General features: G+C 47.3%; 1 protein-coding gene, 1 non-coding gene and 1 pseudogene across 2 annotated transcripts; all 3 read right to left on the minus strand.

The window, feature by feature from the left end:
* Positions 1-19,157: 19,157 nt before the first annotated feature.
* LOC112887387 (O-glucosyltransferase rumi-like) lies at positions 19,158-46,015 on the minus strand. Its single transcript, XM_025953545.1, has 3 exons — positions 45,722-46,015; positions 20,063-20,937; positions 19,158-19,969 (listed from the first exon to the last, which is right to left on the minus strand). Exons 1-3 carry the CDS (start codon positions 46,013-46,015, stop codon positions 19,411-19,413), a joined length of 1,728 nt encoding a protein of 575 aa, XP_025809330.1. The 3' UTR covers positions 19,158-19,410.
* An 8,149-nt stretch (positions 46,016-54,164) lies between these two features.
* Positions 54,165-54,270, minus strand: LOC112888239. Its single transcript, XR_003227777.1, has one exon. It is a non-coding gene; the product is annotated as a small nucleolar RNA R71 (small nucleolar RNA).
* Positions 54,271-61,291: 7,021 nt separating this feature from the next.
* On the minus strand, positions 61,292-64,557 carry LOC112886507 (annotated as a pseudogene).
* Between the last annotated feature and the right edge of the window lie 7,532 nt (positions 64,558-72,089).

Below are 72,089 nucleotides of genomic sequence, written 5' to 3' on the forward strand. Positions count from 1 at the left end.
GGCTACGGTCGATGGCTCGAAGGATTTCGACTATGCAGGGCGGTAGAGGAGTGGCAGCAGTGTGAGATTTAGTTGAGGTTTTTGTTTTTTCTCTGGCGGCGGCGTGAGATCTGAAGGTACGGGAAGAACCCTAACTGACTGCGAGGTTAAATAACCAGCGGTCAGGCAGTGGTTTACTGTGCAAAAGGTGAAGCGTCGCACAAGGGGAATACTTGGAATACGAGCGGTTTTTTGGTGGATTTTTTGGGCAGTTATTTGATTAACCATTTTTTCAGGGTTAATTGTCCCGAAAAAAGAGGTTTTTTGAATTTCGAGTTCAATTTCTGCCAATTACATCATCTTGAACTATATTTTCTCAACAGGGAACATTTTTGCCATGACTTTTGGGATCCTTTTTTCCAAAATTTGAGAGATTTGGATTCAAGGCTCGAGGGTGTGAGACACGTGGCATCGACTACTTATTTTTCGAAAGTACTCGAAGGATAAGAAGAAAAGACTCAAGACTAGTTTGACCCTCAGCTTGATTCTTCGATTCAACCTAAGGCTCGGGGGCTACTCCATATGGAGTGCGATTATTCATCGCACCCCATACAAAAGAAAGAATTCGGGGCATGAGCACCTCATAGCTTCGATGCAGTCAGAAGAGTACTCGAAGAGAAATTTCAAGATGGAGCTTTGAAAGAAGTCGAGGACTGCTTCAGAAGTACTCGAAGAGCCTGCAGTACTCAGCTACGAAGAGCTCGGGGGCTTGTCAAACCCGAGGCCACGGGGCTATGTACATCAAGGAGTCCATATTGGGCTAGGGGATAGGACGTGTCCTGTACCTTATTTATGTTGTATTCTACCCGCATGCGGAGTAGAACTAGTCGATACAGAAGGAAACTACTCAAGTTGTATTTGAGTACGGTTCCTGAGCTAGTATCAGGCTAGGATTCATGTAACCCTGTCCCCCGGATATATAAGGGCGGGCAGGGACCCCCTCAAAACCAAGATCACCAGATCAACATCAAGGCAATACAAACCATCATACAGGACGTAGGGCATTACACATATTGCGGCCTGAACCTGTCTAAATCTTGTGTTGTCTGCACCTTCGAGTTCCTGATCTCGGCGCATCCCAACCCAAAACCTACCACCTTGGGTATACCCCTCGGTGGTCAGCTGGATAAAACCCGACATAAATTACTATTAATTCATGGTAAATGCTCTAAAATCAAAATAATTGAATAAAAACCTTATGGATCATGAAAAGAATCTAGCGAAATTCATTTAGGTTCCTAATTTAAAAATTAGGATGTTGCAAACTTACCCCCCTTAAAAGGAATCTCATCCTCGAGATTCGGTTGGGCTAGCAAAGAGCTGGGGAAATTCTGCCTGCAACTCGTCCTCTCGTTCCTAAGTAGCCTCATCCTCTGCATGGTGACTCCACTGAACCTTACACATCCGTATCCTCTTACTCCGGGTGATTCTCTCCAATGTGTCCAGGATTTTGACCGGGTGCTCCGTGTAAGTCAAATCATCCTATACATTCAACTCCTCCAGTGCAAACTATTCCTCTAGTACCCTCAAACACTTCTTGAACTGTGATATGTGGAATACGTTGTGCACATCTGACACTCGTGCAGGTAGCTCTAGCTGGTAAGCTACATCGCCTTTCTGTTCCAAGATCTTGAACAGGTCAATGTAATGAGGTGACAACTTCTCTTTGACCTTGAATCTGCGCGAACCTCTGATAGGTGACACTTTCAGATATACAAATTCTCCTTCTTCAAAAGTCAACTCTCGTCGTCGAGTATCGGCATAACTCTTCTGCCTCGACTGAGCCACCTTCAAATTCTCACGGACAACCTGTACCTGTCGTTCGGCCTCTTTAATGATCTCAGGCCCGAACAACTGGCTTTCACCTGTCTCACTTCAATATAACGGAGTTCTGCACTTCCTGCTATACAATGCCTCAAACGGTGCCATCTTCAAACTGGACAGATAACTATTGTTGTAAGAGAACTCTACAAATGGCAAACTCTTATCCCAACTACCTCCATGTTTTAGGGCACAAGCCCTAAGCATATCCTCTAACACCTGGTTTGTCCTTTCTATCTGCCCATCAGTCTGCAGATCATAAGCGGAGCTGAAATTCAACTTCGTGTCCATTGACTCATGCCATTTCTGCCAAAATCGAGATGTGAACTGAGTACCTCTGTTCGACATTATCTTCTTAGGTACCCTATGCAAACACACAATTCGGGAGATACACAACTCTGCTAATCGTGCCCTGGTGTAGGTAGTCTTCACCGAAATGAAGTGAGCTACTTTGGTCAAACGATCCATTATGACCCATATAGAATCATATCTATCTCATGTGCGTGGCAACCCCATGATGAAATCCATACCATTTTCTTTCCATTTCCATTCTAGCACCTTCAATGGCTGTAACAAACCGGCTAGTCTCTGATGTTCTGCCTTGACTCTCTGACACACATTGCACAGTGCCACATGAGCTGCAACATCATGCTTCATGCCATACCACCAACATCCGTCCTTCAAATTTTTCTCATGAAGGTGATCCACATGGGGCACATCTATCCTCTTCCGGACCCACACCATTCCATGTTCATCTTCTGTGAAGTTTGGTGCCTTGCCCGCTTCTATCATCTCCTTTATCTCCTGAATCTTAGGATCCTCAAGCTGATCCTTCCGTATCTCTTGTTCGAGAGTCGGCTCCACTTCCATAGTGATTCCTTCCGCATGAGCAACGAACCCAAGGTTGAGTTGTTCAAACTCTTTATACAACTCCCGAGGCATCCGGCTAGCCATTGTCATGTTCACATAGCTCTTGCAACTCAAGGCATCGGCAACCACATTTGCCTTCCCTGGATGATAGTGTATCTCCAGGTCATAATCCTTTATGAGCTCTAACCATCTTCGCTGTCTTAGGTTGAGGTCACTCTGAGTGAAAATGTACTTCAGACTCTTATAATCGGTGTATATCTAACATCTGTAATCCAACAAATAGTGCCTCCATATCTTCAGAGCATGTACTACTACTGCTAACTACAGATCGTGTGTGGAATAGTTCTGCTCATGTTTCCTCAATTGACGGGATGCATATGCAATCACGTGTCCCTCTTGCATCAATACACAACCAAGACCTTGTTTAGAAGCATCATAGTAGATGTCAAAACTCTTGTGAATATCAGGCATAACCAATACTGGTGCGGTAGTCAACCTCTTTCTCAACTCATCAAAGCTATTCTGACATGCGTCTAACCATATGAACTTCTTTTCTTTCTCTAGTAGTGATGTAAGGGGTTTCATTATCTTAGAGAAGCCTTCTATAAACCTCCTGTAATATCCCGCGAGTCCTAGAAAACTCCGGATCTCTGACACTGTCGTTGGCGGTTTCCAATTCAACACATCTCTAACCTTCTCTAGATCCACTGCAATACCCTCGCCTGTGATAACATGATCAAGGAATGAGATCTCACTCGGCCAGAATTCACACTTGCTGAGCTTGGCATACAACTGATTTTCTCTGAGTTTCTGCAGAACAAGCCTCAAATGTTCCTCATGTTCCTCCTCATTTCTGGAGTACACCAAAATATCATCAATGAACACTACCACGAACTTGTCAAGATACTCCATGAACACCTTGTTCATCAGATACATGAAATAAGCTGGAGCGTTAGTCAACCCAAATGACATTACTGTATATTCATAAAGCCCGTATCTGTTAGTGAAAGCTGTCTTGGCAATATCTGAGGGTCGTATACTCAACTGATGATATCCTGACCTCAAGTCAATCTTGGAGACTACTCTGGCTCCCTTCAACTGATCAAATATGAGGCAACTGATACTTGTTCTTGATGGTAACCTCATTCAAAGCTCTATAATCAACACACATCCTCTGTGTACCATCTTTCTTTTCAACAAATATCACGGGTGCTCCCCAGGATGATGAACTAGGACGAATGAACTGCTTATCTAACAATTCTTTTAGCTGTTTCTTAAGTTCCTCTAATTTACCAACTGACATTCTATACGGTCTCTTAGCAATAGGTGTAGTACCAGATAAAAGATCTATGAGGAATTCAATATCACGTTCAGGTGGCATACCTGTCAACGGGGAACACGTTTGGGTACTCACACACCACTCTGATGTCCTTAATCAAATCTGCCTTCAGTTGATTCACTGCACAGTTTGCTGCCGACGGAAGTGTTGCCACGAACTCAAATCATTCACCTTCTGGGCTCGTGAGGATCATGTCGGTGTTTTTATCGTCGGCCTACCTAGGGATACCCTAAGGTAGGTGATTATTTGGTGAGAGATCGCCGGATCTGGAACTTGAAGGTGAACGCAAGGACACAAGACACAAATTTAGACAGGTTCGGGCCGCTAGAGTAGCGTAATTCCCTACGTCCTGTTTTGGGGTGTTGTATATTCCGCCCTGCGCTTGGGTGTTGAGTTGGCTATTGGCTGCTCTCTGTTGGTTCTCTGCCTATCTAGGTATCCCTGCCCTCCTTTATATATCCCAGGGGACGGGGTTCCTAGTAGGATTACAAGGTAGGAGTCCTAGTAGGATTACAAGGTATGAGTCCTAATAGGATTACTGTGGAATCCTAGTAGGAATCAGACTTCTTTTTCTTCACAGGTAGCTTCCTTGCGGTACCCAGGGGATCTATCCCTGACAGATCACTGACCTCTTGGCACACTAAATAAGCGTCAACCTTGCTTAGCCATCCCATTCCGAGTATGATGTCTATTCCTTTAGAGTCCAGTACTACGACATTTGCACGAAATTCCTTGTCCACAATCTTGAAACTGATGCCAAGGCACTGATACATGGCCTTCATATTTCCCCCAGGTGAACTAACTAGCATATGACATGATATAGAATGCACGAGAATGCCATGTCTTGCGACAAACTGAGCAGAAATAAAGGAATGCGATACTCCAGAATCAAATAAAACTGATGCAGGGGCTGAGTTGACTAGAAATATACCGAACACAACGTCCAGAGCCTCCTGAGCGGTCTCCGTGGACACATGATTCACACACCCGCGGACGTAGTTCTGCTGACCCTTGTTGTTCTGCGGCGTCTGGTTGTTGTTTCTATGCTGTTGCTGCTGTGGAGTGTGCCTCTGTCCACTGCTGTTGAACTAGCCTGGAGTGCTCTGGGCATTTCCCTTAGGGCAACGATTGGCGTAGTGACCAGTCTCGCCACATCTAAAGCACGTGTTATCACTAGTGGGAACAGGGGTATTGTTCCTCACAGGTGTTCCCATAGGGGTGTTCTGGCGATTCTTTGGAAAGCTGAGACGCTGCACTGACTGACCAGTATGTTGAGCTTGCTATTGCTGCTGGTTCTGTGGGTTGGGGCGCTGGTATTGATTCTGCCCGTAGTTGACACTCTGTCCTCCGGTGCAAAAAAGTGTTCCTTGTGGGGGCAGGAAACGAGGGCGTGAGTTGTTGCTGAACTACCCTGACGACTCAAACTTTCTCTTCTGCTCACCCATCTCCTTGCGAGCATGCTCCACCATGATGGCATTGTCCACCATCTTCTGAAAGTTTTTAAAAGTGTGCACCATCAGCTGATACTTGATAGGATCAATCAGACCATCCCTGAAGTAATCCTGCTTCTCTGCATCATCTGCTACATCTGCGGGAGCGTAGCGAGATAGCTGGATGAACTTGTCCCGGTACTCACTCACAAACATTGCTCCCTGTTTCAGCGCAAGGAACTCTTGCTTCTTGGCTTCATCAGACCCTTGGGTATGTGTTGCTCCCTGAATTTGTTCTTGAACTCCTGCCAGGTGATGGTGTTGGGGGTGTCATAAGCTGCGGTGTAAGCATCCCACCAATCTGTGGTGGTTCCTTCCAGTCTGCCTGAAGCATAAAGGACCTTCTTACACTGGACGATGTTCATCATCTTCTCCACCATCTTGATCCAGTCATCAGCTTGCAGAGGATCAGGTGAGTGAGAAAATGAGTGAGGTTTGTGGCTCATAAATTCTCTGTGCCTGTCTCTAGCTGGCGGTGGTGGAGCTTGGTACATCTGAGCCTGCATGTTGGCGATAGTGTTTGCCATGTTGGTTAGCAGCTGAGTCTGGGCTGCAAGGAACTACTCCATCCCTGCTGGTGGTGCCTGGTGCTGTTGACTTTACTGAGGATTGGGGTTGGTATTGTTGCTCATTTCCTGATGTGGTACTACAGGCTGATCAACCCCTGCTCCGGACCTGGTGTTCACCATCTGATCGGTTAGAAAAGTGAGACTCATGAAATTAATCATGGAAAAATAGCAAATAAAATAGATACCCCAAACTTTACTAAACTATCTATCTTTATTAAAAACTTGATATAATTGTGGTTATCAGTCCACAATTTATCGCATTCATTACAAAGATTCAAATCAAATTATTCTCACAAAACCAAGCACACAAGCACATTAACTAAGAATAAACAAACAAATAAGACCATTCGAACTAGCGATTATAAAAAGACTCTTAAAGATAACCCTAACTTAAACTTCTAGATCTAGCATCTCTAATGGTAGCGGGTGCGGTAGACGGGCTCTCCATAGTGAACGCGCTTGCGGGGAGGTGACTCTAGCATGTATTCGATGGACTTGTCGCTATCGTACTCCGGGGGTAACTCCTGATCTCCCCTCAGCTGAGCTTCCAGAATTGCCTTCTCCTTGATCATCTTCGTTAGCTTCCTCTTGACTGTCACACCTGGTGTTAAGGATAAAACTGAATGCATAACTATATGTATGCCAGGATCAAGTTCCATACATATAGTGACTTCATCAGTGAATAATCAGCAACAGTATCATGAAAAGAGAATTAAAAGACTATAAAGATTATCAAAGTTATACAGCTTATCCTGAAAACGAAGACTCCAAACTTCACAGGCAATCAACCAGGGGTTGCATAGGCCTATAACTCAACATCATCTTCAAAAGATTTCACATCACTTTCTCCTCTGAGCAGCAATTATAACAAGCGTGAGTACACTTATGGTTGGTACTCAGCAAGTGTTGGGAATTATATGACATGAAGGCCAAAAGAAAGGAAAGGCTGATTGGCTTACTGTGATAAACAATTTTAGTTGGTCAAATTTTATTAGCACCTGATTACTAAGGTATAAGTTCATACCAACCCACATTAAAAGAAATAGAAGAGATATAATAGAAACATAACCATAAATATGGTCCACGATTTAATTCATCTTCAAGTTCAATTATCATGTGAGGGTCCAAGCCGCTCTTAACCGTGAGCACGGCTGATATATCATTTTTCACTCAGCAGAGGTTGTACACTTTACCCATAATTCGTATCTCCCAATTTTGCCCGAGGTAGCTGGCCTCTTAAACACTTCCGAGGTTAGTAGCAAGGGATTCACTACGAGGCCTTTACAAAGATTCCCTAACTCATGAAAATCTGCTAAGGTTTCAAGTCAAAGCGGTTATAACCCTCCCTAATGAGGTAGTGCCTTAGCCAAGGACCATATATCGAAGACTCAAGCGGACCGAGCTATACCCAATCAATGCAACCCCTCTTGCCCTTTCGGTAAGATTATCATAAGCTAGAGTCTCTAATTAGTTAGCCAAGATCAGAGCCATATAGTATTGTGGTTGCACTATTTTCCTGTGTGGTTCTCCATGTTCTGATTAAACATATGATCTTATATAACAACGCATAACGCATGAACATGGATAGAACAGGTGTAGTATCATCATTATTGTCATCATGGTTATATATTATTCCCAAACCGGAACCAGTTATAGTAACTAAGCAGAAGCTATCCAACATAAAGGTAAAACCCAGGTTAGCAAGGAATGATCATAAAGACTAGGCATATCCTTAATTAGGATCCATTAGGTTAAGACACATGCATGCATAAAGAAAAAATTATATTTATTATGATTATTAGGATAAAATAATGATCAAGGAAACACTTGCCTTTCTTTTAGAGAATAGTTGCTCAGAGTCTTCAACTCTTATTCTTAAAACTCTAGATCTTCAAACTCTTTGATCGCGCAAGTTCTAACATCACACAAACATCGGGCCCAAGCAAAACAACAAACAAACAAAAAGAACAACTAAGAACACATACACCAAACAAAAAGAAAGCTTTAAAAGAGCAAACTAAAGGATAGGGCTTGCTGCTATAGTCACAAGAACGCAAGAAATGCGGAAAACGTAGCGACGGTAAAAAAGAAACAGCTATCAGAAGATTTCCGTTATAAAAGAAAGAAAAAATATAAGCTTCATTTATTTTAATTGGAAAACAAATATAAAAGATATTCAAATGAGAATATCTCTAATTATTATATTTGCATTTATAAAGATGAGGTACAACTTAGCCAAATTTTATATATAATTGTCTATGTACAAATTATCCTAATTAAATAATTATTTATAAAAGAAATTGGTGAGAGCATCTAAACGTGAAACTTTATGGTTCGTGTTGAACTAAACAAATTATAACTAAAACACATTTAAGTTGATATTAATCAAATTGACATTAATTAAGAAAACAGGAGTATAGACTTAATTGGATTTAATCGGAAAAACTAGATGAGAGGAAATTAATCAAATTAAATCTATTTTTAATTTTAAAAACAGAAACTATGGTACAACAACGCTACAAAATGATAGCTTAGGGTTTTAGAAGACTATCGCAAAAAGAATGGGTTGAAACAGATCTAAAACGCGGAAACTACGCATGAATCAAGGTTGCAGGGACCTATATATAATTAACTATAGATTTCAGGGGCTAGCAGCAAAGAATTACAAGACACAGAAATAGTGCTCGCAATTTAGGAAATGTTTAGGGTTAGATCTGAAAAGGATCACGGGTGGGGCTGGATTGAAAAGATGTAATAGATCTAGGGGGTTTTCTGCAAATTTCACAAGACATAGAAAAATACACAATAATTACAGATTTCTCCGGAGGCTAATATCTAAAAGCTTCACAGCAGCTCCCATGGTGGCCGGTGCCCACTGTTTCGCAAATTCTCGTCATTCTAGGGCACGGGAGATTGCAAGGAGCCAAGAAAATGAATGAGGATGACGAGGGGATTCGATTCCATACCTTACCGCGGAGATGCATCGTGGTGGTCGAATTTCGCCGAAGAAGAGGGCGGCGGCGGCTCTGTTCCTGGGCGGCAGCACTAGGCATTAGGGGCGGTCTGCAAGGGGAGGGTGTGGCGCAGCTGCAGGGTGTGCCAAGGCGCGCAGGGGGACAGGGGAAGGGCGCGGCGCTCCTGATGGCGGCGGCGCTTCACAGAAGCAGGGCGCAGGGGGGGCGACGGCTGTGCAGGGGTGCGAAGGGCGGCGGCGCTCCTGGTAGAACGCACGGGCACAGGGGCAGGGCCAAGGCGCGCAAGGGCGGCGCAGCAGCAGGTGGAAGGGCTGGTGGCGGTGCTGCAGGAGGCCCACGTGAGGAGATGGCTGCGCAGGGGCGGCATCAGGGGGGGGACTGGCGCTCCTGGTGGTCGTGTGCAGCACCAGGGAGGGACGCAGGCAGGTAGGGTGCACCGGGGAAGGGCGACGGTGGAGCTCTAGTGTGGCGTACGGGCTCGGGCAGCAGCAGCAGGGCACGAGGCGCGCACAGGGGTTGGGGCGCTGGAATAGCAGGGTCGACATAGGCGGCACGGGGCAACAGGGGCGCAGAGGCTAGGGCACAGGGAGAAAGGGAGGTCGTAGGGGGCTGAGGGTTTAGCAAGCAGGGATGAGGCGGCGCATTGGGCTGGGACTCATCCTTGAGTCGAGATTGCCCATGGGAGAAACGAGATTGGGCTGACCAGTGGGCCCCACATGTTAGCGAGCAAAGAGAGGAAGGAAGACGTAAAGGAAGGAGGAAACGACCTCGCGTCAAGACTTGAGTGGTGAGCGAGTTCGGTTATGGGCCAAAATAGGTCCGGGTTGAGACTGAACATGAAAACACGCTGACAGTGTTGGTTGAACACGCACGGGCTATTCGAGAACGTGAAATAGAAAAGAGATAGAGATCAAGCTGGGTCATTGGCGGATCAGTTCAGGACCTTGCAGCGGCGATTCTGGTTATCCGAACTGGCAGTTCGCTAGCTTCAACGAGCAATCAAACTCTGAGACAGAAAGAGAAAGGGAAATGAGGGGCTTCGCCTAGGGTTCCTCATAGAGAAGCTTCTGGTCTATTTTCTCGATGAAACGCGACACACGCCGAGATAGTGGTGGTGACCAAGTTGAAGCTCGCATGCGGCACGTTTGTAGGGTTTAAGGCGGAATAGACCCAAAATAAGTTGAATCCAGCTCGAGATGAAAAGAAAATGAATTCCTTTTCCAGAACATATTTTTAAGCTTAAAATCAATCTAGAAAAGTCCAGGTAAATATTTTAAACCATGAAAAATATATCCAGAAGAATCCCAAAAATTTCAGGAAAAAACCTAGGACACGACGAGTCCAAATAAAACACTCGGAACCCAAGAAAAAGTTTTTAGAGCTTTCCAATAAATGGATTTAGCTCTATGGGAAAAGAGAATAATTTTCCAGAAAAAGCTAGAAAATTCTCAAAAAACCCTATAGATAGATGAACACATTCTATAAGATATTCACATCCTAAAATTAAATATTTTAGGGTGTGACATTGACCTCCTGGATCTCTGCTCCGGCAGCATCCGAGTCAGTGCTAAGAGCGGCGACCAACTCCTGCATGGTGTCAATAAGCAAACTTCCTTCCCCAATGGGCGGGGCAGGAATATGCACACAGGTGGCACCCTTCATGCAGCGTGGGAACTGCTGAAACTCAGTGCCCTCAAGCGCATCCCGATAAGCTTGGCAGAGATAGTAGAGAGCTCCTCTAGCAGCTTCATTGGTCCCTGCGTCCAAAGTCCTCCTGGGTATGTCTTCAAAGTGCTTGTAGTACTCCTTTCGGCTGCCATACCTCTCATCCAGGATACTGATCATTACTGCCACTAACCGCTCCTCCCCCTGCTGAGCATTCTTGTACAGGCAGGCTTCATAGCGTGGCATTAGTGGGAAGCCGATTCTCTACATGGCCCTCAGGAATGGACCTTCAGCAAAGTCCAAACAATGTATCTACTTCTCGTAATGGGGCTCTGGTGGCTGTTGGTCTGCTGCGTCGGCTGGCTCTGGATCATCATTTGGATCCTCATCACCACCATCGAGTGCAGCTGGGTCATCATCACCATCTTCAGCACTGTCTCCTCTTGCGGCACCTGGATCAGCACCGTCTCCTCCTGTAGCATCCTCATTGCTGTCGCTTGTAGCGTCTGGATGGTCTTCAGGCAGCTCCATGGGCTCCTCCTCAGTGTCAGTGTCCACCCAGCCTCCTTCGTGGTAGCCGTAGTAGCCGTCATCATCATCCTCGATCTCCACGAACTCGGGTAAGTCCTCCAGCTGTTCGGGCTCTTCTTGGTCGAGCACTTCCTGAGGATGATGGATCGGATGGGGTGGTCCATGGTTTCTCTTGCGGGCGGTCTACTTGGTTCTGGCCATGTGTAGCAAAAGTGAGTACAGCGCATGATAGAGGATATTTAGAAAATGCTATAGGTGATCTTAAAGCAAGAAAAGTTTGGAAAACATCAACACACTTGAGAGTGCAAGCTTGAAGTTAAGGATGAGATAATAGTGATATAATCGAGAAATAAGCAATTTTCAAAAGCAAGCAAGCAGAAGCTAGGTTACTGAGCAACATAAGCCTTAAAATTCGACCGTTACTAACTAGGCTCAATTCGACTGTTACTAACTAGGCTAACGTCCTACAGTCAACACTACTCTTATACCACTTTTTTCACACCCGGTTTTAGAAAGGGAACCGAATGCATCTCATATGTGCGCCAGGATCAAGTTCCGCACATATGATAGACAATAAAAGTGTATACCCGAAATAATATCATAACGAAAGAGAGTATCATAGTACTTTATTACATGACCGTAAGTCTTAATCTTAAGCAAATAAATAATCATTTATTACTAACAGCAGACTTCAACTTCACAGGCACATGACTGGGAGACAAACGCCTAGTACTCCTCGAAATCTTCAGGGAACTCCGGACAATTATCTTGTTCTGAGCATCACTGGTTTTAATAAAGCAAGCGTAAGTATACTTATGGTTGGTACTCAGCAAGTAGCGTAAATTATATGACATGCAAGGCTAAAATTAAGAAAAAGCTGACATGGTTTGACCGCGATAATCATTTTTAGTTGATCAAGTTTTATTAAGCAAGCATTAACTAAATGTAAGTATATACCAACCCTTAAATATATAAAAGAGATAAGATAACAACATTATGAATAAAAAATATCAATTTAGATCATCTTTAAGTTCAATTATCATGTGAGGGTCCAAGCCGCTCTTAACCGAACTGCTGCTGCACAGGAACAGCTTCAAAGCCTTGATCTTGCGGACCCTCGAATTGCGTACCGTCTATCATAACACACAAGTATATACAAACAAACAAGTAAAATAAATAAGAAATAGTACACCAAATAATATAAACAGAGCAAAACAATATTATAAAGCTATTGTATATGTCACAAAGGGTCGTGTGAGCGCAAGAATCGATGAAAACGGAGTTGAAATGGAGAAGTTATGGCTAAAACATAATTCTAGGGGCTTATTTTAGAAGTTTTGAAACTAGAAGGGCTCTAAACAAAGAAACTGAGGGCTAGATCATAATTAAACCTTAGATCTAGTGTTTCAATTGAAAAATAGAGTGGCTAGGGATGGCGAGTTCTATTTTAGAAAAAGATACGGGCTTAGACAGAAGAAAAAGGTTCTATACGTAAATACTTTTAAACTGCCGTGGACTGCAGGTTGATATCGATAGAACTGAGGGGCTAAACTGCAAAATACCTTAGGGTTGACCGGTATCGGGTTATTTGACTCTGGTCTAAGTCTGATCTAGACCGTCGGATCTGGATCGGACGGCTGGCGGCTGCGGGGCGGCGGCGCTAGTGCCGGTGGCAAAGGCAGATGGCGGTGATTCATCGGGAAATCGCGTAGACGCGACTCCGGCCATGGTTTCAATCGCAGGCAGCATGGGAAGAACGCGGATGCTACGGGGAACGCGTCTAGGGGATCTGGTTGGTGAGACGGAGTAGGCGGGGGCGACGGCGCGGCGAGACGGCGGCGTCCCCGAGCTCGGCTGCGGTGGCGGCAGCTCGGCTAGGGTTGCGAGGAAAATGCGGCGGCTGCAGGATGTGCGGAGCCTAGGGCACGAGGTGGCAGCTTTATAGGGTGGCCGTAGGGTCTTGGCATGCAGGCTTGGGGCAACGCGTGGCGGGGAGGCCGTGCCGTGGCCGGACTCGGGTTCGAGTCCGAGCCTGGCTTGTGCTGGAGGTTGGGGATGACCCCGACAGATGGGCTCCGCCTGTTAGCGAGAGGGGAGGGGAGGAGAGAAGGGCCGCGCGGACTGGCTGGGCCGAGGGAGGAGGCGCAAGCAGCTGGGCCAATTGGGCCGTGCGGGAGAAAAAGAAGGAAAGGAGAGAGGCGAGCTGGGCTGGGCCATGTGGGAGGAAAAAGAGAAGAGGAGAAAGAAAATAGGCCGGGCCAAAAAGGAGAAAAAGAGAGAGAGAAAAATGCATTGAAATATATTTGAATTTGAATTTGAAATTTAAATTCAAATGGAAGACAAACAATAAAACAATGCAATGCGGCATGAAATGCACAAGACCTATATTTCCTTATATTTTCTTTTTATAGTTAAGTAAATTACTATTAATTCACGGTAAATGCTCTAAAATTAAAATAATTGAATAAAAACTTTATGGATCCTACGGAGAATCTAGCAAAATTTATTTAGATTTTAATTTAAAAATTAGGGTGCTACAGGAGATGCCGCGCAAAAAAAGGCACCCAAATAAGAGACAAGATAGAGGGAGATTAGGTGTGCAGGGGGCATGAACTCACTTATCTAATATGCGCTTCCAGTACCCCTCCCCCTCTGATTCCAGTTTCTCGCGTCGATGACTATAGTTGGCCATTCGAGTCGCCCGGCACGGCACGGCCCGGGCCCGGTTCGGCCTAGAACGATTAGGCCCAGCCCGATTGGCCCGATTACTTAATCGTGTCGGCCGGGCCGGCCCACGTGCCGAGGCCTCAACCCAGGCACGGCACGAAGGCCTGTTTTACGTGCCGTGATTACATATTCGGGCTTTGTGTGCCATGCCAGCCCGCGGCTCGTCATCCTCTCCACCACTTCATCTTCCTAGAATTTCACCATCCATTTCAATTTCACAAGTAAAAATTTGAAGTTTCAAACATACACATACACATAGGCAGAAACATACACTGATACACATCCAAACTTTCAAACATACACATCCAAACATTCACACATACTCATTGAGAAGAACAACATATATTAACTTGAGTTGTTTTATTTGCCGCCTCATTGAAAACCTTTGTAGGTAAAACCTCACACCTCGTGAGAAGAAAACCCTACAAAGGAAAAAAGAGTACAACGAGCTCTAAATTGTTCAAATATATTAGTTCAAGTTCAACATCTGGGCACATGTCCACACCAGTACACCACAGACCACACTACACAGATTCTTCATCAAGAAACAAGTTCTAGAAAGAGTCTTTGAGTTCTTGATCCTCCACAGAATGCTAAAGTTTTGCATCTCCTAGCTCCCAATCCTTCACCAGAGCCAGCATCTCTACCATCTCAGGGCCCAGACGCCGTCGCCGCTCCTCGATGATCCTGCCAGTAGTACTAAAATGCTAGTAGTACTAAAAGAAGATTATGATGATATTGTAAAAATAGGCACAGTCATAACATCTCTAGCTAGGATTGAAAGAACATGATATGATAGTTTCTGCTCATGCTACCAGTTCAAGATGTTGAAATCATCATCGTATTGGTTAACAGTATCACTATCCAGGTAGACAGAAAGTTCAGAAGCAGCAGCTAGAGAAGCACCAGAAGTAGCAGCCTGCAGCAAGACACTAGCAGATGACCTCCTATGCAAGGAGGGAGAAGCACCAAGCCTAGCACCAAGACCAGCAGGTCTAGCAGAACTAGAACTAGCACCATCACCCCAAAGATCTTACCCCAAGTAGTCTTTTTCTTACCTGTAGGCCCTGGTTTTGTAGCCCTTTGCAACCTTACAGAACCAAACTTAATCTTCATAGTTGGCAAAAATAACAAATAATTCAGCCCTTACCTCAGTTAAGTAGCAGGAGTAATCACAAAAGTCTAAGAACATTACTAAAATCATTCATCTTAGCCCTAGGATCCAATATAAATGCAAAGATATAAAGCATAGGTATGTCACACCAATATTGTAAAAACTTATCTTTCATGGGAACAACCACATCTCTTAAATCTGTGTCATTTTCATAATTATTTAGATGGCTAGCTATCTCAAGAACATGATGCAATACTAATAGAGATATGGGATAATAAATACTAGACAGAACAACAGTGGAATCATAGAATTGTTCAGGGAACTCAAATATTTTTTCAGCCACATACCAGTGTTGCTCTATCAAGAGTGGTTGGCCATCAATCAAAGGATGGTTAGCAGTGATAAAAACTGAGAATGAGTTCTTATGGGGCAAGAGATGTTTTAACATGAGATAAGTGGAATTCCATCTCACATCGATGTCCAAGCCAAACTTGCAAGGTTTTGCATTAACAGCAATAGAATATGATTTATATGCAGCAATGCGTTGGCTAGATGAATTTAAAAATGATATGGCAGTTCTAAATCTAGATAGTATAGGCTTAAACACATCAAGGCCAGCCTTAACAATAAGATTGATGATATGACAAGCACATCTCTAATGCAGGAACAAGCTACCAACATAACCAAACAGAATAGGATTAAGTTGACGAATAGCCCTAGTGGTAGTAGCAGCATTGTCCAATGTAATAGAGAATACTTTATCAGTTAATTCATAATCAATAAGAATAGAAGTAATACGCTCAACAATATTCTCAGCATTGTGAGACACATCAATCAGCCTGAGACCTATGATCCTCTTCTCTAATTCCCAATCAGCATTTATATAGTGAGCAACCACACTAAGATAATCCTCCTTAGCATTGCCAGATAAGATATTAGAAGTAAGAGCAACAGAGGATGCAGATTTCAAACACTTAACAAGCTATGCACAACGATCATTAAAGTACTTAGCAAAATCTCTGGTGGTTGTTTGCCTAGAGACACGATAAAATCTAGGATTATGAGCAGTAGTAATGTACTCTTCAAAAGCATCAGTTTCACCAATGCATAGAGGCAGGTTAAGACGTGCAATTAACCTACACAACTGAGTATGAGCAATATTAGGACTATACTCCTAAGTATGAACAAAGCCATTTGGGTTAAACTTAAGCTAAGATTGAACCATGGCAGAACGACCTTTCAAAACAGGGTATATAGAAATGTGCCTAATCACGTGGCCAGCACAATGGGTGGATTTACCCTATAAGTCCTTCTTACAATACCTACATTTAGCACCAGTTCAATGTTCCATACCGTTGATTACCTCGTAGATCTCATCGAAGTCTTTCCAAACCTTAGAGGTGGATGCCCTCCTCTTCCTGAAAGCACCACTGCCACTGGCAGCGCCGGTGCTCACGCTCTCAGACCCGACCAAGTGAGCCTGAGGAACTCCGTGGACTTCTGTGTCGAGGTCGATGGCCGCATTGCTGCCAAACAACTTCTCTGCATCTGCAGCCAGGTCTTCCTCATCATGTCCGCGAAGACCCATCGCCTACAACTCATAGTTGTGGGACGTAGGGTCGTTGCCGTTGGCTATCGCCGGCCTCCAATCCCTCAACGGCCTGCGCAAGAAACAAGTAAAGCAGTAAGCAGAGAACAAATCAAGTCAGAAACTGATGGGTCCAGGGACCAGGGGTCCCTAGTGGGCCCACTTCTCGTTGGCCAGTCCGACGTCGTGTCTGGATGAGCGCCCATCCTCGTAGGCGGCAGCTCCGTCCAAGCGGCCTAGGCCCATTATCCCGACCAACTTGTCGGTCGAGGCAAGCCTGGCCCATGTCCCCAACTGTGGGAACGATCGAGGGCCGGGTCCGTACCAAGGCTCCGACCGAGGACTCTGACTAGCTCCTCCTTGCACGTGCCCACCTCCCCGACCGGCAGACTGGTCGGGAGGCCAGGCCCAGCGTACCAATGAGCCCTAAGAGTAGGTGTGGAGGATAAGGATCAGCCTCGGGGTCAACTTGTCGTATACCGCCAACCACTCCCTCCACGGGGGTCATAGTCCCCTCTACTGTGGCAGCAGGCCGCCACTATTCTACCTACCCCGTCCTCGTGAAGGAATGGGGCATAACGTCATCATGATACGGTCGGCACGCCCCCATCATGATGGAGTGATTGGGCGTGGTGCCAGGGATGGGGCATGATAGTCGTACCGTACCTATCGACATACCCACGACCTTCGACCGACGGAGCATGGCACGTAGGGACAAGACAGGATGCTCTCTCCACGATGCAGGACTTGGACGGTGACTGACGGGATGGGGAGACCCGACTGACGAAGTTGATGACCCCGACCGGCGGGGTTGGGAGTTCTCTCCTTCTATCCTTACACCCTTAGTTCCCCTATAAAGAAGACCCCCTTGGACTATAAAAGGGAGGGCCCTCCATCTAGGACACAAAGAGACAACTCATGATCTCCTCCACTCGAAAGCTTGTAACTCTCCAAACTCTCTCGAGCACCTGGGCTCAAGCAATGCAACCGACGGACCCCCAACTGGACGTAGGGCATTTTGCCTAAACCAGTATAAATCTTGAGTCATTATGTGCTAAGCCACTTCCGATCATGACGCGATACACACTTTGAGTAGGTTTAGCTGCCGGCCATTTCCGGAACCGATAGTAACGGGTCAAGAAACAAAAAGAGAAAGAAAAGAGGAAGGCAAGCAGATGGGTACACCGGACTTACCTTTGTCCGGAGCACCGGAGTTGCCGTCGACGACCTCACCGGAGAAAGGTTGGGCAAACCACACGGACTCAAAGAGGGAGAGGGAGATTGGAGAAGAGGAAGGTGAAGAAGGTCGAAAAGAAACAAAACAAGGGAGGTGGAGCAGATATTACGGTGAGCAGAGGAGCCGAGGAGGCCGGCAAGCAGAGAAGGCCACCAGATTTGGCACCGTTGGCTCGTGTTGCCACCGCTCGGCCTTCCCCACCTTCCCCTTCGTCAATCCCCATCAACGGCAACAAGAGAGGAAGGAGAAGGGCTGCCGGCATCAGATCCGGCGAGGAACACGAGGCGGAGGCGGAGGCGAGGCTGCATGGGAAGCGAGGAGGACCGCCGAGGTGCCGAGGAGCTAGATCCGGTGAGCAAAGGGGGAGGAGAAGGGAGGGGCACCGGATCTAGGTAAGGAGTGGCGGAGGAGGCGAGGGGAGCGGAGGATCTATGCCGGCGACGGCGGCGAGGCTAGGGTTTAGGGGGGCCAGGGGGAGGCGAGCAAGGGGAGCGGGGGAGGTGAGTGGGAGGTGAAGAGGCGACTGGCGAGGCGAGTGGGAGGCGAATGGGAGGCTAGGGTTTGGGGCCGGGCGTCTCCCCTTATATATGGAGGGGCACTCGGGCTCCCGGATCTTAGCAAGCCTCCCGTGCTCGGGCTGGCCCACGGACTTGGTCGAGCTGCAGCTTAATCGTGTTGGGCCGTGCCGGCCCACGTGCCGAGACCTTGGCCTAGGGACGGCACGAGGCTCGTGCTAGGCCAGCCCTAGCCCGTTTAATACTGTGCTGTGCTGGGCTAAAAAGCCGGGCCGTGGGCCGGATGAAAAACTATAACGATGACCTCCACCAGAAACAAATGCGAAAAAAATCAAAACGCCATGGAATCCGAGGCACAGAGGGAAATGCTAACCTGAATCTGATCTGCGCTTCAAAACCCCACCGCAGGGATCCACCTACGTGCGCCGATGGTGGGGAATGCAAGCAGATTAGCTTGTGGATGCGAGAGCGGATGGTAGAGAGAGAAATCATAGAGAGAGGATGAGCAGACGAAATGAACATGCGTGCGAGAGGGTGGGGGATGCTCTCTAGTTTCTCGAATGTGGGACCGGCGGGTCAGCTGCGCATGGTCGGCTGGGGCGTCAGCCTCGTTGGATGAAAAATGGATGGTGGGTCGAATCAGCCATTCAACCGGATAAAAATATGCCCGATTTTTATAGAGTCATTACCTAATTTTACCTCATAATAAAGTACAATGAAGTACAATGCCATGTCTTAGCTTATCAAAATTTCATAGTGATACTGGACCATGCAATCATTTTACAGTGTCAACAGGCAATTTGGCTACACTGTTACATCTGTATTTCTCGTTTGCAGTTTCTGATTAGTGCATATGGGACGTACTAAATTTATGCCGATTATTGGGTTTATATACCTATCTCTCATCCGGAACATGGATTCGTAGTCCACCTATGTTTCCTCCTCCTGCTCCTCCAACTTTTTCATTTTGCTGCGCATCTCCACGTCCCTTTGGGCGAGCTCTGCGAGCTCGTCGGCGGTGAAAGGCCCAGGCAATGCGCAGGGCTCATAGTCAGCGACATACTTCTCCATGGACTCCATCATGAACTCGCGGGCGCAGCCGCTGGCAGTGCAGGCCATGGACTCGAGGCAGAGCTCGGTGGCGTTCTCCGGGACGGTGGGTCTGTACCGGAGCAGCCGGGCGTAGTGGGTGAGCAGGTGCAGCATATAGTCGTACACGTAGTCCATGCTGAGCTCCTTCCGGAGGAAGCTGCTGCCTTCCTCGCCCATCCGCTGCGCCTGCGCCGGGTGGGCGTTACCCCAGTCGACGGCCAACTTGATGGAGGGGCACATGCGAGCTGCGTCGATGGGCCAGTAGTGCCTGCCGGCGACGAACCCCCGCGAGAAGAAGTCGCGGAAGGGTGTGTCGACGCGGAGCATCGGGGAGCCGCAGGCCAGGATGTACTTCTCGCTTACTGACCACCCTCTCCCCTGCACATAGATCTTGTACCTGCATACAACAATGATCGTCCAAACACATTAATATTTTAGACAAGAAAGAAAATCACAAGCTTTGGGCTGCAAGCAGATTATTTTTGGATACCTGTACGTGCATTGTTTGGCCAAATTGGAGTCTTTGAAGCCATTTCGGTTGGCATATCCCCAGTCCTGCCGGAAGAGCCGCGCGTTCCAGTCCTTGCCGCTGTCGGAGCCCTTGTTGCAGCGCATGAGGTCGCGGCGCAAACCGCAGACGTTGGCGTTGCCCTTCCAGAACGCGTAGGGCTTCCTGTCGAGCCACGGCGTGCGCCAGCTCTCGCGCGCCACCTCCTCCAGGAACGGCGCCCACGGCCGGATGTTCACCTCGGGCCATCCCCAGAAGGTCCAGTCCGGGAAGACGATGTCGAGCGCCGGGTCCTCTGTGCAGTACATGAAGAGCGGCGGCGCCTCGGACCGGTCGGGGTAGGCAGCGGCGCGCACCACGGGGATGTCGCCGCAGAAGAACATGAGGTCCAGGTCCGGGACGCGCCCCGGGTAGCGGGCCAGCAGCTGCAGGATGCCCCACAGCGTGAACACGTCCCGCGTCTGGTACGCGGGGTGGTATTTCTCTACGTAGGCGCGCCCGGCCACCACCACTAGCCGGAACGTCGCCATGCCCCGCGCGCGCTCCACCGCCTCCCGCGTGATCCCGGCTTCACGCCACGGCGACAGGTCCGAGTGGATGTACCGGAAGTACTCCGGGCACGTCGCGGACGGCGCAGCGGCGGGGCGCTGTTCGGAGGACGGTAGTAGCGCCGCCGTCGGCGACGGCGATGGGGATGCTGCTGCGGCTCGGGGGCAGGTGGGGATCGCTGAGGACGACTCGTTGCCGCAGGTGAAGGGGATCGGCGCGCGGAGTTCCCCAGATGTCGTCGTGGTGTAGTGAGGTGGGCGTCCGTTTCGTCCACGACCACCAGCAGCTCCGCTGCCTAGCAGAAACGACTGCACACGTGTACACTAGTGTTAATTTGCACGATCTGTTTGATTATGTACTAATTTAAGCTATCTGAATTGTCTTGCATAATATTGATATTTGATTGACTGTTGTTCTCGTCATGAAAAGTTGATCCTGACTACACTTCTTGGATTTTTGAAGTTTAGCTTGAATGGTTGAGGCCATCATTCGATAAACTCATAATAAACCAATTCGAATGACAGCAGGATCAGAGTAATAACACCGTAGTCTACTGTCACATGCATAGATGTGGAAAGTCTAAATACTTCCTCCGTTTTTTTCTAAATAATAAACGTTGCGGTCACAACGAAGCAACAACGTAGGTTTGTCCATGATCGAGCCAACATTATCGAGTTGGTAGTCTCTGACTCCCTCCTTATTACACCAGCCGGAGAAAAGGGAGAAACCGATGGTAGAGACATGACTGGAATCCGGGAGACTAACGAGATTGAGCCCCCACCTCAAGTTCATGTGCTCTGGTGATGATTTCAACGATCAATTCCCAACCCCTCCTATTACTCCCTGAAAACCTAGCAAGTGATGAATCCTTTACCCTTGCTCATATTCTGGAAAATCTTCCTATGTCATAAACCTTCCATTCAGTATAGGCAAACCATTTAGGGAGAATGGATGAGTTGATAATGGTCTATATGAGATTTGAAAGTTAAAGTTAGCTAACTTTGACTAAATCTATAAAAAAAATATAGCAACAACTATGCTATCCAACATATGCACTATCAACGTATATTTTATGGTGGATTTAATGAAATAAATTTGGTATTATAAATGATATTATTTTTTGTATAAATTTGGTCAAAGTTGGTCAAGTTTGCTTTAGGACAAACCTAATACGATATGTAAAAAAAACAGAGAGAATATATCCGGATTGGACAATCTAGTTAGGACTTATTACGAGCATTACTCTCTTCTTGAGGTCTACCGTTATGCGTATAGATGCGGTAATGTCAGTTCCGGAAATGGCCGACAGCTAAACCTACTGGAAGTGTGTATCGCGTGTCATGATCGGATATAGCCTAGCACACAATGACTCAAGATTTATACTAGTTCCAGCAACATACCCTACGTCTAGTCGGAGGTCAGTCGGTTGTATTGCTTGAACCCAGGTGCTCAAAAGAGTTTGGAGACTTACAAGCTTTCGAGTGGAGGATATGATGAGTTATCCTTGCTTCAGATCTATCAAGAGATAGGATATCTTTCCTAGACGGATGACCCACCCTTTTATAGTCTAAGGGGGGCTCCATTACAGGGGAGCTAAGGGTGTAAGGATAGAAAGAGAGGACTTCCGACCCCGCCGGTCGGGGTCATCAGCTTCGTCAGTCGGGTCTCCCCATCTTGTCACTCGGACTCTTCCGTTGACCACCGTCCAAGTCCTGTGCCGTGGGGTAAGCGTCTTGTCTTGTCCCTACGCGTAATGCTCCGTCGGACGGTGGTCGTGAGGGTATCGATAGGTACGGTACGACTATTATGCCCCATCCCTGATGCCTCGTCCGGTCACTCTGTCATGACAGGGGCGTTTCGGCCGTATCATGATGATGTTTCGCCCCATCCTTTCGCGAGGATGGGCAGGTAGAATAGTGGCGCCCGACTGCCATAGCAGAGGGGACTGCAACCCCGGTGGAGAGAGAGCTTGGCTGCGTATAACAGGTTGACCCCGAGAGTCATCCTTATCCTTCGTACCTACTCCCGGGGCACGCTGGTAAGTCAGGCATGGCCTCCCAACTAGACTGTCGGTCGAGGAGGTGGGCATGTGTAAGGCGGAGCTTAGTCGCAGCCCTCGGTCGGCGCCTTGGTACGGACCCAGCCTCTGACCATTCCCACAGTCGAGGATATGGGCCGTGGCAATCCCGATCGAGTTGTCAGTAGGGGTTGTGGGCCGAGGTGGCCCAGATGAAGTTGTTGCCCTATACAGACGGGTGCTTGTTCCAGGCGCGACCTTGGACTGGGCCCGCTGGGGACCCTAGATCCCTGGACCCATCAGAGGCATCCGAGCGGCTTCACAATTTGTTTAATCGTGAAGGCGCTATTTCTTGCTGCATTGTACCTTCGCCCGGGGTGAGGAATCACATCGCTCTATGTCATCCGTAAAGAGAAAGATGCAGCGTTCAGAGGATCCCCCCTTGTGACCACAAGTCAATTGGGGTCACCCCAGTCAGTCCGCGTAATAAGTGTACCGCAGTGGCGCCAGCGGCGTATCTCCAGCGCGGAATATCAAGGGCTGCATGACCATCGGCACGCTGCGGTGGTGCTCCCCCTTCTACTCTTGTGAAGGTTTCCCTTCTTTTAAGGCGGAGCCATGCGTTACGCGGTGAGTTCGGCTCGCCGAACAAGAGGGAACCAGAGTGGCTATAAATGGAGGCCTCCAAAGCCTTGTTTTCAACTCATCCCAACCTGAGTGATGAGCGAGCCCTGCCTCGAGTAATGGAGTTGCTTTTAGCCCGTGTGCGTCCGCCTGATGGAGCCGGTGGATCCTTCAGCATCTGGTGCTAGAAGAATGCTTGCGAGCGGCAAGGGATAGCACGCGGGCGACGCCGTCCACCTGCGCTTTTCACAAGCTCGATCCCCCAAGCGTTCTGCTCGGGTGATCGGGCTATGCGGATGCGCAGGCAGGGCACCGTCTCCGTCGGACAGGTGGTGAGGCTTCCCCAAGTGCCTTGGGTGACAAAGGGGGAGGCATCAGCTCCCAGCGGAGAATGTGTCAGTGCTTCCACCGGCCGGATATGGGTATGGGGAGGAACTCCTCGACCTTTCCCGGCATAGTGCGTGCCCGCGGATAGTGCCTCGGCCCTGAGTCGGTTCGACTTCCCCGTGTGACTCAGCCTCAGCTCGCACCGTCGGAAGGCTTGTCCTTCCCTGGCGGCTAAGGTTGGGAAAGAGCTCCTCGCTGTCGTCTAAGATGGTGAAGGAGTTCGGCCAGCGGCGGCAGCAGATGCGCTGCTCGCTGTTATCCCCTGCCGGGTTGTCCTCGAGGAAGGGGGTGCAAGAAGAAGGCTTGTGAGAAAGATGTTCCTGCCAAGCTTCCGACACTTGTAGCAGCCTTCCCCGAGGTTCCAGCATTACCATCCTTGCGGTGGTAACGGGTTTTTGTACTTTGCAACGGCCATGGGCCGACTGTACTTTGTAACACTTATTTGCTAGGAATAAAATGCATTTATTCTAGAGTGTTTTGTATCTTATGTGCCTGACCAGAAGTCCGGTCGGGGGCTAGCGTTTTGCCATTCTTTCCGAATGGAGAACGTGGTACCCCGACCACCAGCAGTCCTTGTCATGAAGGAGGGCGGTCAGGTCGGTGACGTCATGAGTGTGCACGCATAGAGGTGGCCCCGTCCGTGGTCTCCGCGACTGGAGGGGTTGAGTCAGTGTCACTTGCCTCGATCGCCCGAGTGACATACTCGGTGAACTCCTAACGGGTGTGCCCGGGTAAAATTTTCAGGCGTCCAAGTGGAATTTGGGTCCGTCGTTCGTGACGGGGTCGGCATAGCCCATAGATGGCATTCCACTGCTCCATGACCCGCCTCTCAGTAGATAACTAAGTCATCCGACCGACCCAGGTGGCCCGCTAGCCTCTCCTCGCTGGAGATTCTGTGGGCATGGCTCGAGGTCCGGATCGGACGAGAAGGTCGAGATGACCCGAATCGCTGCCGGAGCAGGAAGGGCGAGGGCTGCTGGGGCTCATCTACGTTTTCTCCCCTGGCTCTATTCGACGTGAGGTGGCCTCGAGCGCTCCGCGGACTGGCCTTCGAACTTCAGACAGTTGGATTCCTGAGTCGGACCCGACGACGTGCTTTTAGGTTTTTGAGTATTTCAAAAACTGAGCAATCAAATGCATGTATCGAGTGAGGATGTGGCCTACTGAGGCTTACCCGGGGAGTTGGAGTACTGGTGCAGTTTTTTTGGGGGTGCGTGTCGGGAGTGACCCTACCACGTCATGAAAGATAACGGGGTGCCCGCTCCGCCATGATTTCCGATATCAGTGGAGTGTAACTATGCCTGCCGCCTTTTCCTGTCACAATTTAATTTGGATGGGAGGATGACCAGGTTGTGGGAGTACACCGGCCCCGCGGATCCCGACCGAGTGTTGCCGCAGGAGATGCCCGACGGCGAGGTGTGGTCTTGGGTGGAGTTGGTGCTCAAGGTGGGGAATCAGCAGACCATTGGCGGTCTGGACGCCTTCGACAAGTGGCACCCATCGAATTTGGTGAGCTTTTTCCCCTCCCCTTCTTCTTGTCAATTCACTTGTGCCCGATTGGCTCCCAACTTTCTTCTTAATTTTCCACGAACTCAGTCATCCTCAATCCCGCCCTCATTTGCATAAGGGGGCAGCAGGCGTGGCTAAGCAGGCCGCTCAGGTGTAGCCTTTTCTAGCCAGGAAAAAGAAGAGGGCTGAGAAGGCCAAGAGGAAGCAGGTGAAGGAGATGGAGATTGCACGTCAGGTTCGGATGGGAGAGGATAGAGATGCCATCCAAGAAGAATACGAGTCGGAGCCCTTGACCGACTTCGATGACAGCAACCGCTCTGAGGAGGAAGAGTCCGAGTCGGGGGACGCCGACTTGTTCATGGTGAAGCCCCGCAGCACCACAGGGTCGCAGATCCCAAAGGGGTCCAGGATGCCCGCCAGCGCTCCGGAGGCGATGAAGTGCATCGAGGAGGACGCCGCGGCACCAACGGAGGAGGTGAAATGGGCCCGAGTGGAAAAGCACTCGGGGACGCCACAGATGCCGTCTTCCTTGGAGCGGGGCAAGGATGAGTCGGGGAAGCGCACCGGTCCTGAGGTGCTCCTAATGACGCCGGACGTGACCGACCCGCCCCGCGACCTGCAGGACGCCGTGCCTCGGGAGTTGGCAGGATCAGCCCTAGGCTTGGGTCATGCGATGGGGGATGGTTTGCGGTCCCCGCCAGGCGTCCGGTGGTTCGAGAGGTTTGGACCTCCTCCGATTGGATGGGCGTCAAGGTAAGAGGACCGCTTTTATGGTTTTGGCTCTTTTTTTTATAATGTTTTTTGTTTATCCTACTTTTCTTTTCCGCGACTCAGTGATGATAACTTTGGGCCTGATATCAAACATGTGCCATGGAGACCCGGCCAAGCACGGTTTGCTCCAGCTCAAGGAGGATGTCAGGGACTAGTTCCCATGGGTAGGCCGCCGGCGATGGAGGCGGTCCCTCAGCGGTCCGTTGCGGAGGTGATCGTGGCTATGCCTCTCCCATCAAGCATGGGAAAGAAGGATGAGATCACGACCCTCGAGTCCCTAGGTGGAGGAGTGCACGGTTCGCCTGCGTGGTCCGAGTTGGAGGAGGACGAAGGGGCTATGTTGGCAACCACAAACGTGGTTGCCGAGCCCGGGGGCTAGGAGGCTTAGGCTCAGGCGGACAAGTATCTCGCCTAGGCGAGCAATCCGCCAGCATAGCAGGCAGCGCTGGGGGGAAGTCAGGAGCGGGCAATGGTCCCTGTCTCTAGTCCGCCCGACCCAACGAGCGGGCCGGTTGGAGAGTGGGTGTGGCCCGACCCTAGCAACCCGGGAGAGGCTCGATTTGTCCTACGCGATGAGCAAGAGGTGAAGCTTTGGGATCTTCTCAAGCAAAGCGGGCAGTAGGCCTTTGTTGAGCTCACCGCCGCAGAGTCGGAACTCGAGGAAGCCCTTCGTAGGGTCAAGGTCACTCAGCAGATCACGTCCGGCAAACTGCTGAGTATTTCTTGGGTAAGTCTTAATGGCCCCTTCCTAGTTTTTGCTGGGTAGTCTGACATGGCATTTATGACTTCTTGTTTTGAAGAACTTGGAGAAGATTTCGTTGAACAAATCCCGGTTCCTCCGGGAGGAGCACACTCGGCTTGGGCAAGAGGCGGCGGCGCAGTGACAGGTCCTGGAGCTGACCCATGAATTAGAGGCTACTCGGGCATCAGCGCTTCACGAGTGTGGCTGCGCGACTGCTGCCGAGCAAGAACATGCCATGTCCCAGTCAGCTCTGGGTGCGGAGCAGGCGGCGCTAGGAGCGGAGCGGGTGGCCCAAGCTTTTGCTAAAGCACAGGCTCAGTCCAGAGGACAGCGTATCACTGAGTTAGAGGTGATGTTGTCCCAGAGGGAAGAGAGGCTCAAGATTTTGGAGGCGACCGCGACTGGTGAGTGTCTCTCCCCATCCCTTCGGTTCTGTTTTGTGTTCTGTGGCCTTTGACCTTTGCTTTGTTCATGTCAAGAGTTGGGAATGAGGAATGGTCTGCTGAAGAGCATGCTACAGAGGTCGGAAGATGCTTGTCGTGCCGCCAAATCCGAGCTATTCAGCACCAGAGAATCGATGGCACGGAATGCGTAGGCGCTGGCAGATTCTTTAGAGAGGAACAGGGTCCTCAAAGAAGAGCTCAGCTAGGTATGAGGCGCAACGTGATCGATGGTCGCGGAGATGCTCGGGCTTCGTTCAGGGTTGAGCACTTGTCGCCGACCTCTCGTAGATCCCGGGTGAGGTGGCGGCGCTCATCATCGACGGAGTCTTCCACGGCACCTCGGGGGTGTTGACGTCGGTGGCATCGCACTACCCGCTGGACTTTGGGGTAGTCGGGAGGGGCTACGCTGACGGATGGTCCGTCGACCAGCTCTGTGAACTCGGACAGAGCCTGGAGCCGGTCGCGATGGCGATAGCAGAGGCAACCACCACAGAGTGGCTGAAGGCAGCTTGCCGCGCGGAGAGGGAAGCGGCCCTGGGCAGCAATGGCATCCAAGCAACACAAGCTGGGTTGAGCGTCGCCTCGACTGCGCAGGCCCCTAGCTAGGGGGCTCCTCCAGTTGACCCTGCAGCGCGGCCCCTCCCATCCACATCTTCGGCCAACGTGGACGGGTTGCCGTAATAAAAAGCATTTGCCACGTAGTTAGCTTTTATTTCTAGAGCAGTTTGTGTGGGGGTCTTGAAGGTCCCGTGAGTGAACGATCTAAGTGCTTGTAATCGCTTTCGTTTTATAGTTTTTGAAGCTGGTCCCGCCCGTATCCCTTTGTTTCCTGGTTTCCTGGAGTGATTATGCCTTCGCACTTTTCCTTTCGAACCTGCTCGTTAACCGTAGGCTACAGCGTGTAGCCGGGGGATGGCCCAAGTGGCGTCAGCTGCTAGTTCACCATAGGTTGGGATGAGGGTTTGGTAGGTTCGGTGGCCGAACAAACATCACTTACGTTGCGTCGAGAGAACAGGTCGCCCTTTCGCTTGGGTGAAAAAAGTTTCCTTTTTGTGTGTGATTTACAAAAAGGAGAAAGGGGGTAACAGTGCGCGTGGTGGTGTACTCCCATGGGGCCCTCGAGCAACCCAGGTTGAGAGTGCTCGGGCTGGGGCGCTGTAGGAGTCATCGTTCGAACAAAAGCGTATGAAAGGACTGAATTTAGGGGAATAAGCGACGTAACTGCTCAATGTTAGTGAGGATGTTGCCATCGCTGTCCGTTAGTTGGTAGGTTCCTGGCCAGACCACCTCCACGATCATGTACAGTCCTTGCCAGGGCAGAGTGAGCTTGTGCTTGTCTTTGGTCGACTGCGCTCTCCTCAGCACTAAGTCACCAACTTCGAGGGTTCTTCCTTGGATCTTCCTCTCATGGTTCCTATGAAGGGTCTGCTGGTAGCTTGCCGAGTGGACCAGGGCCATCTCCCGAGCCTCATCCAACAAGTCAACCACATCCTGTTGAGCCTCCGCGGCTTGGTCGGGGTTAAAGGCCTTGACCCTTGGGGTGCCATGGTCTAAGTCGGAGGGTAGCACGGCTTCCACCCCGTAAGTTAGGAAGAACAGGGTGAATCCTGTGGACCAATTGGAGGTTGTCCTCAGGCTCTAGAAGACGGCTGGGAGTTCCTGAACCTACCGGCCAGTGAACCCATTAAGCTGGTCGACGATGCGAGGCTTGAGTCCCTGGAGGACCATGCCATTCGCCCTTTCAACCCGCCCATTAGTGCGAGGGTGTCCAACTGACGCCTAGTCGATCTTGATCCCGTACCCATCATCAAAATCCAAGAACTTCTTGCCCATGAAATTGGCCCCATTGTCCGTGATTATGGTGTTGGGCACACCAAACCGGTAGATGATATCAAGGAAAAATTTGACCGCTTCTTGGGAGCTAGGCTTGACAATCGGTTTTGCCTCAATCCATTTGGTGAACTTTTCCACCGCGATGAGCAGGCGGGTGAAACCACCAGGAGCCTTCTTAAGAGGCCCAACCATGTCAAGACCCTAGGCCGCAAACGGCCATGTGATGGGGATGGTCTAAAGCGCTTGCGCTGGCAGGTGGATCTGCTTGGCGTAGAATTGGCACCCCTTGAACATTCGAATGAGCTCTTCTTTGTCGCCTAGTGCAGTCGGCTAGTAAAAACCCTAGCGAAAGGCCTTGCCGACCAGCGACGCGGGGCTGCATGGTGCCCACAGATGCCAGCATGGATCTCCAAGAGGAGTTCCTTGCCTTGCTGGGTCGGGACACATTTCATGAGCATCCCCACAAGCGACGGGCTCTGCTTGTATAGCTCGCCGTCGATGGCGACAAACATCTTAGTGCGCCGGGCGATCCTTCATGCCTCGGTTCTATTGGGTGGGGGGACCTCGTCAAGGAGGTAGGCCAGAAGAGGCACCCTATAGTTGAGGAGGAAGTCGCGATCTCCATCGCTAGGCAGTTTGGCCCCCCGAGTGCTTGGACAGGGGTTGTCTATTTGGGGGATTCTCGGCTGGGGCCCCTGGGTACCAGATTGGACTGCCTTGGAGGCGGATCTAGCTTAATGTGGATTGAAGGTACGTGGAGGTCGTTGACAAAGAACCCACTGAGGGCGGGATCCCGCTCGGCTGCCATTTTAGCAAGTGCATCAGCATAATTGTTGTCCTTCCATGGGACATGATGCAACTCGATTCCTTAGAACATGTCCACAAGTTTGTGCACCTCCGTGCAGTACGCGTTCATGAGGGAGCTTTCGCAGTTGGACTCCTTCATGACTTGGTCCACTACCAGCTTAGAGTCGCCGTAGACGTAGAGCCGAGTGGCCCCGAGCTCGATAGCAATGCGGAGGCCATTGACTAGGCCCTCGTATTCGGCGATGTTATTTGAAGCTGGGAAGTGGAGGCAAATGGCATAGTGGAGCCTGTTCCCCTTGGGCGAGATCAACATCACGCTGGCCCCCGCACCGGGTCCCATGACCGACCCGTCGGAGTATAGGGTCCAGTACTCGTGGGTGTTGACTAGAGTTGGGGTTTGGACTTTGGTCCAATTGGTGATGAACTCGGCCAGGGCCTATGACTTGATGGCGGTACGGGGGGCATACTTGATATTAGAGCCCATGAGCTTGAGCGCCCATTTAGAGATGCGTCCCATAGCATCGCGGCTATGGACGACCTCACCGAGAGGAAATGAGGTGATGACGGTGACCTCGTGGTTGGTGAAATAGTGCTGTAGGTTCTTAGTTGCCATGAGCATGGTGTATAAGAGCTTCTGCACCGGCGTGTAGCGGGCTTTGGTCTCGTTGAGTACTTCACTGACGAAGTACACCGGTCTCTAGACCTTTAGCACATGGCCCGGCTCCTCCCTTTCAACCACAAGAGCGGTGCTGGCCACGTGGGTGGTCACTCCAAGGTAGACTAGGAGGGGCTCTTATCGCTCGGGAGCGATGAGGACTGGAGCCAAGGTTAGTAAGGTCTTGAGGTTGTCCAAAGCCCACTAGGCTGCTTCCGCCCACACGAACGTGTCCGACTTGTTGCGGAGTTTGTACAGGGGCATTCCCCACTCGCCCAGTTGGAAGATGAACCAACTCAGGGCAACCAAACAACCAGTGAGCCCTTGCACGCCTTTCACGTTGCGGATGGGGCCGATTCGGGCGATGGCCGTGATGTTTTTAGGGTTGGCCTCGATGCCGCGCTCGGACACTATCTACCCGAGTAGCTTCCCCTTTGGAACCTTGAATGTGCAGTTTTGGGGATTCAATTTGACACTGAACCTTCGGAGGTTAGCGAACATGGCATCTAGGTTGGTGATCAGAATTCCTGCGCGAGGTGCTTTCACCACTATGTCGTCCACATAGATGGCAACTATGGGCTATGGTAGCTCGAGCTGGTCGGGTTGCCGGGGCAGGTCGATCTGATCGGCAAAACACTTCTGCATGCAACATTGGTAGGTGGCGCTAGCGTTTTTAGGCCGAAAGGCATGGTGAGGTAGTAGTACATGCCGAACGGGGTGATGAAAGAGGTTGCGAGCTGGTCGGACTCTTTCATCGCAATCTGATGATGGCCCGAGTAGGCATCCAGAAAAGAGAGGATTTCACATCCGGACGTGGAATCAACTATTTTGTCTATAGGCAGCAAAGGAAAAGGATCCTTGGGACATGCCTTGTTAAGGCCATTATAGTCGATACACATTCTCCATTTCCCATTGTTCTTTTTTACAAGGACGGTATTGGCAAGCTAGTCGGAATGGTAGATTTTCTTGACAAAACCGGGTGCTAGGAGCTTGGCGATCTCCTCGCCTATGGTCTGGCGCCTCTCATCATCGAAGTGGCGCAGGAGTTGGTGCATGGGTTTGGAACCCGGCTTGATGAGAAGCTCATGCTCGGCGACCTCCCTTGGAATGCTTGGCATTTCAGAAGACTTCCATGCGAAGGCATCACGATTGGCACATAGGAAATCGACGAGAGCGATTTCCTATTTGGTCGGAAGCTGGGCCTCAATCCGCACCATCTTAGTTAGCTCATTGGAGTTGGGGGCGCACTCCGCCACTATTTGGCGAAGCTTCTGGAGTTCGGCGGAGTTGGCGATGGTGGTGGCGAGCTCAAAGTGCTTGCGACTGTAGGCGTAAGCCTGCTCGAAAGAGCCGCTGACTGTGATGATGCTGTTCGGCCTCAGCATCTTCAGCTTGAGGTAGGTGTAGTTAGGGACCGCCATGAAATTGGCGTAGCACGGATGCCTGAGGATGGCGTGGTACGATCCCTTGAAATCCACTACCTCAAAGATCAGGGCCTTGGTGCGGAAGTTTCTGCGGTCACCGAATGTGACCAGTAGCTCTATGTTCCCCAAGGGTTAAGCCCTCATGCCTGGGATGATCGCCAGGAAGTGCAAGATGGAAGTGCAGAGCTTGGACCACGAGACGCCCATGGCGTCGAAGGTCTCAATATATAGGATTTTGAGGTTGCTACCCCCATCCATCAGCACCTTGGTCAGGCGCTTGTTGCCGATGATGGGGTCGACAAGGAGAGGGTAGCTCCCTGGTCAAGGAATGTTGGGAGGGTGGTCACCCCGGTTGAAGGTGATCGGGGTGCTCGACCAGCGGAGAAACTTGGGAACAGAGATCTTGGTGGCACATACCTCACGAAGGTGTACCTTGTGTTGGCGCTTGGTGCAGTCGTCCTCAGGACCTCCAAAGATCATGAGGCAGCCATCCGGGTCGGGGAAGGTGTTCCCGTCCTTGGGCGGCACTGCCTGCTCCTTGGGCACCTCCTTGTCATGGTCCCCGCCCTTACGCCTGCTGGGCTGACCCAGCATCGACTTGAGGAGCTTGCAATCCTTGAGCTTGTGCTTGACAGGGTAGCCATGGTTGGTGCATGGCTTCTCCAAGAGCTGCTTGAAATGGTCCTTGTTGCCTTGTCGCTTGCCCGCTCAGTTGGCCGCTGCAACCGTATTGGGGTTGGGGCGACGTCGGTCCCTCTTCTTCTTCTTCTCCTATGTTGTGGAGGGACCCTCATCCTGCTCCGCCCGCTTGGCCTTTCCCATGGTCCGGCCACCGGTGAAGACCGCCCCCACCACCTCCTCGCCGGAGTCATGGCTCGTGGTGATGTCCAGGAGCTCGCGGGTGGTGCGCGGCTTTTGACAGCCGAGCTTGTGAACAAGGGACTTGCAGGTGGTTCCAGTGAGGAACTCGCCGATGCTGTCTGCGTCGATGACGTCAGGTAAAGAATTGCACTGCTTGGAGAACCCACTGATGTAGTCCCGTAGGGACTCGCCAGGATCCTGCTTGCAGCTCTTGAGGTCCCAGGAGTTTTCAGGGCGCACGTACGTTCCCTGGAAGTTCCCGATGAAGACCTGCTTGAGCTCCACCCAACTACGAATGCTGTTGGGCGGCAGGAATTCGAGCCATGCTCGAATGTGCTCCCCGACACAGATGGGGAGGTGCTGGATGATGAAGTAGTCATCATCCGCCCCTCCAGCTTGGCAGGCGAGTCGGAAATCTTCCAGCCATACAGTGGGGTTCGTTTCCCCGATGTACTTGGTGATGTTGGTGGGTGGTCAGAAGCGTAGCGGGAATGGCGCTTTCTTGATGTGTCGTCCGAAGGCTAGTGGGCCCGAACCGTCCGAACTAGGGCTCCGGTCGCCGTCCCGGTCGCTTGGTCGGCCACCTCGCCTGGGGGGTGCCTCCTCATGCTCCCCCTTGGGCTGGTGAGCCTCAGCCATGTCGACGGCAGCCCGGTCAACATCGGCGCCGCGAGAGGCTAGTTCCACGAGTGGATGATGTTGCGCGTGTCATAGTTGGGCCCGAGCCGGCCCCAGACTGGGGGGGCGCTGTGCGGCGGGCGCTGCTTCGTGGCGCGGTGCAGCCGTGGCATCGCGCCCTGCCCGGGGTGTAACATCCTAATTTTGAAATTAGAAGCTTAATTAAATTTTGCTAGAATTCTCTTAGGACCCTGAGGTTTTTATCTTCTCATTTTAATTTTAGAGCATTTATCATAAATTAATAGCAATTTAATAAACTATAAAAATAAATATAAGGAACTATAGGTTTGTGCATCTCATGCCCCTTTGCATTATTTTATTGATTGTCTTCCATTTGAATTTAAATTTCAAAATTTAAATTCAAATGCATTTGGATGCATTTCTTTTTCTCTCTTATTTCCTAGTTGGGCCCAGCCCACTTTTCTTTTTCTTTTTCCCTCTCCCATTTTCCCTTGCAGCCCGGCCCACGGCCTTCTTTCCTTCTCCTCTTTTCCCTTTTCCTCTTGCGCGCGGCCCAACAGCCTTCCTGGCCCATTCTCCCCGCGCGGCCCGCTCTTCCTCCCTTCCTCCTTTCTCTCGCTGATGGGTGGGTCCCGCCTGTCAGGTCCGTCCCCTTCCCGTGACCGGATCGGACTCAAGCTCGAGTTCGACCCCGGTCCAATGCCGCCCCGCCGCGTGCCGCCTCGGGCCCGCACACCCAGGCGCTTAGCCGCCTCTATTTAAGCACCCCGTGCCCTAGATCCTCGTCCTCAAGCTGCAGCTGTAGCCGCGCCTCCGCCCGTGAAACCCTAGCGCCGAAGCTTCCGCTGCCACCATTGCCGCCGTGCTTCGGGAGCTCGCCGCGCCGCCGCTCCACGGCTCCCTGCCATCAAACAAGCACCGCAGGAGCACCACGGTGGGGTAAGGATACTCACCCGCCGCTTCTCTCCCTCTCCCCTGCTTCCCCGCGGCCACACGACCTCGCCGCCGATCCCGAGCCGCCACTCGCCGCCATACCGCTGCTCCTGCCGATGCTGCCGCTCCCAAAGCCCTTAGATCAATTCCCTACGACGCCCGCTTGCTCCCAGTGCAGTCCCCACACGGAACTGAGGCCGGGAGCCCGTTAACGCATTTTCCCCGGCGATGAGCCGCCGTTCATCGCCACTCGCCGCCGCACCGACCCGCCGCCGGCATTTAATGCCGCCATCCAGCGCCGCCCAACCGTTCCACGCCATCGGATTTAGATCCAACGGGTTAGATCTAATCTAACCCGAGTCAACAGATCCAAGTACCGGTCAAGCCAAGGCCATTTTGCGCATTAGCCCCTGAGTTTTGTGGAAATCAACCCGCAGTCCACAGTAGTTCAAAAGTATTCACGAATAGATCCTATTTCTTCTGTTTAGGCCCCTAACTTATTCAAAAATAGAACCCGCAGTCCTAGATCCTTTTGTTTTACTATCTAACCCCTAGGTCTAAGGTTTATTTATGATCTAGCCCTCGGTTTCTTCAGTCAGAGCCCTTTTAGTTTCAAATCTTTTACAAATAAGCCTCTAGAATTATGTTTTAGCCCTAACTTCTCTGTTTTAACTCTGTTTTCGTCGATTCTTGCACTCACGTGATCCTTATGATATATGCAGTAGCTTTATTACATTATTTTGCTCTATTTATATTGATTGGTGTACTGTTTCTTATTTATTATATTTATTTGCTTGTATGAATTTGTGTACTACGATAGACGGTGCGAAGTTCGAGGATCCACAAGAGCCGAGCTTTGAAGATGTTCCCAAGCAGCACAGTTCGTTGACGAAAGCAAGTGGTCCTTGATCATACTCCAGTCCCAATAACATTATAAATATACACATTTACTTTATAGGCCTGCATGTGTCTAGAATATGATGGATCCCAAAATAAGGATGTGCCTAGTCTCTATTAAACTTCCTTGATTAAACCTGGATTATTATATTTATGTTGTAGCTACGCTAGTTGCTTTTACTTAGATTTTGGTTGGATAACCTGAAAATCATGCTACACTGGTGTACTCATGTTCGGAAATATTTTATTGGTGATAATTAAGATTATTATATTAATTGGAACATGGAGAACCACGCAGGAAAATAGTGCAACCACAATACTATATGGCTCTGGTCTTGACTAATTAATTAGAAACTTTAGCTTATGATGATCTTACTGAAAGGGCAAGAGGGGTTGCATCATCGGGGTATAGCTCGGGCCTCTTGAGGGTGTGATATGGTCCTAGTAAGACGTCTGCCTCATTAGGGAGAGTTATGACCGCTTTGACTTGAAACCTTAGCGGATTGTCATAAGTTAGGAAATCTTTGTAAATGCCTCGTAGTGAATCCCTGCCACTCACCTCGGAAGTGTTTAAGGGCCTTGCAAACCCAGGCATCAAGGGAAACATGAATTGTGGGTAAAGTGTACAACCTCTGCAGAGTAAAAACTGATATATCAGCCGTGCTTACGGTTAAGAGCGGCTAGGACACTCACATGATAATTAAACTTAAAGATCATCTAAATCGATGTTCTTTATCTATTTATGATGATGCTTATCTATTACAGATATTTATTTAAGGGATTGGTATATACTTACACTTAGTTAAACTTGCTTAATAAAACTTGATCATCTAAAAATGCTTACCGCAGTCAAACCATGTCAGCTTTCCTTGATTTTAGCCTTGCATGTCATATAATTTACTCCACTTGCTGAGTACCAACCGTAAGTGTACTCACGCTTGCGTTATTAAAACCAATGCTGCTCAGAACAAGATAATTATCCGGAGTTCTCTGAAGATTTTGAAGAATACTAGGCGTATGTCTCCTAGTTATCTGCCTGTAAAGTCGAAGTCCACTGCTAGCTATCAATGCTTATTTATTCATTTAAGATTAAGAATGTCAGTCATGTAATAATGTACTATTATACTCTATTTTGTTAATGCATTGTTTCGGGTATTCACTAGTGATGTCTACTATATATGCGGAACTTGATCCTGGTGCACATATGGGATGCATTCGGTTACCTTTTCTAAACCGGGTGTGACACGGGTTGGAAGCCCTTGCTGCTTACGGATCGAGGGTTTTGACTGCTGCTAGTCTGCCCCTCCAACTGTGCATGAGGCCACGTGCCAGTGACGTGACGTGGAGCTTTCTGCCTGCTGTATAGCGGTACGCTCCACCAATGTCCGGATCTTGCGGTGGACCTCCTGCTGTTGAGGGTCTACAGGCTCGAGCAAGTTGTGTAGGCGCATCACTGCAGCGGCGATATTCTGTCCGGCCCGCACAAACTGCAGGGGGCCGTTGGCCTCCGCGACAATAGCCTATAGGTCATGACGGGTGCACGCCCGTGCACTGCCGGCCACATTACGAGCATTAGGCTCGGAGTTGCGTTGGGACTGCATGGACCTGGGCAGCGGCTAGCACTCCCGCCGCTGGCATAGGTACTCGCCGTGCGCCAGGGCATTAGCCAAGGCGTGCGCGCGTGTCTTGCGTGGTGTGCATGTCTCCAGTTTCCTCCGGGACCGGCTATGGCCCCTGCACATCCGCCATGGCGCATTCCCACAATGACACATCCCTGACGCTGGAGTCCTCCATAAGGAGGTCATCGTTGGAGAGGAGATCATGGAACGAGGCGGGGCTGAACCCCGTCATGTCCACAATCTTTGTTGTGAGGAAAGGTAGCGGCATGGTTCTCGGGAGCTTCGTGGCGTGTACGCCTGCAACGTTCGTGAGGCCGAACGGGAGCTGGCCGCATGGTGAACGTGGCGGGGACAGCGGGGTCCCCCAGAAAGTTGGCGGAAGAAGTTGTGCAGCGAGAAGAGGACCACATCCACGTCGCTCGCTAAAGGGTCTGTGCCGAGCATGTGCTCGATGCGCCGCGCCAGCGCCTCAGTGTCAAAGTCAGCTAGCGGCCCATTCGAGGGAGTGTCTCCCTCGAGCGATATGGAGAAGTGGGTTCCTCCCGGAGACGAAGCGTGCTAAGACAATCGGCAACGAAATCCAAGTTTTTGAAGCGGAAGGCCTAGAAGGGCGCGAAGATGGGAGGTTCCCATGGCCCAATGTGCGGGGCCTTGGGAAACTCCAATGAGCCAAAGCGGATCATACCGCCTAGGCTCGCGAGGTCTAAGGTGCCGGAGATGGAGGCCATCCAATCGCCGGGATGGTGGATGCATGATGTCTTCCCGACGAATGGTGCCAAATTGTCGGTTCTAGAAATAGCCGGCAGCAAAACATACTCGAAGTGTGTATCGTGCGTCATGATCGGATATGGTCTAGCACACAATGACTCAAGATTTATACTAGTTCAGGCAAAATGTCCTACGTCCAGTCGGGGGTCAGTAGGTTGTATTGCTTGAGCCAGGTGCTTGAGAGAGTTTGGGGAGTTACAAGCTCTCGAGTGGAAGATGTGATGAGTTGTCCTTGGTTCAGATCTATAGAGAGATAGGATGTGTTTTCTAGGCGGATAACCCTCCTTTTTATAGTCTAAGGGGGGCTCCATTATAGGGAAGCTAAGGGTGTAAGGATAGAAAGAGACGACTCCCGACCCCGCCGATCGGGATCATCAGCTTCGTCAGTCGGGTCTCCCTATCCCGTCAGTCGGAGTCTTCCAGTGGCCACCGTCCAAATCCTGTGTCATGGGGTAAGCATCTTGTCTTGTCCCTGCGCGTCATGCTTCGTTGGTCAGTGGTCATGGGGGTGTCGATAGGTACAGTATTGTGACATTTAGGTACTTAGGATTATAACACACTAGATTCTAGTATAAAGTGTGTGTTTGATTTTGTGTGTGTGCTAAAAATTGAATGCAAAGGGAAAAGGGTATTTGTGTAATTGTAAGAAATTTTGGTTCTTTAGTGTTAAATGCGTAAGAATGGGAGGTAAAATCAAAACTTATGAATGTTATTTTGCAAAAGTCAAGAACTTACTTTTAAACCGCAAATAGAGGTGAAACTACCCATAGGATGCAAGTGTAGTGTAGAATTTTAAATAGGATTTACTTAAGGTTTAAAGCTTTGCCAAGTTTTATGTTAATTTCAAATCCTTAGCTCTTTTGCAACTGAACCTTAAAGCAAAGTTGTAGATCTTGTTGAACTCTACACTTTTGCTTTTGGGCACATTTTCATTTGAGCTATGGTTTGAAAGTTAGCTAGACTTTACAGTGGAGTCCCTGCATTTTTGGAAAATCACAAGTCAGTCCCTGTCTTCAAACTCCTGCTTGCTCTGCTGTGTTCTGCTTCGCGTCTGAAGCCGCCGCCTTCCTCGGCCATGTGCCGAGCACCGGCCGTCCCCGGCGCCACCTCCAGCTCCTGACCGCTTCACGCGTCGCCCTCCCCCTTCCCCGGTCCTACTCCCCTCCCCTGCTGTCCTCTTCCGCGAGTGCCACGGCCACCAGAGCTCCTGCCGGCCGCCACCTCGCCGCCGCCGTGTCCCGCGCCTGCGCCTGCTCTTTTTCCCTCCCTCTTCTACCCAGCAGCACCAGCAGATAGCACTCGATCCATTTCCCTCGCCTTTGCACTCCACGCACACCCCGAGCTCCCGGAACGCCGCCACCGCTTTGCCTCCACGCCGGCGAGCCACTGGCCGTCGTGGGCAGCTCACCCTAGCCCTCCCCGCACCACTACAACCCCCTGGGGAGCTTCCCCTCACCCCACTGACACTCCCAGGCCAGTCCTCGCAGTCGGATCCCCACTGGAACCACCTCGCCGTCGCTACCTCCTCGCCGATGAGCTTCTATTCCCATCGAACCCATCCCTCCGCCCCTTCTCCGTCCAATCCAACCACCCCAGTGGCTTTCTCTCCTCCTGCTGCAGCTTCTGGACCAGAACTTGGCCGCCTTCCTCACCGGGAAACCCCTCGCCGACGAGCCCCTCCTCGCCGCTGCCTCGGCTGCCGTGGGAACCCCACCTCCGGTTGTCCCTTCCCCTTCCCAAGACTGCCAGAAGGTGCGTCTTGAGCTCCTGGTGCTCGCTGGCCGCTCCTTCTCCACCCCTGGCACCACCCCTCGCCGGAATTTAGCCGGCGATGTCCCTGCCCTTCTTCCCGACAAGTAAGGACCCAATTGCTCTGATTTTAATCTTTCTAGGGTTCTGTCTGCAAATTTCCAGTCCCTTCCCCAAATTCAAATTAGTGAACTTCAAAAATGTGTAGAAAATTGTAGAAAATTCAGAAAAATGCCAAACTAGTTTTATTTGAATCCTTTAGTTAAATTCGACTACTTTTATATAGTGAGTTTGAGCTGTATGTGTGTCTTTTCTGAGTAGATTAAATATTAGGAAAGGAGTGTTTTAATTGAATCTCTTGTTCCATATCTGTGCTGTAGTTGAAACTTGAAACTTAGGTTGTGTGTGTTATGAATAGCTCTGTGTAAAAGTTTCAAGTCCTTTACTGCTCTTTTGCTTAGACATTTAAGTACCTTTGTTTTATGTTTAGAAAACACTTTAGGATTTATTTAAGGATGCTTCTGTTAGTATTTGTATCTGAAATTTATACCATACCTTCCTTTTTGCATGTGTAATCCATAGTAAAAGTATTACGATTAGTAGTAGGCTATACACCAAGTTATGGATTTATGCTTGTGTTAAAAGATAATTCATTCATGCTAGTTCATACTTATGAAAAATTATGAAAATATTTTGAGGTATTACTCTTGAGTAGTGTAACCTGTTCACAAAATTTCAGCACAAGATCTTGTGTATATCTACAGTTATAAATAACTCTTAATCTGTTAGTGCTGTTTTTGTTTATTTTTGTGACATAGTTTCTGTGAAGATAAAATTTTGATAAATTTACAGTAGCTTAAAAATAGCTTTATCTGTAGCTAATAAAAGTTTCAACCCTAGTGCTATAGCAGTTTGTTCTGTAAAAATAAAATATGTTCTAGGTGTTAACTGTTTGAAATAATTCTTCTAATTTATTTACTGCATAAAATGTTTTGAAAATTTTAGGGTAATTTTGATTCTATTTGTTCTGTTTGTTATAATTTTTGTAGCATCAGATCTTAATCTTAAGATCAGATGCTTATAGTTTATAAACCATATCTATTAGGTTAAAATGAAACCAGCCCTAGTTATTTTATGAATTTAGACATGTTGTTTAGTGTAGTTAACTAGGTTAGTTTATACTCGATAAATGACTGTCCAGTAGAAGGGTGAATGATATGTTTGATGAGTGAACTATGTTTTTATTGGATCACAACTTTATCGTGAAATAAAACTCTTAACTCGAGAACCATCTAAATCAAATCATTGCATATCATGTAGAGTCAACGACACTCGACGACGAAGACTACGAGCTAGTCTCGGAGCAAGAACAAGGGTTTTCTGAAGACCCAGTAAACATCGTCGAGACTCTAACTGAAGCTCCGAACCAAAGTTCGGAAATCTTTGACACTCCTGCTCCCAGCCCCGCTCAAGAAGGCAAGCCCCGGTGCATAACCTAGTATTTCAAATTACTACATTTATGCAATCCTATATGTATATATTATACCTTGCATTAAGTCTAGGAGTTGAAATGGAAACCCAGATGCATTGAGACTAGGAACCTATGTATTGTCCTGAGTCCTTATCGGATAGATGCTTTGCTAATAGGACCGGCTGAAGTCGGGTGATTTCCTGTCACTCGCGCGATATAGAAGTTGAATGTTTACTATTTCGCAATCACTATAAGGATGATGGACGGGGTCATGTGCAGTATCATGATTCGGAAGGTTACCCCGTCTGTGTTGATAAAAATTGATAAGGTCGCAGTGTGTAGTAGTGGTGGCTAAGCGTTTGAATGTACTAGCCAGATGCCGCGAAATATGGTAAAGCGGTAAGCCTAGTAACCAATCGGCCCGAGGAATGGACATACCTCCCACCACTCGTAATTTGGTTTTTCTCACGCACCAACGTGCAGGAGTACGTTCCGCGCAGCGGACAGGAGTACGGTCATGTAGTCGCGCAACAGACGTATGTCCTGCACAATTGGTATGCGTACGGTCCTACAGTCGCTTGTGGTGGCCCTGTTCCACGAGTCGGAATGAAAGGCAAACGGTTGCTTGGGAATAATCGTTGGATGTTCCAAGCGTGTGAGTTAGGTTTGCCTTGCAAGGTTTGGAAACTCGATTCAGAATCGTCCGTTTCTTGCGGAGATTGAGACTGCTTATTCCTTCTGCCACATAGAGTAAGAACAGTAACCATTATAGAATAATCTTGATGGATGCTAATCTCTACCTTGCTTGTCTAGTATAGGTGCTTTCCTAGAATGGTTAATAAAATTAGAATCTGAAAGCTAAAATATGAAAGTTAAATCATACTCTTTGTTTCTTTTCAGCAAAAGAAAACCCAAGCCTCTCAAATTCTCCATGGTCTAGTGATGGGCTATGTATACCCGATTCTGGTTAAGTCTCGCTGAGTATTAGTATACTCAGTCTTGCTAGTCTATTTTTCAGGTATAACCTTTGAGAATCCTACGGATGGTCCAGCATGACCAATCTCTGTTCCGTTTGGCTAGTCCGTGGAATAGGATCCGTCCCCGGCTGGCAGTACCTTCCGGAATGATACCAGGATTCGGGCTGAACGTGGTGTCAACTCTCGCGACGTGTGTAGTCGTGTGTTTACTTCTTCCGCTGTGACTTTACACAAGTTTGCATAACTTGTGGTTTTCAAACAATGTTTGTATAAGTATACTTAAGTTTGAAATGGTTTGTAATAATGTTCAATATTCTGTGAGTTAAAAGTTGGTGAGCTATATGCGATTGTAAACTCGCCTTCATGCGAGGTAAACCTGCTTCGATCCTGTTGAACCGTGGTTGTATCGCGCGGAGATCCGACAGACCAATGGGTTATTCCGTTTGAAGTGCGTTGAGTTAGTATCGACTGTTTAGCGATGACTAGCGCACTTGAGCCGGAATAATTTAGGCGGTTCTGCCACAGGTATGGCTATCATGCCCCATCCCTGGCACCTCACCCGGTCACTCCATGATGATGGGGGCGTTTCGACCGTATCATGATGATGTTTCGCCCCATCCTTTTGCGAGGATGGGCAGGTAGAATAGTGCCGCCCTGCTGCCACAGCGGAGGGGACTGCAACCCCCGTGGAGGGAGTGGTTAGCCACGTACAACAGGTTGACCCCAAGGCTTATCCTTATCTTTCGTTCCTACTCCCGGAGCCTGTTGTTAAGCCGGGCCTAGCCTCCCAACCAGCCCGTTGATCAGGGAGGTGGGCACATGTAAGGCGGAGTCCAGTTGGAGCCTCCGGTCAGCGCCTTGGAACGGATCCAGCCTCCGACTGTTCCCACAGTCGAGGATATGGGCCCTGGTGATCCCGACCGAGTTGTCAGTCGGGGTTGTGGGCTGAGACGACTCGTTGCCCTATACGGATGGGTGCTTGTTCCATTCGCGGCCTTGGAGAGAGGTGGGCCCGTTGGGGACCCCGGATCCCTGGACCCGTCAGGTAATATATAAGTTTATATCCGGATATATAACTAGTTTAGGACCCATCACGAGGATTTCTCTGTGCTCAACGTCTACAGTAATAATGCGTACATATGGGGAAATAGTGTCTATTATATCTTTATTAATCCTTGGCATTTGACTTTGATCCGGTCTCTGACTGACTTAGCGGAATAGCGGTGAAACATGATTAGAGGACGCACTCCACGAAACACATATTTACCACTCTAGCTATGCATTTGGAAATGACGCCTTCTGAGGATGCATCGTGATTCGTGTGCATGCTAACATTGGGGCATTCCGGGAACAAAACTTTATTGTAGTTCAGCTTGACGCCGCTGTATCAGAATGCATGTTTATACTCAATCTCGCCGATATCTATTGAATCATCAATGGAGTGAATTTGATTAATTCATAGCGGGCTGCGCGTCGTTTTGTAATACAATGTCGAGCAAACAGGTGGTAATATCTATCGCTTTATTATTCAACTGTGAAAAAACAAACAAACTTGTACGGTGTCTTTGGATACAGTACTTGAAGAACAAGAAACTCGGCCAGTCTTATCTTCCCCAGTAGCCCAACGTATACGCAAGTAATAGGTGTTGACTTGGAACGATTCAAGTGTCAGCTACTGCACTGCATGCATGTACGTGAAGTGTTCGCTTTGTTCGCACCAAAGACACGGATACGAAAACGAGGAGAATTGCCAATATACTAGGAATCTTGGTGCCGACTGACCAGCAGGGATTGGATCTCAACTCGTAATGACGTTTACTTAAGCGGAGTATACGTACACGTACACTACTCCGTGCTCACTAGAAACAGCTAGGCTTATCGACGACGACTAGAAAATGGCAACCTTTCGAGTAAAGGCGCGAGCAATGAGAGGAGATAAACTTTAATTTTTAGACCTCGATCTCGAACTGTATATCGGGCTCAATGCAGTCACAATTTCAAAGTCAACACAAAGAAGTTTGCTCTATATGAAAGTTTCCATGTGGGATGAATTCTTTCATACACGTACAAATTAAATGGTTGTAGGATGGAAAGAATACTAATATATAGCTCGACCCAAACATATACGGCTTTAATGGTCGAGGCCATCATTTGGTTAACTCATAATAAACCATTTCAAATGCCAGCAGGATCGGAATAATAACAACGTAGTCTACTGTCACACGTATAGATGCAGGTCGGATAACCTAGTTAGGACTTATTACGAGCACTACTCTGTTCTTGAGGTCTACGGTTATGCGCGTATAGATGCGGTAATATATAAGTCTATAGCCGGATAACTAGATTAGGACCCATCACGAGCATTACTTTGTGCTCAACGTCTACGGTAATGCGTATAGATGGGGAATAGTGCAGGTCTATTATATCTTTATTAATCCTTATAACTAGCTTAACACCTACGCAGGCATTTGACCTTGATCCGGTTCTGACTGACTTCGCCGTGAAACATGATTAGAGAATGCACTCCACGAAACACATATTTACCACTCTAGCTATGCACTCGGAAATGACGACGCCTTGTGAGGACGCATCGTGCATGCTAACATAGGGGCATTCCGGGAACAAAACTTTATTTGCGTTCGGTATGCAGCTTGACGCCGCTGTATCTGAATGCTTATGCTCGATCTCGCCGATATCTATTATTGAATCATCAATCAAGTGAATTTGATTCAGCTGCGCGTCGTTTTGTAATACAATGTCGAACAAACAGGTGGTAAAATCTATCGCTTTAATTTTTCAACTGAGATTATTAAAAAGATCAAACATGTGTCTTTGGATACACCGCACTGAAGAACAAGAAACTCGGCCAGTCTTATCTTCCTCTCGATCAGTAGCCAAACACATACGCTAGCAATAATAGGTACGTACGGTGTTGACTTGGAACGATTCAACTACTGTCAGCTGCAGCATTGCGTCTGCATGCATGTGAAGTGATCGCTTTGCACCAAAGACACGGATACGAACGAGGAGGCATTGCCAATATACTAGGAACCTAGGTGCCGGATCGGACTGATCAGCAGGTAGTGGGTCCTAACTCCTAGTGAAGTTTACTTAAGCGGAGTATACACTACTCCATACGCACTAGAACCAGAGTAAAGGCACTACACTAGAAAATGGCAACCTTTCGAGTAAAGGCACGACTAGTGAGAGGAGATAAAATTTTAATTTGTTAGAACTCGATCTCATACTGTATGTACATCAGGCTCATGCAGTCACAACTTTAAAGTCAACACAAAGAAGTTTGCTATATATGCAAGTTTCCATGGGTTGAATTTTCATACACGTACAAATTAAATGGAGCTAGAGTGGAATAATGAGTACTAGCTCGATCGAAACATATACGGCTTTTATTGCAGTGTCATCACGCTTTCCTCGTGAGCGGGAATATGAATCCAATGAATCCAGCTAACTAGTTACCTGGTTGGTGAGCACACGTAACTGAATGCATGCAGTTTCAAGAACAAAAAAAATCATGTTTATTTTGGATTTGAAAACCAACTTTGAGGACTTCAAACACTTGATAGTGTCAAATTTTTAACTCAAACATTATAAAAGTCGACTCAATAATAGTACTAGAGAAGCAGATGTATCCACTACTTTTGAGGTGAACGTTAGAGTACTGCTAGATAATTCCAGTGGAAAGGGATTGATCGCTAGTTTTTCTTAGATGATTAGACATACAACATTGTATAGACTGAAACAGTCTAGTCTCAGGATAAAACAAATCACCATTTTGAATATATGGCTCGATGCGTGGATCAAATGTAGAATTAACCTGTGCTTAGACGAAATATCGCTAGCTACCGATAGCACCAATATAATATAATCACGGATTAATGGTTTGCATGTCAACCTAGGAAAACAAAAATGTTGAGTAAATTAACTTGCTGCGATAGCGAGACTTACAGATGAGCTGAGGTGGAACCACCCGCTGCTGGTGGTGCCGGCGGCGAGCAAGGCAAGGATGACGAGGACGCTCATGACAAGGCCGATGCCCCTCGTCGGAAGCACCTTCGTCCACCATGCCTTTGCTGTTGACGACGACTGCCCCTGTTCGGCTTGATCCACCGCCATCGACGACCCGGTGCTGCCGTGCTCGCACGGGAGCGCCCCATCATCGTTTGGGCATGGCGCCGGCAGTTGCGGCACCAACGCGGCCGTCTCCTCGTCGTCGCCCAGGCTTGCAGATGGTCCCTTCATCGCTCGATCAAGTATACAGGGGAGTATGTAACTATATATACGCAAAGCTAGCCGATCCAAATCCGATACACAGAAGTCGAGCTTCCTGCTAGACTGACATATATATATATATAGCTACAAGTAGCTGGGCCACCGCTTCGTAGCTTCTATATTATCAGACGTGTATCCAAAGCTAGTACAATTATATATCTATCTTTAAGTTTCCACTACCACGTTAACAAGGAATACATGAACATATTATTGTATCACTTCCACACGTCAAAGAGCATCATTTTGAATATTTATATGGTCACTCACTAATTTGACCATTAGTTGTGGTTTTGTTAAGTATATAAAAATATAGAGAAGTGGTAATATTATTATGTATTAAGAAAGTTCAAGAGCATCCATAAATATTCTAGATAGGTGTACAAGGCAGAGACTAGATTCTAATAATAAATAATATATATACAAAGCTCAAGTTATACAAATTTAATAACGACAATTACCACAGGCAACCTAATGCATGCATCGGGGGCGGAGGAAGACTTAGGGCCACTAGGGATATGGCCCTAGGCATTGTCCGATTTTCTCTACATTATAGAACACTGTAGCAAAGAGGCCAAGCCGAGCCAGCCTAATCAGCCCATGGAGTAGCCCTAGGCATTGGGCCGGCCGAGCTCCTTGGCATGCATGATGATCAAACTTAATTTCTTAGCATAGCCTCCCCTAAATTTTCTGAGCTTACTGTATTATGAGCAAGATATGAAAGTCAATATAAATTTAAACAATGAAGCTCAAAAATCCTTATATCCCGCAAGATAAAAAAACCATAAAGTACAAGGCTATATTGACATTATAGAAAATGAAATTGGCACAACGCCAAGCTTTGCAAGCAATTTACGACAAATGTGCGAGAGGGTATAAAACAATTTACATCCCACCAAGATACCTCAAGCATATATGTAATCCATGTGAACCAAACATAAAACAACATGCCTCAATCTTAGCCCACCAAGATCCCATGCACGGAATATCCATATGCATACTAATCTCAACATAAATGTTGGGTGCACCTCGTATGCAAACTAGTCGCAAAGCGGCTACCTCAACTGCATGGATCAATGTAGGTTTTCCCTAGAAGTATTCTTCCAAGTTTTATATTGTAACCACAAGGAAGAAATGTATTATTAAATCTAACTTGCAGATGTATAAGCGTAAAGCTAGTGTATGAAATAAATAAATAAATTAAAGTACATATGAAATGCTGAATAAGGTTGTGAACAAGATAGATAAAAGCATCTTCTGTAAGGCATAGGTTCACTCGAATACACTTCTACTACACAAATGGAAATGCCCTAATCAAGTTATCGCACTGGCTATGACTTGCTCTGTTTTTCTCTCTATTCCACTATCACCAGGCTAGGGTAATTAAGTGCCTTATTACTTGCACACATTACATCAATATACCTGTAAGATTGAACTAACTACAATGGTTACTAGCAATGCAATCTTACTAAGATCAGACCGTCACGATATATATGTAATGAATCATGTGTTGATCAATATAGACAAAAATAACACACATGGGTATCATGCACTGATATATACCAAAATAGAACACTTGGGTATAAATGTTCATGAATCAGTTAGGTATCGAGAAACACCTTTAACCCCAGGGAAGAACACCCCATGATGTTACACGTGGATAAACATATTGTTGAGTGAGATGTCCCCGAAGATGAAGGTAAGAAAATCTGAAAGGCCAATTGACCCAAAGAAATCCCTAAGACAATCAATTCAGGGTGGTTTCCCCCTCTTAGCTTTACTAGCAATGATGCTCATGGTTCTATGATGTATTCTCTACCTTGCGATGACTGTAAGAACTGAAAAAAAATACAGAACCATGTTCTGTAGATGCAAATAATGTATTTTACACAAGGCAATGTATTCTACTCTAGTGAAGAATTGATCTGGATGTGGAGTCCACGTAGAAAAGCCTTGGGCCCCCTCATCTTTGACCCACGGGTTAGGGCTCCTAAAGTGGGCTTGCGAACCAAAGAACTTGAACAAACCGTCTAGTATAGGTCGTCCAAGTTAAAGACCATCTTCCTTGTGCTTGGTCCTGAATTGCCCAAAGTTAGAGTCCAAAGTAAAATAATTCAAGACAGCTCACCGTATGTTGTAGTTCCTATAAAATATCAATATGGTCTAAAATACAAGATAAATCAAATATAGGAGCAAAAATACCCTTCATAGCTAGTAATGTAGAGTTAGCAATAAAGCCCATCAGCTGGAGCATATTAAAAATAGGATACATCTCAATACTACCAAATGCAACCTCATTGAAGTGGTCAAGTACATGATTGTACTATAACCCGTGGACTATATATGGCTTGATAATCAAGATAACGCATAACTCAGGGAAAGAGATTTAGACACAACTATGTTTGTGTTTCTTGCAAGGGTGGTGGTAGAAATCTACCTGAAGAACTCACAGAAGAGTGTGACATATATAAAGTTTTGAAGCTATGTGGATTGCCTCATTCTGATCATAAAATGTATCTCTAGCATAATGCTACTCAACCTATGAGGTATTCACATCATTTAACTTGATTTCCATGTGATATACATGAAACAAGCAACTCCTCCAGACTAGACATTTTTAGCACAAGTTGTGGATGTCGCTGCTAGTCAGGTATTGGAGGGTCAAAAGCTCTTTTTGTGTTTTAGATGTATGATGAGAAATCACATGAAAAAGAAATATCTGAATTTATCTTCTCATCAATACACCAAAATTGTCGGAAAGCCATATGCTGTATGAGAACATAAGTTTCATCAATTGTTATGTCTACCCATCAACTTACCCAAAGAATTTGAATAAAGTCCTTAAAGAAACATCATTATATGAGTTAATATGATCCATGCCATTAAAGCATCTTGGTCAATAGATGCATGGTATATTTCAGCAATTAATGACAACCATGTATTATGACTAAATATGTTTTGAAGGCACTACTACAAAAAGCATTTTTAGGGACGGGTAAAAACTCATTTTTAGGGGCGAGTAGCACACCCGTTGCTAGTTTTCGCAGCTAAAAAATAGCTATTACCAGGGGTGGGTGCATTACCCGCCCCTGTAAATCCATTTCTAGGGGCGGGTCACCCCCTCACCCGCCCCTGGAAATGCATTTGTAGGGGTTGGTGTCACCCCCTCACCCGCCCCTGGAAATGGGTTTCCCGCTATATTTTACGATTTGAATTCCCGCTAATTTTGATCTCTCAATCTAATTCGCGATCGTGACGTGGAACATGTTCGGTAACTAAAAATACTTATGCATACAAAATTAAATTATATGGTAATCAAACATCATTAGAGTACATCATTAAAGTTCACATTGAATACATATTTTTCCTCTATTCCTCCCTAGGAACGCTATTCGAGTCGGCACAGTGCCGTTGATTGTCCCACTCATGAAGTCCAATGTATTTATCTTCCGTTGCCAAATCTTGTGCTTCGTGAAAAAATTTGCCCCTCACATTGACCACTTCATGCATAATGAAACGGCACAGATCATCGACTACATCTAGAAGTTGTTTCTCGTGGAGCCGGCCACCGTGTTTCTCCGGGTGTATCTGCAATTATTGAACCAATGGTAAAATTAATTAACCAAGTGCTAGTTACAGTAAAAAAATACTGTACACATTTGCATCTTTCCCTAATAAGGAGTAGCGCCTTACACATTTGGGATCAGTAGTATATCTCCCTTGCACCTTTAGATGCTCGCACATGTAGTACCCATAGTGCACGGAACCCGCGGGTTGCTTGTGGCATGGAAACCTTGTGCGTCTAGTCAATTTCTCTGGTTTGCAGGCAGGTTGATTTGATCCTTTATGAATGTAGAACTGGTAAACCCTGTTTTAAAATGAAAGAAATGGAAAGTTAATTTATATATGTATACTTCTGTAGCGAAATAAGCATGATGTGCATATGTATCAATTTAACTTGTACTAAAAAAATAAAAAACTCAACATATTATTTTACCACTAAATGTTGGAAAAAATCTAACATGCATCTTTGAAAAATAGGAAAAAAACAAATCTTCTTCTCTCTCCTCCATAGATCTAGGGCATTATTTGCATAAGAATGATGCTAAAAACTATATATCGAGTCAAAATGATTACATAATCTTATTCTCCTACTAAAATAGCACAACTTCATCCAAAAGTTCGAGGCAAATGGTGTCTCAAATGGCTAATCCACACCATGGAGATTTAGAGCTAGTTAGAGGCAAAGAGAGCTCCATTTGAGCCATAAATCTAACAAAAGAACTTAGAAATAATAAGGAATTAGCGTCAACTTACCTCCTAGAGCCCCTAACTCGAAGGAAGTTGAAAAGCTCCCCCCATTTTCTTTTTTTGGCTCTTGGGGGAGCTCCTCTCCCGAGCAAACAATGGAGGGCCGGGATGAGGAAGAAGGTGCCTAGATTTTTATAGATATTTTTAGGGGCGGGTTGGGGGGTGAGCCGCCCTTGTAAACCCATTTGCAGGGACGGCTCACCCCCTAGCCGCCCCTAAAAATGGCGCCCATTTGTAGGGGTGGCTGAGGGGGTGAGCCGCCCTACAAATGAATTTACAGGAGCGGCTCGATTGCTACATTACCCGCGCTCCATTTGTAAGAACGGGTGATATTTTGGTCCACCCCTAAAAAAGTTTTGGGGTGTTGCTACAAATCATTTTTGTAGTAGTGAGGATTAATCATATTGAGTTAAGTCACTACATGTTACAAGAAAAGAGACCCCTCAATTGTCATGAAAAAGCATGCCAAGGACTTGGATGTGAATATTAAGGATCTTTCTAATACAAAATGTCACAAGGAGATGAAGGACGCTTGTTTTAGTATAGGTTTTATAGTTTTCTAATCATTGACCATACTATTCGGGGGGGGGGGGGTTGAGCTAGTAACTGGATACTGTAGGCTTGGTCATGAAATAGATTCACACTTGAGTTAAACTAGCAGTAGCACTAGATAGCTCAGAGATGGCAAGAATACACTTGAGAAAGAAAAAATTCAAAGTTGAAATCAAAGAAACTCGAACGGGTGAATTCCAGCAGAAAAAACAAGTAACGAATGATCCTAGGGGTATAGTAGTGAGCAGCAGATTAATGCTTTGCACAGAATGTGAAGACTTAGTAGTACCATATGATCTGGTATTTTGCCCAGAAGTTGCGGACTAATGATCAAACGTCTAATACTCTACTCAGTAGTATTCAGAAGAATTGGAGTTTTTCTCTCTTTAGCACTAGATGATCCGCTGACTTTTGTTAGTCTAGTACTCTACTCAGTAGCATCCAGAAGGACTCGGCAAAATTTGCTTCACCTCCGGATGATCCACTACTCTACTCAGAAGCTAACAGACTGAGGAACGGACTAATAATGAACTCAAAAAGTTTAAGGGCTTTTCAAAGGCTAAATTATCACCTCAATGCGACCGGAAACTGTTGGTGTTTTACCGCCAAGTCCACCGAGGGATACCCCGAGGTTGTAGGTTGTAGGTAGGGTGTCGCCGAGATTAAGAACTTGAAGGTGCAAACAACACAAGGTTTAGACAGGTTCGGGCTGCGATGTGCGTAATACCCTATGGTGGTTTGTATTGCCTTAATTGTAGATTGATGTCTTATCTTTGGAGGAGGTTCCTCCCCCCTTATATACTCTCAGGGGACATGGTTATATTAACCCTAGACCGATACTAGCTTAGGAGTCCTACCCGAGTACTACTCGGATAGTTTCCTTCTGTACCGACTAGTTGTACTCGTATCCAAGTACTTTACGACACATATAAGGTATGGGACATGCCTCATCCGTTATTCTAGACTATTCTATGTCATGTGCGCATTCCCTTTGTTAATGGCCATTAAAACACATTGTGACCGTCAACTTCTCAGGAATAAACAGAGCTTTGCACTATGTTCCATACATAATTTACTTATTTATAATAAGTTTCATAAGTTTTGAATGAGTTGTGAATGCAGGAACAGATGAACCAAAAATGAGGCAAATTGGGAAAACTCCCAGGCCAACCGGCCTCCCCTAGGCCGGCCGGCCTGGCAATGAACCCAAATGCCACATCACTGATCAAGGGGCAAGCAAACACACCCACAATGCCCCTGAGATGTGCACTTCAACTCGGTTTGATCCAATGATCCGAAAGGCTTCACCCATGGATTGAAGGGCCCACTTGCATGCAAGACTCGGGCAAATAAGGTGCCAGCTCCACCGACACCAGGAGAGCATTAGGATCGTCCAGAAGAAAGGCGGTGCCACACGGCCACCATCCCAGGCCGGCCGGCTGGCTTCTTCTTTCGTGCCAAGATAGAGATGCCGCCTTGACAATTATCACAACCGCTTCCAGGACTCAATCCAAGCTGCAAGATCGAAGTCGGTGCAAATCAAAGGCCGGCCGGCCCGAAAGTCATGCAACTTCCACAACCATTTCACTGACGCTAACCTCAACCCTCCTACACTATAAATAGAGGGGCATTGATCAGTTGTAAACACACATCAAGGAGTTCTCTTCTCTCTTTTCACTTTCTAGAGTTAGGTTTAGTAGTTTGCGAGTTAGAGTCAAGTTGAACTTGTCTCGGGATTCCGAAGTCGTCATCGGAAGTTTGGTATAGCTCTTGTATATTTCCCTTTGACATTTTATCAATTAATTTATCTTCTTTACTTTTCGAGTCAGCTTTACTTTCCGCATTTATTTATGGTTTCCATGTTATCCAACTTGTGTGCGGAAGTACCTTTCCTCTAGCTTAGGCTTTGTTATCTTTCTTGTTTATCGGGATCTTACCTTACGGGTTTTCTCGCCCGAACTAGAGAGCTCAAGTCAGTTCCCTAGGTTGAGGGGGATTTCTCTTGAACGCGTTAAGAGAAATCCTAACACCGAGTGCAGATGTGTTGTCTGGCTTAGTGTTAGCTAGGAAGTGTGTTCCACCCCACGGAATAGTGTGGTAGGCGACAAGTGGTGACAGCCCTATCCATCCCTTGTACTCTACCATGTTCGGATGCTTTCATAGAAATAGTAGTAGATTGCCGTTGGACTCCCCTCTCACCCCTTTCTGCACTCTTCCTCTTCCAGCCGCCGAAGTAAGCTCTAGGTTCCCGATAACCGGTTAGAGGCAAGGTTTAGTCTAGTCAGGCTAGCTCGTTAGTTTAGAAGTCTTTTAGGAGTCTTTCTCGCTCGTTGTCCTCCCAGCTACCTTACCGCTCTAAGGTTTAGAGTGTCCTATGACAGACGATCATCGCTTGGCCATTATCTTATCTTATCATATCTTGCTTACCCACACTAGGTTAGTTGGTTGATATCTCTGGTAAAGTTGATCATTTGATTCTTCTATACTCTTTAACCATAGTGCTTCCCCGAGGAAATTTACGATACCCTGGAATACTCCAAGGTGAAGTGCTACAGTAGTGATTCTGTGCACTTGCGGAATATCAATTCTATTGGAGCATAAGAAGCACCAACAAGTATTGCTAGCGCTGTTGCTGGGGAAGCAATTGGCTAAAGATATCGTTGAATAGGTTGATACAATTTACTGATTTGTCGCCGCTAATTTTAGTGGGATTACCATTGCTCTCTTTTTTTTCCTTGTGATTTATGTAGAGCAGCGCATGACCGGCTTCGATCTACAACAAAACTTCAACTCGAATCCAGAAAGAATTTGGAGAACTATCCAACGTAGACTTGTCCCACCTCAAAAGAGACATTCCTTAGGCCAAGGTTCGACAACAGTACCTTCATCACCCATGGCTCAGAAGACACTCCGTTAGTTCCCAGCCCCGTCCAGCAGTCATATCCCTAGTGGATTGAACACCAACCAAGGCACCGAAGGCTTTGAGCTAAAGACTGGACTTGTCAACATGGTCCGAGAAAGTCCCTTCTACAGTAAGGCATCGGATGATACCAACGCTCACCTTCAGAACTTCTTGGAAGTGAGTAGCATAATCAACCCAAAAGGCACTACAATGGATAACATTCGTCTTCGTCTATTCCCATTCTTTTTGCTTGGGAAAGCAAAGACATGGTTCTACACCAACAAGGAAGCATTCAACAATTAGAATGCCTGCTTCAATGCCTTCCTGGCCAAGTACTTTCCGGTGGGAAAAACAAACGCCCTTTGGAATAGGATTTCCAATTTTCAACAACTCCAGGATGAGACGATCTCGGAAGCCTAGGACGTCTCTAGGAATACATTGAAGCATGCCCACACTATAGCATGGAGGAATGGCTTATCATTCAGAACTTCTTCCATAGCCTGAGCTAGCAAGCGCAAGATCACATAGATGCAACAGCGAGAAGAGCATTCCTCTCTCTCGATGTTGCAAGAGCTAAGGTGCTCATTGACAAGATTGCCTCCAACCAGAGTTGGAAGGGAGATAGGCAGCCAGCCCGTGCTAAAGGAGTACACTAGATAGATGGTGTAGATATGTTGGCAGCCAAGATGGTTCTTCTCATAAAAAAGCTAGAATCTCCACACCAGGAGGTCAACCAGATCATGGAGTCTTGGATCACATGTGAGACACGTGGCAATACTGGGCATTCGGGCAATGATTTCCCATCAACTCAAGAGGACACGAATTTCATTGGGAATAGCAATCCTAATAACTCAGGCTACCGTCCTCAGCAAGGTTGGAACTCCAAGCCTGACCTCCTCTTCGGCCAACAGCAAGGTAACAATTTTAATAACAATTTTCAGCCTTCTCTTAAAGAATTAGTGTATGGTCAAAAACAAATAAATGATAACATTAGTAAGAAATTTCAAGTTAATGATAAAATTTTGGAGTCTTTGGCCACACAACTAGAGGGTTTTAACTCTATTATTAAAAATCAGTTGAGTTTCAATAAAGTGGTAGAAACTCAAGTAGCTCAGTGGGCCTCATCTTGCCCTAACCAAAATACGGGAAAGCTACTCGGGCAACCGGAAGTGAACCAGAAGGAAAGTGTGAATGCGGTGACTGCCGGGCTAGAAAGTCCATACAGGAACCACTTTTTTCGCAGGATGTAGGTAAACGGCGGAAGACCGTAACCACCAGGAATACTAATGCTGATGATGAAGTGCAGGAAGAGGCCGACAAGTCCATCACTGCTACCTAGGGAGAAACTGAGGAAGTCCCAAGGGCTTCCCGAGAGTACCACGATACAACTGCCTTACCGTTTCTGAAACGGAGAAGGAGGCCGGTGGCCAACGAGCAATTCAGCAAGTTCGTTGAGGTAATTAAGAAGCTTTATGTTAACATATCTCTTCTTGATGCTATGCAGGTTCCCACGTATGCCAAGTATCTCAAGGATATCCTTGGAAACAAGAGGGCCCTACCAACCATCAAGATCGTACAGCTTACGGAGGAGTGTAGCACAGTTATACTCGATCCTCTCCCGAAGAAGAAGAAGGACCCAGGATGCCCCACCATCACATGTTCAATCAGAGCCCAACACTTAAAGCACGCTCTTTGCAATCTGGGGGCAAGCGTCAGCGCCATGCCAAAGGTAGTTTATGACACACTTAACGATCATGCGCCTGCTCCTACTGCTATATGCTTGCAGCTAGCGGACCAATCGGTTCATTACCCCGTGGGAATTGCCGAGAATATTCCGATGAAATACGGAATTTCTACATCCCCATTGATTTTGTTGTTCTCGACATGGAAGTCGACACCAAGATTCCTCTCATTTTGGGAAGGCCATTCTTGAGCATGACAAATGCACACATTGATGTGGGAGCTAGAGAAATTCAGCTCAACATCAATGGGCAGAAGGAGAGATTCGCCTTCAGACTGAAGGTTGAACAATGCTCCCAAGTCAAGACATTCAACCGGAAGAAGTCCAAGAAAGAGCCGGAGAAGCCATCTACCCCATCCATCGACGCCCTCATAGAGTTCATGGAGAATCTCCAAATTCGAGAGGAGACCAAGGTGCATAACCAATGGAACATGAAGCGAAGGATCCAACGTAAGAAATTTTTGGAGCTCGAGTGGAAAGAGATCGCAGCAAGAATGTCCGCAAGAAAAACATGGCAAGTGTCATCACTAACGACACCTTCATCCGGTGATGACAATTGAACCCAAGGTATGGAGAGTCCTGCTCAGGACTCAAAACTCGAGCTCTCGCCATAAGGTAACATGATAGTTATCCATTCTTTGCATTTGCATATAGGATAGTTTATTTCCTTGCATAATTTCCTTGCATAATTTGCGAAGTGCATGTTTAAATTTCAAACTTTAGTTTCTTTTGCACTGCATAAAAAAAACACTCCCAACTCATATGTGTGGAAATCCGTGTAAGCTCTTATCTTGGAAATGATGAATAGTTGCTCTATTCATGCTTTGCAAGCGCCTTGTATACAACTTTTTACTCTCCGAGTACTTGAACTTGTTGGCACATGAAAATTGTTATTATTGAAAATCTGGTTTTGTGGGTGCTTGAGCTTGATTTCCAAGTCTAGGTTGTTGTGAGATTTGAGATAGTTGGAACTGGAATAAAACTGCATGCTCTAGTAGGGAACCTCTCAGAATTTCTTTAAAAATGAATCATGGTAAAGATATCCCCTTTGGTTTACATGTCCTATCCAAAGCCATAATGTCTTATCATCTGAACTGATATAAGCTATCTTGAGTTGCTTTGAGCTGTGCCGAATGGTGAGTCCGTTCAAGGAAGGTACTTGTCATCTACCGATCTTTCTCCTTGCGTACCCATTGTTTTGCTAGCCTCAAAATGTCTGGCATGTCAATTACCTACCCCAGGTAGTGACATCCACCTTTGCCAGACAATCCCACTCACAACAAAGCCCAAAATCTCCACAGTGATCCCATCCATCCAAGAATGGTCTATCCAATAAAAGCTCCATTCCAATATTCTATTAGCATGGAGTATGGGTCATCTTCTACGTCAAAAAAAAGAAAAAGAGAGAGAGAGAGATATGACAAAAGAGAAAGAGGAAGACAAAGACCCATACCTCCCTTCAAAAAAATGCAAAATAAGGAGTTCAAAGACCAGAAATATTCCAAGTGTGAGTCCATTTCCTCCCTCTCCCTCGAACATTTTACCTTCCATAAGATCGGGATTTGATCAGGTACCAATCTCTTGCAAACCACTCTTCGGCTTGGCAACATATGTAACCAAGGTATGCTACACTCTTCCTACCCATAAGTCCACATATCAGCTTCAGAGTAGGAAGAAGGTGGTCAAAAATTTTGACCATGGTGAGGACTATACACCTTGAGCTTTTTGAGAGTACCAATGGGGGATTCTTAAACCTTTTTTGAAAAAAAATTGAGAAGGAACCTGAACAGGAAGCAGAAATATTTTGGTGAAGACTATTCAGTCTCTCAATTGCCCAAGATGAGGGATGAAATGCGGGTAAGCCCCACACTCCGGAAACCAAGGTACGAGCCAACTTATTCAAGTACATACGGGGTAGAGTAATACATTGTGCACAAGGTACCTGTAGGGTGTGAACATCGACACAACTCCTGATCCACAGAGCCTGAAGTTTTAGCTTTGCTCGAGGATGAGCAAAAGTCTAAGCTTGGGGGTGTGTTGACAGCTACTAAAATACATTGTGACCATCAATTCTCGGGAATAAACAAAGTTTTGCACTATGTTCCATACATAATTTACTTATTTCTATAAAATTTCACAAGTTTTGGATGAGTTGTGAATACAGGAACAGATGAACCAAAAATGAGGCAAATTGGGAAAATCCTAGGCCGACCGCCCTAGTCCGGCGGCCTGGCACTGAATCCAAATGCCACGTTTTGGGTTCACATCACTGATCCAAGGGCAAGGAAACACACCCACAATGTCCCTGAGCCATGCACATCAAGTTGGTTTGATCCAATAATCCGAAAGGCTTCACCCATGGATTGAAGGGCTCACTTGCATGCAGGACTCGGACAAATATCTGAGGTGCCACTTCCATTGACACCAGGAGAGCATCAGGATCGTCCAGGAGAAAGGCGGTGCCATGCAGCCACCATCCTAGGCCGGCCGGGCTCTTCTTTCATGCCAAGACAGAGATGCTACCCCGGCAGTTATCGCAACCGCCTCGAGGACTCAATCCAAGCCGCAAGTTTGAAGGCGGTGCAGATCTAAGGCCGGTCGGCCTGAAAGTCATGCAACTTCCACAACCGTTTCACCGACGCTATCCTTAGCCCTCCATCACTTGTAAACACACACCAAGAAGTTGTCTTCTCTCTTTTCACTTTCTAGAGTTAGATTTATTAGTCTGGGAGTTACAGTCGAGTCGAGCTTGTCTCTAGATTCCAGAGTCATCATCGGAAGTCTGGTAAAGCTCCCTTTGACATTTTATCAATATAATTTATCTTGTTTACTTTTTAAGTCAGCTTTACTTTCCGCATTTATTTGTCCTTTCCAAGTTATCCAACTTGTGTGCGGAAGTACCTTTCCTCTAGCTTAGGCTTTGTTATCTTTCTTATTTTTCGGGATCTTATCTTGTAGGTTTTCTCGCCCGGACTAGGGAGTTCAAGTCAGTTCCCTAGGTTGAGGGGGATTTCTCGTGAACGCGTCAAGAGAAATCCTAACACCGAGTGCAGACGTGGTGTCTGGCTTAGTGTTAGCTAGGAAGTGTGTTCCACCCCACAAACAGTGTGGTAGGCGGTATGTGGTGACAACCCTGTCCGTCCTTTGTAGTCCACCACGTTCGGGTGCTTTCATAGCATAGTAGCAGGTTGCCGTTGGACTCCCCTCTCACCCCTTTCTGCAGTCCTTCCTATTCCAGCCACCGAAGTAAGCTCTAGGTTCACGATAACTGGTTAGAAGCAAGGTTTAGTCTAGTGCGGCTAGCTCGTTAGTTTAGAAGTATTTTAGGAGTCTTTCTCGCTCGTTGTCCTCCCAGCTACCTTGCCGCTCTAAGGTTTAGAGTCTCCTATGTCAGACGATCATCGCTTGGCCATTATCTTATCTTATCATATCTGACTTACCCCCACTAGTTTAGTGGGTTGATATCTCTGGTAAACTTTATCATTCAATTTTTCGATACTCTTTAACCATAGTGCCTACCCGAGAAAATTTACGATACCTTGGAATACTTCAAGGTGAAGTGCTACAGCGGTGAATCTGTGCGCTTACGGAATATGAATTCTATTGGAGCATAAGAAACACCAACACCCGTGGCACCGGGTCTGGCAGAAACCTACGTCAGTACCCCATGATCCGGTACTTTATCCATTTTATCCTTTTTAGGTGAGTTGCTGGCAACAACTACATCTTGATCTCTAGCCTATATACACCCCACCCCTGTTCATTTGAGCTGCTCTTGACACCCTAAACGCTTGAAGCCACCCTATTGCTATTGAAAATGAGCAAGAGCGAAAGAAGAGAATAGAGTGCCCATGGTTTGATGATTGAGGAGATGGGTTATTAGAAGAGAAGCAAGTGTGCATCTAGCTAGTGACCAGCTTAGTGTAAGTCAAGTAAGAGCTGAGAACTTGTTACTCTTGGTGGTTGACGACACATAAACGGTCTTGGTGATCCCATGGACACTTGAAGACTTTGGGAGCCCCTTGCTTGTACATGGTGAGAAGCTCGCCGTTCTAGTGATGAAGAAGGAGTATGTCTAGTGAAGCACTTGAGTCTTTGTGGCTTAAGGGAGCAATATCCTTAGTGGGTGGTCCAACATGGACTAGTGGAGCCTGAACTTGATACCACGAGAAAAATCTTGTGTCTTCGTTCTCTCAATGTTTACATTCTCATATTTAATTTTACTATTTACTTGAGTTTTGCTTCCTTGCTTGTTTGCTGCTTTGGTTGTAATCTTGCTAGTGTGTTACCTTTACTAGGATGATCATCTTGTAGATTGGGCATCATTAGAACTATGGGCTAAGGTTTATTTTTTCTATGCACTACAAATTTGAAAAATTCTCAATTCAACCCTTCTTCTTGGGCCATCGATCCTTACACATTATGCTTTTCACTTTTGTAGATCTACCATTACATGCCCTTATAATTCCACATGTCTTCGAGACATGCCATTACTTACTGCTTCGATTGTTTCTTAAATTTTTGGACCAAATTGATGGAACTCTCTATGAGGACATAAGTTTTATCAACTCATAAATTTCCCCAATGAGTTTAAAACAAGTCTTTACACAAACATTATCTAACTTGAAGACATATATAGGCAACATATATAATTTCAGACCAAGATTCAAGTTCTTGCTATGCAACTTCTGTAGCCCACACATGAACCTATATGCTCAAAATTGGGAAAAAAATAAAAATTTTAACACATTCGACATGTTCAAAATTAAAAAAAAACTTGAAAGAAATAGTGGACTATACCACTCATTCCCACGCACAATTTTTGTCACTTGTCCACACACTTCCACTCTTTGTGACTTTTTTTTTACCTATTCACACAGATACACACACAATGAACTGACATTTGCAAATAGTGTGTTTTCTTTCAATTTTGGCATTCACATGCAAACACTTCTCAATGCCTGGTTTTTATAGGCACATTGCCTAATCGACCAAGGCACTGGGTCAGAGGTTAGGAAGAAGAACCCATAAGAAGCACGGTAATGCTCTGAAAATTACTAAAAAATGACACATGTCAATGTATTAACTGTAGAGAAGTTTCTCAAATGGACTATGTACAAAATGAAGCCAATTTTATTTAATGGTGTGCGTAAAACAAACAGCAGATAGTTTGTTTCCTTTGACATATGTGAAACATTACCGTCCTTTAATGACAAACAGTTCAAAAACCATCTTGACACAATGATTTTGAATGTGTTGGATGAGTACTTTGTGGTTGTTATCATATTAAGTTAAGCAAGTTAAGGCAACTTAATTGTTAAAATTGTTTCTTGTTGCATTTAAATCCTTTAATGAATTATTGTGCAAAGTTAGCATTGTTCTTCCTTTTAAAAAATATGGCATTATGTACTGCTTCAATTATGTGACAACTGACAAGGAGTGGCAAATATGGGTGCAGATGGAGTGGATATTATGCATGTCTAACGGTCAAAGAGGTTCTGATACTGATTTTGATATTATTTTTAGTTTAGATATCCTGATGTTTTTTTAGATATCCGTACAAATCCAGAACTTTTTTGTGGATATTGAATTTGAAGGTCGGATATCAGTCTGATATCAGATATCTCAAAGTTTAATCTCATATTATCCGCAAAATAAATGGTGGCTTAGATCTTAATAAATCCTAGAGATAAAAACTCATTCTACCCTGCCATACCATCAAATATTTGCCATTACTGTTAACAAATACAAGAGGTTTGAGAGGCATTTTACCTACATTGCTTCAACTATTTTTATCATTTGCAAATTGCAACTCAATCGTTACATGGTTAGTTCCTATGGACGGTATACTAAACTTTTGTTGATTATTTTGTGGTACGGTATACCAATATTTAACCATCCTTGACATGGATGTGCAGTCCATCTAAGTTTCCTTCCACTCTTGCTCCTCCATCCTTTTCACTTTGCTGCCCACCTCCTCGACCCTCTGGCCACCTAAGGTGAAAGGTGGAGGCAGCGAGCAAGGCTCATAGTCGGCGACATACTTTTACATGGACTCCATCATGAACTCACCAGCACGGCCATCCACAGGGCAGCCCATGGACTCCAGGCAGAGTTCGGTGGCGTTCTCCGGGACGGTGGGTCTATACCGGAGCAGCCTGGCATACTGAGTGAGCTGGCGGAGCATGTAGTCGTAGACATAGTCCATGCTCAGCTCGTCCCGGGCGAAGCTGCTGCCCTCCTCACCCATTCGCTGCGCCTGCACTGGGTGGGCGTTGCCGCAGTCGACGGCCGACTTGATGGATGGGCACATGCGGGCAGCGTCAATGGGCCAGTAATGCTTGCTGGCGACGAGTCCCCGGGAGAAAAAGTCGTCGAAGGGTGTGTCAATGCGCAGCATCGGAGAGCCACAGGCCAGGATATACTTCTGGCTCACTGACCACGTTCTCCCTTGCAACATAGATCTTGTACCTGCATACAGTGGCCACATTATTTGATATAGGAATGTTCAGACATTGTTGAGCTCTACCGGTCAGATCCCGTACGTGTAGGTGCATTGTCTCGCTAAATTGGAGTCTTTGAAGCCATTCCAGTCGGCATCTTCCCAATCTTGCCTGACGTGGCGCGCGTTCCAGTCCTTGCCGTTGTCGGAGGCATTGCATCGCATAAGGTCACTGGGCAAGCCCCCGACATCGGGATTTCCCTTCCAGAACGCGTACGGCTCCCTGTCGAGCCAGGGCACTAGCCGGATCTCGCGCGCCACCTCCTCCAGGAACGGCGCCCACGGCCGGATGTTCACTTCCGGCCAGCCCCCGAATGTTCAGTCTGGCAAGACGATGCCCAGCGCACTGTCGTTCTTGCAGTACATGAAGAGCGGCGGCGCCATGGACGGGTCGGGGTAGGCTGCGGCGTGCACCACGGGGGTGTCGTCGTAGAAGAACATGAGGTCCAGTTCCGGGACGCGCCCCGGGTATCGTGCCAGCAGCTGCAGGATTCCCCACAGCGTGAACACGTCCCTTGTCTGGAAGGCGGGGCGGTACTTCTCCACGTAGGCGCGCCCGGCCACCACCACCAGCCGTCGCCTTGTCGCGCGCGCGTTCCACCGTCTCCCGCGTGATCCCCGCGTCGCGCCACGGCGACAGGTCCGAGTGGATGTACCGGAAGTACTCCGGGCACGTCGTCGTTGACGGTGCCGGACGCTGTTTCGAGGAGGATGCTGCTGACGGCGATGGACATGTTGCTGCGCTGGGGCATGTGTGGAACTCCGAGGAGGTCTCGTTGATGCGGGTGATGAGGATTCGGATGCGGGGTGCCACAGATGATGGTGTGTGGTGAGTGGGCCGGCCGTTAATTCGTCCACTTCCAGAAGCACTGCTGTCAAGAAGAATGAACTGCATGCATTCATGTTACTCTGCAATGATTTGGAGAACGAACTAGCCATGTTACTCTGCAATCATTTGGAGAACGAACTAGCTATGATCTGTCAGTTTCGAGCTTGTGACACATTGTAGATATTATATCCTGTATTGTATCATTGTTTCAGTTACTTTTATCATCAAACATCATTTTCTTCCTAAAACACGTACGCAGGAACAGGAACCGTAGAAAATGGTAATGCAAGGATATTAAGTTAGCTAAGCTCGACAAATATATACACGGCTTCAACTTCATGTCACGCTTAGCTCGTGAGTGGGATATATATGTATCCAACGAATGTAGTTAACTAGTTGGCTGATTAGTGAACACAAACGTAACAGAAGGAAGTTTCAACAACAAAAACATAGTTTTAGCTAGTATTTGAAGATTTTCAACTTTTCAGAACTTCCAACGATTCAAGACGCAGATTCAGAGGTTTAACTCGAAAATTCAAATGTCGATTCAAATAATACTAGCAAAACAAGTCTATTCAGTAGCTTTTAAGAAGTGAAAGTTTAGATAGCTAACTCCGATGGAAATGAAATCGATAGCTTGTTTCGCATAAAAGGTTAGATAGTTAGAATTTTACGCCTTGAAAAAGGCTAGCTACACCCAGGCAGAAAGTAAGCATTTTGAATGGTCTCGTGAATGAAATAAATAAATCAAAATTTGCACATTATCATTAGATCTTGTAAAGACCGCATATATGATTCCTTTAAATTGACTTTATTAGTTGGCATAAGAAAATCTCCAGCTTTTGAAAACTTTCAACACCCCTTCAAGATGATTCAGATTTTAACACGAGCATGAAGTAAACGTTTGGGGGAAAATTTCTTGTATGCCATCGAAAATTTATCATCCCTTCTATATCACCAAATTTAAGTCATCCCTTCAATGCTATTAGAAATTTAACTCTATCCCTCCTATGCCATTCCTGTCACAGTGCTATCATTGGCTCTTAAGGGAAAGTGAAAAAGACAAAATTACCCCTGTAGAGCGTTCTGCTGGTCCGCGCATGACGGACGCCATCTAGGATCTCACCGCGCATCATGACCCGAGCTAAGCAGCAGCTGTAGCGGGCTACCCCTCCACGATCCAGGCAACGCCCGTGCTAATCTGCTCCACGATCCTCATGCCGGCCATCATCCGATCCATCCCCCTGAAATAAAAAGGTGACGACATGGTCGGTGGCAAAGCCCAGCTGTCGCATCATTGGCCGTGGCGGGCTGCGTGCCTGCTGACAGGCCGCAGCACGGAGGGGCCGCGCGGGCCGCTGCGTGCCTGCTGCCGGCCGCGGCGCGGAGGGGCCTTGGCGGCGCGCCCGACGCCCGCTGCGCGCTCGCCCGACGAACCGCGTGAAAACTGGGAGCGCCACGCCCGTCAGACGCGGCGCAGGCCGCGCTCGACCAGGAGCGGCAGGGCGGGCGGCGCGCCGTGCGTGGGAGCGGTGCGAGCGCCGCGAGCACCAGGAGGCCGGCAGTTGGCGATTTGTGATGTGGGTGACGGTAACTGAGGATAAGGTTAGGGAGGGCTAAAATGGAAGGATGATATCGCATGGATCTGTTTTAACGGCGTTAACTTGTGTTCTTCTATAAATATAACGGAAATAGCATAGAATTGATAGAGTTAAATTTCTAATAGCACTGAAGGAATGGTTTAAATATTAATGGTATAGAAGGGATGAGATAAATTTTTGATGGTATACAAGAGATTTTCTCTTGTTATATCGGCAGTGGAATGGAAACTTGCATGCATGTAGCTTGCATAGGCGTTTAGACATAGACACTTAACATGCTATTTATGGAAGAAGTTTTGTCGCAGGTGGCAACGACACTATTTTCAATGGGGGAAAGGTTAATTTTATTTCCATCACTAATCTACTTTGTCCGCTTAACTCTCGGATCAAAATTTAACATCATTTGACTCCTCAAACAATTTCAAATGATCCAATCTACACCCTATTGATATTTCTCTTTTTTATTTTCTTGCAAATTGAATTTTAAGTTCAAATTTTATCGAGAAATGGTGCCTTATGTTAAAAATACACTAAATTTTTTTTCATGGTCATTTTCATAGTTAGGAAGATTTAATACGAAATTGATCATAGAGATACAATTCTGCATGAACTGTAATCATCAAAAATTCATAATGTATTTTTCTAGTATAGGGCATCAAATTATAAGTCATATTGCAAAATTTAAAGTTAAAATTCCACTTGTACATGGAGAAATAAAAAAGAGAAATCTTAATAGATGGTATATTGGACCAATTGAAATAGTTTGGGGAAGTAAATCGAGCTTAACTTTGTCCAGAGGTTAAGTTGACAAAGTGTTATCGCTATATTCTAGACGGGTCAAAAGTCGGCCGTGGAGCAAGAAGGGCCTAGGAGATGGTTACGGTGAGCTTGCGGATCGGACCCTGTACGGGTGTTTGGGGCCAGTAAGGCCGTGTAAACTCAGATATAGGCAGTTAGGATTCGTGTTGTGTTTTGTTAGGGTTAGTTAAAAGAGAACAAGTCTACGGACTATAAATATGTACCACGAATAAACAAAAAAAGAGAATCATTCATCAACAACTCACGGCGCATCGCCTCCCCTGTTACAGGGTTTTCATCGGGTAAGTGCCATGCGGCCCTGATCACGCTCTGTGTGATCGGGGGCGCATTGCCCTTGCTTGCTCGTTTCATATGTTGCTCGTTCTGAAGCCTTGTAGATGGTGAGTAGCATTAGTTATCGCAGCGCGCATAGAGTAATGTTATTTTCTTTATACCATGATCATGCTCTGTTCGTTGTTCTTGCGCGCCCCGCAACCATCACGTTCAATCATGAATGCGGTGGTTGCGTCTTGCTTTGTTCGTATTAATAGATCCAATCTATTATGCCTGGTTTCTATCTATTAGAGATTTAGCTCGATATGTGCATGATTAGGCCTTGCAAACGAGTTGAAAGTTCCGGCAGTATGTTAGTATCGGATCGTAGCCTGAGTAGAGGTTTTTCTAGGAATCGGCTCTTCAGCTGTTTTTAGGATCTTTATTTAGGTTGATTATTCTGGTGCTTCTGCGTATTCGTTAGGCTCAATCACGTGTAGGATGTTCCGATCGTGTAGTGAGGGCTTAGTTGTTGTAGATTGGATTGGATTGATATCTATGAAGCAAGCTTTACTTTATTATTATATATGCACATTGCCTGTCCCAAAGATCCGATCCGGTATTGATGCAATCAGCTCTTCATAGCCGATACCGGGGAGGAGCGATGAGCCGATCACGGCTCGGACTAACCTTTACAAGTGTCTGCGCTTACAGGAATCTTACCAATCACACCTTCCTGATCGGGTGCAGGATCAGGTGGCACGCCTAGCGACTCCAAGCCAGGGTGTGCGCCAGATCGCTGGGCCGTTGACCGAGGGACCGGGGCCCACCAGCCATCCCGGGAGCCTCCCGGCTCCTCGTGTTGCCTGTCGTTATTCGTCGGTGGGTTTCGATCGACAACATATTCTGGCACGCCCGGTGGGACCATCTTCATCGACTTCATCATCATCAACACCATCTTCATCGACTTTATCATCATCAACACCATCTTCCTCGACTTCGTCACCATCAACATCATCTGCATTGGCTTCCTCGACACCATCGACTCCGTCAATCACAGACGGCGGGATGGCGAGAGACGATCCGATCACCTACGAGGAGCTCTCTGTCGAGCATAAGCAGAGATATGATGAAATCAAGGCTCAATTTGAGGCCGATCTCATCGGCTCTTTCGAAAGGACCCGTAGCCACGATGTCAGGTGGAGAGGGTTTTCACCTGAGGGTGCTCTTGACGGAGTAGATCTGTCTACCCCATCTGAAGACCGTACCAGAGCTTTGCGGCAAGAGGTGAATTATGCGGTGGCTCATTCGCCGCACCGGCATTCTGAAAGTTTGGTTAACGCTTTCGAGCGTGTAGCTTTGCGAGTGGTCCAAGAAATTATGAAGCATCAACATTCTCCGACTGGGCCTACTTTGGGAAGCCATAAAGGGGAGTTGCCATTCCAGACCAGACCTCCATTGCCTTATGCGCTTGCGGCGGCGGAATCACATGGTGCTCCAGCTTATGTGGTTTACAAAGTGGGGGGTGATCCCACGGACCACCAGTTCTTCAACGAGCCACCCAAGGAAATCCCACATGGTTACATGTGTGCATATATTCTGGACAGTAATAACCCGGTACATTCTGCACAGAAAGTAGCTGGAGGGGTTTCTGGAGCTGACGCGGATAAACAAGCATGGCTAGCAACTTATGCTACAGGGCCGAGTCACGACAGTATGCACTTGGCCCCCGGGTTGCAAACAGCGGAGCAAATTGGTGCCATTCTGAGGGATCAGTTTGGCATATTACCAAAGAGGAGAGCGATCGGCTATACAAAGCCGTATCCAAGCGATTATGATCTAATTCCATTGCCGCCCAAGTATCGGCTCCCTGAGTTTACCAAATTTAATGGGGCAGAAGGTTCTAGTTCTATCGAGCATGTGAGCCGATATTTGGCACAGTTGGGTATGATTTCTGTATCGGATCCATTGCGAGTAAGGTTTTTCTCGCAATCGCTCACAGGACAGGCCTTCGGATGGTATACGTCATTAGGTCCAGACTCTATCCGTACATGGAAGCAGCTGGAAGAACAATTTCATATTCAGTATCATTCAGAAACTGCAGAAAGCAGGGATTGCCGACCTGGCGCTGATGCGGCAGAAGCGTGGAGAAACTGTGGCAGAGTTTATTCGACGCTTCAGGGAGATGAAGAACAGGTGTTATTCAACACGGATTTCAGAAAAGAAAGCTGTGGAATTGGCGTCACTAGGGTTATTGAAGCCGATTAGAGATCTGGCTTTTCAATTGGAATTCACTTCTCTGGCGCATCTTGTTCAGAAGTTGACGACACACGAGCAGCGTCACCCTGAGCTGTACCAAGAAAAGTTTAAGCGCCAAGTAGCGCTAGCTGATACTGAAGAAGCCGATGACTCCGGGGAAGAAGCGGAAGTATCGGTTGCAGAATGGGCTCGTGGTGCAAATCCCGTATCGTGCAAGTGGGTAAAGCAAACAGGACCGGCAAAGGGGTTTGATTTCGATGTGAGCAAAGTGGAACAAATTTTCAACTTATTATTAAAAGAAAAGCAGTTGAAGTTTCCAGAAGGATACAAACCCCCCACAGCGCAGGAATTGAAAGGAAGATCATATTGCAAATGGCATGATTCTTTTACTCACGGCACGAGTGATTGCAAGGAGCTCCGTCGGCAAATCCAATCGGCTATTGAACAGGGCCGATTGATCCTGGGCCAGACCGCTATGAAGGTAGACACTCAGCCTTTTCCTGGTGTAAACATGGTAGAACATCATGACCGATCTGCAAGGCGACAGCTGGATTTCACGCTCGGCATCAACATGGCAGGGGTGGCATCGCGGCACCAGGCCAAAAATAAGGAGGCTGATCCCAGCAATCGGCCCCAAAAAGATAAAAAAGAATACGTCACAGAAGAACAAGTAAGGTATGTAAGGAATCAACAACCAACCTCTTCTAATCTTCTTAGGAAATATGAGTACTAGTACCAGCAGCGCCTCCAGCAGGAATCTGAGGAAGAGGAGTATGAGCAACGCACCGGGAAGCGCCTGAGGAAGCACGAAGATGCCCGCGATCATTGGCACTGCCCGTTCTTCAGGTACTGTTGGGATTCCGGTATGAACCGACTGCCTACTAACAGGGATTGCCCAAAGTGTGGATCTATGAAGCCAGAGGCAAGGGAGTTAGTTTTCGGGCGGTTAAGACCTGCGCCAACTCAGCAAGAGCGGGTTCGATCACCACGAAGGGAAGATGAAGAGGAGGATAGGTGTCATCGCCCACGTTGGTGCCCGGATGGACTAAATCGTTCACAGAAGCGTAGGGTTCAGAGGCTACGTAGCCTGGAGGAAGCTGAGGCCAGATACATCGAGACATTGAAGAAAGCGCGGCCGGATCTGGCAGAACAAGTTCATTATGTGCAGGAGAAGAAGTCGCGCGCTTCAAGGAAAGAATGGCGGCCCAAGTTGACAAAAGCCGATGAGAAGGTATCGGCTGGTACACACATGGTTTTCGTACTTCCTGCAGAATTCCATGCTCAGACCTACGAAGAGCCATCAGTGGCCCAGCTTGATTTGGGACCACGGCCGGTGATATTCGAGAAGCCGCAAGCCAAGAATTACAAGCACTTGAAGGCATTGTATCTTAAAGGGTATATTAATGGTCAGCCCGTTAATAAAATGCTGGTAGATACGGGAGCGGCAGTCAACATTATGCCATACTCAGTTCTGCGCCATTTGGGGCGATCCACCGGAGACCTGATCAAGACTAATGTCACGCTAAGTGACTTTAATGGGCAGACTTCGGAAGCTCAGGGGGTCCTCAGTGTAGATCTCACCATTGGAAACAAAACCATCCCAACTTCATTCTTCGTTGTCAACAGCAAAAGTACCTACAATATCTTACTTGGCAGGGACTGGATTCACACCAACTGTTGCATCCCCTCTACAATACATCAATGTTTGATCCAGTGGGATGGGGACGAAGTGGAAGTAGTTCAGGCAGACGATTCGATTGAGATTTCGCACGCCGCTATGAGCATATGGGATGCGGAGGATCAAGAGCCGATTTCAGGGATGAGCTTAGAAGGGTGTGATTGCATCGAGGCTACAAAAAATGGAGTAAGGCTGGTCTTATCCACTGGCCTTACAGAATAGAAAAGTTGCGTGAAGAAAGTTGTTACGATGTACCTATTGAGGCCGATTCGCGCAATCGGCCCCAAAAAATTGAATTTTTGATGACAGGTGTTTTACATAGTTGTTATGGGATGGCCAGCGTTGACAGCCGGCCTTATTCTTTTCATAAAAACTTGGAAAGTAATGAGAAATATGGATCGGCCGATACTAACGATCGGCCGGAATTCGTTTTGTCATTTTCCTTTCCCATCTGCAGCATTGATCTAACGGAGGATGGGAAGTTAGGGTACGGTTTCACATCGGCTGACGAACTTGAAGAAATAGATATTGATCCTGGGGATAAGCCGCAGCCAACGTTCATTAGTAAGAAATTGCATCCGTCTTTGCGAGAGCCGATGATAACTCTGTTAAAGGAATATGCCGATTGCTTTGCCTGGGATTATACGGAGATGCCTGGACTTGATAGGAGCATAGTGGAGCATCGGCTCCCGCTCAAAAGTGGATTTCGACCGTTCCAACAGCGGATACGTCAGATGAAAGCCGATGTCTTGGTCGAAGTGAAAAAGGAAATAGAGAAAATGTTAGAAGCCGGATTTATCAGGGCTTGCAGATATGCCGAGTGGATTTCAAGTGTTGTACCCGTACAGAAGAAAGATGGCCGGTGGCGGGTTTGCGTGGATTTCAGAGATCTCAATAGGGCCACTCCAAAGGATGAATACCTAATGCCTGTTGCAGAAATATTAATCAATGCGGCTGCCGGTCACAAGATTTTGAGTTTCATGGATGGTAATGCTGGGTACAATCAAATTTTCATGGCCCCTGAAGACATACACAAAACTGCATTCAGAGTACCCGGAGCGGTGGGTCTGTTTGAGTACGTGGTTTTGACCTTCGGTTTGAAAAATGCCGGTGCGACATACCACCGTGCCATGAACCACATCTTCCATGATCTGATCGGCAATCTGGTGGAAATCTACATCGATGACGTCGTAGTAAAGTCAGCATCGGTCGAAGGGCACCTGGATGATCTACGGCGGGTTCTAGAACGAACTAGAAAGTTCAGGCTCAGGATGAACCCAAAAAAATGCACCTTTGGTGTGACAGCCGGACAGTTTTTGGGTTTCCTGGTTCATGAGAGAGGAATAGAGATTGGCCTGAAAAGCCAGGAAGCCGTGCGTACTATGGTGCCACCCACTACCAAGAAGGAGCTCCAGCAACTTATTGGTAAGATTAACTTCGTCAGGAGGTTTATTTCTAACCTATCTGGGCGGATTGAACCCTTTATGGAGTTGGTGAAAATCAAAACCAATGAAGAGTTCCGCTGGGGGGCAGAACACCAGCGGGCATTCGAAGAAATCAAAGAATATTTGTCGAGACCACCTGTGTTGGTGCCACCACAACAAGATAGACCATTTTACATATATTTATCGGTTGGCGACACTTCTATTGCTTCAGTGATGGTGCAATTATATGATGGCAAAGAGAGGGTGGTTTTTTATCTCAGCAGAAGATTGTTGGATGCAGAAACAAGGTACCCCGATATGGAAAAACTTTGTTTGTGTTTATTTTTTACATGCACCAAGCTTCGCCATATCCTGCTATCGGCTGAGGTAATCGTCATTTGCAAATCGGATGTCATAAAACATATGCTATCGGCTCCTGTATTGAAAGGCCGATTAGGGAAATGGATGTTCGTGTTATCAGAATTTGATATCCGATATCAACCTGCAAAAGCGGTTAAAGGGCAGGCATTAGCGGATCTCATTGCTGAGAGGGTTAATACCAATATAGCAGCACTTTCCGTACGAGCCTGGGCTATGTACTTCGACGGATCAGTTTGCGGAGACGGATGCGGTATTGGTGTCTTACTGGTATCGCCTCGGGGGGCAACGTATTATTTCTCGATCAGATTACCTGTTGCCTGTACCAACAATCTTGCGGAATATGAGGCGGTACGTAAAGGCATGGAATTGCTTCTAGAAGCCGGAGCCGAAGTAGTGGAAGTTTTCGGGGACTCAAAATTGGTAATCTCCCAACTTACAGAAGAATACAGGTGCGAAAGCGAGCTGCTGTTCCCAATGTGGGTCCAATGCCAGGAGCTAATAGCCCAGTTCAGGTACATTAATTTTTATTGGATACCAAGGGCTCGGAATGCCGAAGCCAATGATCTGGCGCAGCTGGCTTCAGGGTATAAAGCCGATGGTTCAAATCATCAGGCGTATTTCCTGGACTAGGGAGATTGGAGAGCCGATATCTTCAATTACTTGAAGGATTCGGCTCGGGGGGCACCCAAGAGGATACGATACAAAGCCATGAAATATGTCCTTATAGGGGATGATATGTTTTATAGGACCTTAGAAGGGTTACTGCTTAAGTGTTTGGGGCCGGTTGAATCCAATC

This window comes from Panicum hallii, chromosome 3, assembly GCF_002211085.1.
Source record: "Panicum hallii strain FIL2 chromosome 3, PHallii_v3.1, whole genome shotgun sequence".
Taxonomy (NCBI): Eukaryota; Viridiplantae; Streptophyta; class Magnoliopsida; order Poales; family Poaceae; genus Panicum; species Panicum hallii.

What these genes read in the sequence shown, in the direction of transcription:
- LOC112887387 (XM_025953545.1), bottom strand. Translation starts at nt 46,015, where the DNA reads ATGAAGGGACCATCTGCAAGCCTGGGCGACGACGAGGAGACGGCCGCG. An exon ending in GGTTCCACCTCAGCTCATCT is followed by an intron (nt 20,938 to 45,721) that starts GTAAGTCTCGCT and finishes ACACGTGTGCAG; the next exon opens with TCGTTTCTGCTAGGCAGCGG. An exon ending in GCCAAACAATGCACGTACAG is followed by an intron (nt 19,970 to 20,062) that starts GTATCCAAAAAT and finishes TGTTGTATGCAG; the next exon opens with GTACAAGATCTATGTGCAGG.